Source organism: Lagenorhynchus albirostris, chromosome 12 (assembly GCF_949774975.1).
Source record: "Lagenorhynchus albirostris chromosome 12, mLagAlb1.1, whole genome shotgun sequence".
Lineage (NCBI taxonomy): Eukaryota > Metazoa > Chordata > Mammalia > Artiodactyla > Delphinidae > Lagenorhynchus > Lagenorhynchus albirostris.
Genome location: NC_083106.1, coordinates 77,592,798 through 77,664,886, shown reverse-complemented (window position 1 = coordinate 77,664,886; position 72,089 = coordinate 77,592,798).

Genomic DNA, 72,089 nt, shown 5'->3' with positions numbered 1-72,089 from the left:
TTCTCTTTGGGTTTCCTAGAAGCAATGTGTGGTCAGGGCCAGTTGGTCAGGCTGTACATTGCACAAGTATATCAGAGCATATCATGTCAATTTCTATATCTCTGTCAATAATTTTCTGGCAAATGGGACTAAAGAGAGTCTTGTTCTGATAAACTCTGTGTGTCACGACAATGTTCCAACAGGAAGGGGTGCCTTTTTAAAATTCTCACAAAGACCCTTTATACAGTGATAGAGGAAGCATGGTCTTGGCCTCCTTTCTCTCCCTTTCTCCAATCCAACATTCACACTGTATGATCTGATAATTGCTGCTAAAATGCAAGCTTTAGTACTATCACTCTGCCAAAATCCCTACAATGACTCTTCCATTGTCTTCAGAGTAATGCCCAAATGTCTAAACTTGACAAGATTCTGGGCCCCTCACCTGCCCAGTCTCATTGCTCCCTGCCAGCCCCACCTGTGCTCCAGTGTGTGGAGGTACCTACAGCTCCCCGAACGGCATGTGCTTTCTTGCCTCTGAGTCCGAGGAAATGCTCCTCATGCCTGAAACATCCTTCTGCACCTCTTCTCCTACATGCAGCTCAGAGGTCACATTAGGCTTCCTCTAGGAAGCCCGTTTTACTCAACCCTAGAGGAATCTTTGTTTGTTCCTATGTTCTCCCTTGCAGTAACCTTGTTAGTCATTCAACTCCCTCAAGTAGATAATGAGTAACTGGAGGACAGAACACGTGTACCCCTCACCTGTGTGCCTGGCACATGTTACAACCGACATATATTTGCTGAATGAAATGAGGTCTGGCTTCTAGTGTTGGATGTGTTGCTTATTTGCCTTGGGACCTTGAAACATGTCACTCAATCTATATCCCACTTTCCTGCTAGAAAAATAGAAGTTGAATTAGCCAATCCATAAAGAAGAACATTTAGACTTGCAAATATGCCATACATTTTTCTCACCTAAGTTCAGAATCTTCTATCTTTGCTGCTGAAATAGAAAAGAAAAGGGGGAGTGACATTTTGGTGGTTGAGACCTAAATACACATGAAATATGTGTGTGTGTGTGTGTGTGTGTGTGTGTGTGTGTGTGTGTGTGTGTGTGCTGTCTTCCTAATATTAAATTTCCTTGACCAGCTTTAAGAAGTTTTCTACCAAATGATCATGGTAATGAAAATGCTTGGTAAGTGAAGTTCAGTTATTTTACAGTGGTCTAACATTTTCCAAATGCCAAATGTAATAGGGTTTGCCATTGCACATAATTCACTGGATCCTTATTTCATTTTTACTACAAATTTATGGATTGAGCTTCAGGGTAAATGGCTTCAACATACAGTCTGTGACTCTTCTGGGAACGGGAAATGAGGATTGGTACAATTATCTCATTAATTTGAAAGTCAATATACAGAACTCAAGTGTCAATTCCTTCTGGGCAGCGGTGTCTTCGTCTTAATCATCCCGAGGATTTTGGAATGTCGGCAAAGCAGCATAACATTAGAATCTGGGTGGAAGTAGCAAAAAAGTAAAAAAGGAGCTCTTGGAATTGGAAAGTGATAGTAGGAAGGCAAGAAGTGAATCACAGAGAGCAGCTGAAAGAAGAGAAAGCCCTTGGTGTCTTGAGATTTAGCAGTTTGAGTGATCCTATCACGTAAACAGTGCTGATTGGTGTTTTGTGATATGGCCCTTTTGGTACCTACAGGATGGGAATGCTTTTGCAACCCCTGCCAATTAAGATACATTATGGAGGGTGATGCCCAGAGGACTCCATTAACTTCTGTGGATCTTCACTATACAAGTTTTGTTGAGCCTTATTTTCTGTAGGTTATATTATAAAAACAATATTTTTCCCAAATTAAAAATTACAGTAAAACACTGAATCTGGCTTTCAACATATACATGTGGTCTTCCTACAACTATGAGAAATATACTTCTTTGGAGGACTTGGTCCTCCAATTTAGAATCATGGCTGGGTTGGGTGTTGAAGAAGCAGCATGACAACCGGAAAAGGAAATGCAGCAGAGCTACATATGATTTAGAATTATTTCTGAGTAAAAACCTTGAGTTATTGAAGAGTTCATCTCAGATGAGATGAACACAAATCCACTGACTGCACAGGGCGGTCACACATATTTGTAAAGTGAATACTGGACTGAAAGTATCAGTTGTTTTATAGGTGACAGCCAGGGTCATAAATGCATCCACCTGCTTGTGGAGAAAGCAACATATTTTACTACCATGTCACCCTTTGTAGAGTCACACAAACAGGCATCTGACATATATTCCAGTTGAATAAGTCAGTGATTTTTAAAGATGTGTCAGTGAACTGGTGCCAGGCTAACGAGAGGAGAATCACGCAAGGAGCGTGTTATAAATCAATCCACCTGAGTCTCTTTCCAGTCCTCCTGGATTAGAATCTGGGGGCAGGGTGGGTGGGGGACATCCAGGAATCTTTATTTTAAAACAGCTTTGGTGGTAATTCATTTGACCAGGTTTTGGAACCGGTGTACTAAGTCATATTTCATGTGTCAGTAGCTGTACAATGAACTCTCCCCTCACCATGATATTGTATGTAATACTCTTTCCTGAGAAAATAACTGAAAAGCTTGATAACAGCAATTCTCTGCAGAAAGTAAGCATTAAGGGACCATGCAGCACAGTTCTGACTGGGGCATCAATTGCCTATCTTCTGCAGATGAAAGACTTTTTATCTGTGGAATCTTAATTGCTCTTTTGGCTGGGTCCTGAAATTGGAATCTTCCCGAAGTGAAGGTACATTAGTAGACTTTTACTCACTTTCTGGAACGAAATGGAAAAGTCTGTATCCATTCACACCAGAAAAAAAAATGTTCTCTTTAAGTCAACACGTCTTAACACTTCAAAATAGGGAGATGTTACTACTGCACAACAGAAAACATTTCCAAAGAAGTTGAATGACCTGCAGTACTCATGCTTTGCCATGATTCTCCCAAGCACCCGTATTTTTATGGGTGTGAATGTAAAGGTGAGCAAATAAATTCCAGCAAATATAAAGGTGCGAATCTAAAGGTGCAAATAAATTGCAGCAAATATAAAGCTGTGAATCTAAAGGTGAGGCTTTTACCCAGTTTCTTGATGTCAAGATAATGGAATCTGGGGAGAAGCTCGAATGCCAGACTGTTAATCTGTATCAGAAAAACACTGTTCAATTTGGAGTTTTATAAATGTACATGAAAAATGATTGGAAAAAAGTCTTTAGCAGGAGCTACTTTTTCTTCAACTCATGAGAATGTGAACTTTCATTCATACTGTGCCAGCGATGGGTCAGGCACCCTGAGTAGTCTGCACACACAACTGGAGTTATTCACATTTAATGACATCTTTCCTGCCCACTAAACAATTATTTACAAAACCTGAATAGAAGTAAGTGACATATTTATTCACTCATTTATTTAAATAATTTTTTCTTGACGATCTTGTTTAACACTATGCTATGCTCTGTTAAGGATTTTTTAAAGTTCTGTACAGGGCTTCTCTTCTAACAGTTTACAATCCATAACTGGTACAAATGACGGCAGAAAATAAATGTTTTACGTTCAGCTTCCTGGCTTCCTTATAAGAAAGAGAAGGACTGTTGTGAAAGGAGTCAAAGAAATACAGGTACAAGTTCTTTCCCAGGAGCTTCTATGCGGATTGCTAAAGTGTGTTGTTTCTTTTAAATCAGCAGGGAGGTAGTTTGAAAATGATTTATTAGCCCATGAAATGGAATCCCGTGACCATTCATTACAACAGGTCTCTTACGTCCCTTCAACATCCTTCCAAACTCACCTGTCACAAATCCAGCCCCGCTGAAATCCAACCCTCCCCAGGTCCCAGCCTGCACCGGAGCAGCTGAAGGTGGCTGGAGAACAACTCGTACACTGATTCTTTTCCCTTTAAATTCACCTTCGTGCTTCCCAACGGTCACACTGTTTCTTTCCGAACTCTCCTCCTCTCTTACTTTTTCAAATCTTTTTCTCTCCCCTCAAACTCCTACACCTCTTCCATCCTCACCTTCAAGTGAAATTTTTTAAAAATTTCACATGTATTTGCATGAACTATTTCTGCCTTACAAAGTCCGCAAAATTAATGGCTTAAAAATGATTTGTTATTTCTCACAATTGGTGGTCCGGAACTTGGGCAGGACTCGGCTGGGCACTTCTTCCACTCCACGGGCAGCAGCTTAGGGTGATTCAGTCGGGAGCCACAGTGGCCTCTCAACCTCCATGGTTCTGCGTTTGAACCCTGAGCATCCGGTGCCGGGTGTTTCTTAGAGTGTGGCAGTGGGTTCGAAGAAGGAGGCAGCAGAAGATGACGACTTCTTAAGGCTCAGGCTTGGAAAGCCCAGAATGTCACTCCCACATTATTCTATTAGTCAAAGCAAGGCACAAGGTCAGGAGGATTCAAGAGAAGGAAAAAGGATTCAACTTCTTGATGTGAGAATCTGCATGTGGCTACAGGGCTGGGAGGAGCAGTGGGTAGACGTCATTAAAAACTATCTACTACGATTAATTAAATATTAGTTACCATGCTCTACACCACACCCAGCACCTTACCCATATCTGTGCCCACGTGTCCACACTCCCTCATGTGACTGTTGATGAATGCTCCCACACCTAAGGAAGGCCAATCCCCTCCACTTTTTAAAAATTTTTTTACATCTTTATTGGAGTATAATTGCTTTACAAAGGTGTGTCAGTTTCTGCTTTATAACAAAGTGAATCAGTTATACATATACATATGTTCCCATATCTCTTCCCTCTTGCAACTCCCTCCCTCCCACCCTCCCTATCCCACCCCTCTAGGTGGTCACAAAGCACCGAGCTGATCTCCCTGTGCTATGCGGCTGCTTCCCACTAGCTATCTCTTTTATTTTTGGTAGTGTATATATGTCCATGTCACTGTCTCACTTTGTCCCAGCTTACCCTTCCCCCTCCCCATATCCTCAAGTCCATTCTCCAGTAGGTCTGTGTCTTTATTCCTGTCTTACCCCTAGGTTCTTCATGACATTTTTTTTTCTTAAATTCCATATATATGTGTTAGCATACGGTATTTGTCTTTCTCTTTCTGACTTACTTCACTCTGTAAGATGTGGCACATATATACAATGGAATATTACTCAGCCATAGAAAGAAATGAAATTGAACTATTTGTAATGAGGTGGATGGACCTAGAGTCTGTCCCATCCACTTTTACAACAGAATCCACTTTCACCTACTCACGGTCACTGTTTCAGTAACTTTTCTTCTTTCCCATGGAGCATCAACTTTTTGTCTTCTCCACTATGTAATTCCTGTTGGCAAACACATGTAATTTCTCTCCTCCTAAAAAACAACCAAGGAAACCAAATTTTCTCTCCTGAATCCATATCTCCCTACAGATATTATTCTTTTCTGTTACCCTATATAGCAAAACTCCCCATTGTTTTCAATCTCTCTTGAACCCACTCCAATCAGGTTTTGTTCCACCAAAACAGCCCTTCCCTCTATAACCATATCTTCCAGTCTTCAAAATGCAACGTACAATTTTCTGTTCTCATCTCACTTGACCTCTCTGGAACATTGGGCTCAACTGATCTCTCCTCCTTGAAACACTTTTTTTTTTCTTCTTGGCTTCAAAAGCATTACACTTTCCTGATTTTCTTCCTACTTCAGTAGTGGCTTTTTTTCAGTCTCCTTTGTTGATTTCTTCTCATTTCCTCAATCTCTGCTCCAAGGCTCAGTCGTTGGTTCTTTTCTCAAGTTTATTTACTCACATTTCAAGATTTTTAAACCTTTTTCCTTATCTGTATCTATATTCTGAAAACTCTAATACTTATGTCTCCAATCCAGACCTCTTTCCCAAACTGCAGATTATAGCTAATGGCCCACTTGATATCTCTACCTGGACATCTAATCAGAATCTCAAACTAAAGTGTCCAAAAGTGAACTGCTAATCATGTCCCCAAGTGGTCCTCCCACAGATTTCCCATCTCAGTAAATGACATCTCATCTTTCCAGTTGCTCTGGCCCAAAACATGGAATAATCTTGGGTTCTCTCTTTTTGTCACAATCCTCATTGAGTTTGTCCCCAAATCCTGTTGGCTCTTCCTTTAAAATGCACTTATAATCTGAGTACTTCTCACCATCGTCTCTCACATAAATTTCTCTGAATAATGCCCATTCTTGCTTCCTTCTAGTCTATTCTCACTTCAGCAGACAGAGGGATCTTTTTAAAATGTAGGTCAGATGATCCCACTCTTCTGCTTTAAACCCTTCAGTGATTTCCTGTTTCACTCAGAATAAAGGCACGTGTCCTCACAGTGACCTCCTATGTCCTACAGTCTGTCCTGATACCCTGTCATTCTGTGCCTGTGATCTCATCTCCCACCATCCTGCCCCTTACTCATTCCCTCCAGCCACACTGAACAGCTTTCTGTCCCCTGCCCACCAGGAATGCTCTCATCACAGGGCCTTTGTACTTGCTATGCCCTCTGCCTATAAAGCTCTTTCACCCTCGCCCCTCTGGACATAGCGTTGATTCTACTTGTCTATTCATTCACAGCATATCTCTCTCCATCACAATATAAGCTCCACCAAGGCAAGCACTTTCATCAGTTTTGTTTGCTGTCCTTTCCCCGACACCAAGAATAGCAATGCTGCACAGTAGGCACTCCATTAATAGACGTTAGAATTAGTAAACTTCTATTTCCTTTTCTTGTTTGTTTCATTTGTTTTTAAACATATTTCATTCTTCTTGCCCTTTGAAATGTATTTTATCTTATGATGAATTGTGAGATAGAAATCACTAACCGGTTCTTTTAACACTTTTGGGTGAGGCTAAATTGTGATGCTTATTCTGTTTTATATTTATCATTACTGGAATCTGTCTGTCCTTACACTTGTTTCATGCTGCTGGAATTAACATGGCTTTGTTAATGTGTTTTAACAAATCATAGTCACCCTCTCTTCTCAGTCCTAAATTTCTCATTTTCCCCTGCTCGTTCTTAGTTAGATATCTCTGCCAAGCCACTCATATGCTCCATCCTGATTAGCTGAGTGACAAGAAGCAGGATCTAGTTTAGACAGTTTCCACAGATCCTTTTCTATGTATTATTTCCCACTTACATTTTCTCTCGACTTCTAGGATTTGGGGGTTTCTGGAATGCCTCTTGGGATGGACTTGATGTCTCCTTCTCTTTCCTTTACCACCAATTCTGCTTGCCTTCCTGGAATTGAACTTTATTTTATCACACAGTTTCCAATTCTGTTTGACCATCTGTCTTTGGAGTCTGCCATCCGCTCAGGTGAGACCTTCCTCTGCATGAAGAGAGCCACGCTCCCAACAAAGAGCAATGGTGCCAGCCTCTGGACATGCTTTTAAGGAATGGGTTCCTCCTGATGAATTTTGTAGTTTTGTCATTTTTGCTTAAAGTGTTTCATCGGGATTTTGTTAATATTAGAGCACTTTGTAAGTTGGGAAGAGTTGTTAACATCTTTTCAAATAAGAACATTTTATTTCTTATTCAAATTTTCCTGTAAATTGTTGGCTAACGTATAGTTTTTTTAAAAATTGGTTATGTGTCTCATTAAGGGTAAGATTGGGTATTTACATATTCATTGCTATTGTGACTAAGAGCTTTTTCCATTGAGTTTATAGGTAATATATATGACAGTATGTTCTGTGTTTGGGGGATTTTGGAGAGGGGAGTAAAATATTTGACATCTGGGCATCTTTTAAAATTCTTCATCATAAAAGCATTTTAAGCTAATTTTCAGTATTATAATGTATGTAATAACTTTGACTATTTATGCCTTTGTTCAAGTTGTTCAAGTTGGATATATAAAAAGCTTCTTTATAACAAAGAACTGAATAACAAAAAATTCTGTATAACAAGAATAACATAGAATCTTGTTGAGGTTTCATAGAAAGAAGAACCTTGATTTTAATGATATGTATTCTAAGATTTTATGAGCTCTTTGTGTATATTTGTCAGTTGGTCTAAATTGTAGGACATTCATATATTACCCATGTCACTCCATCACTGCCTCAAACACCACATACTGCCCCTATAAACAATGAATATTTTTACATAGAAATTTAAAATTTTAAATGATTTAGTGGAAATTGACCTGGAATAATAACTAGATTTTCACATCAGTGTTGCACTTTCTCCTATCATTGTGTCAGGAAATATACTTGGAAATAATCCAATGTGCAACTTTTTCATGGAGAACTTGGCTGCACAGTCTGAGTGAGGGAAGCCTCAAGAGGCTTTGAGCTAGCTCTGAAGAGGTGGAACTGGCGTGAATCTACTGCTTCAGAGTTGAGAAGTTTTATACCCTTTTGAGACACTCAAAATGGAAGCAATAAAAGTTGGTGGCAGAAAAATAGCCAGTCTCACATGTTTATACCCTCTCTCACTCTCTTTTTTTAAACTGAAGTATAGTTTATTTACAATATTATATTAGTCTCAGGTATACAGCATAGTGATTCTGTATTTTTGCAGATTATATTCCATTATAGGTTTTTACAAGATAATGGCTATAATTCCCTGTGCTCTATAGTAAATCCTTGTTGCTTATCTATTTTGTACTTAGTAGTTTGTATCTGTTAATACCTTACCCCTAATTTGTCCCTCCCCCTTCCCTCTCCCCTTTGGTAACCACAAGTTTGTTTTGGATGTCTGTGACTTTGTTTCTGTTTTGTGTACACATTCATTTGTATTACTATTTAGATTCCACACATAAGGATATCATGCAGTATTTGTCTTTGTCTGACTTATTTCACTAAGCGCAATACCCTCTAGGTCCATCCATGTTCCTGCAAATGGCAGAATGTTATTCTTTTTTATGACTGAGTAATATTTCATTGTATATATCACATCTCAATCCAGTCATCTGTTGATGGGCTGCTTCCATGTTGACTACTGTAAATATTGGGTGCTGTGAACATTGGGGTAAATATGTCTTTCCAGATTAGTGTTTTCATTTTTTGCATATATATACCCAGGAGCAAAATTTCTGGATCACATGGTAGTTTTAATTTTATTTTTGTGAGGAACCTCCATACTGTTCTCCACAGTGGCTGCACCAATTTACATTCCCACCAACAGTGCAAGAGGGTTCCCTTTTCTCCACAGCCCCTCCAGCATTGGTTATCTGCAGGTTTTTTGATGACAGCTCTTCTGACCCATGTGAGGCAATATCTCATTTGTGTTTTGACTTGCATTTCTTTAATAATTACCAATACTGAGCATCTTTTCATGTGCCTGTTGGCCATCTGTATGCCTTCTTTGGAAAATGTCTATTCAGGTCTTCTGCCAATTTTTTGATTGGGTTGTTTGGTCTTTTTGATATTGAGTTGTATGAGCTGTTTGTATATTTTGGACATTAACCCTTTGCCAGTCATGGTCATATCATTTGCAAATATTTTCTCCCATTTAGTAGGTTGTCTTTTCATTTTGTCAATAGTTTCCTTTGCTGTGCAAAAGCCTTTAAGTTTAATTAGGTCTCTTTTGTTTATTTTTGCTTTTATTTCTTTTGCCTTAGGAGACTGATCCAAAAAAATATTGCCACGATTTATGTCAGAGTGTTCTGTCTATGTTCTCCTCGAATTTTATGGTTTCCGCTCTCACATTTAGATCTTTAAACCATTTGAGTTTATTTTTTTATCTGGTGTGAAGGAATGCCCTCATCTCAGTGTTTCATATATGGGTGTCCACATACCTTTTCTCTTAACCTTTCTCTATTGGAGAAAGACTGGTGTTGTCCAAGATAACCTCATAACCAGAATACCCCAAATAGAAATAGGGTACCTAAGAGCAAGCTCACCAGGAAAACACTGGATTTCCTCATTAAACAGTTAATATAATTCTAAAAGCATGGTTTGCTAAGCATGGGGAAAGGGATTTAACTAAGGATCCATTAGGATGCTTTTGCAGGGAACATTCCTGGAGCACATGCACACACACACACACACACATGTGTGTGCACGCACACACACACATATCTTGGTAATTCTGCTTTTGTTAGACTAGGAAAATTGCATTCTTTAAACATGCAACACTTGATGATGGAGCCAGATGTCAAAAAGCATGTGGAGTTGGAGAAGGATAGAATCTTAAGATTGAAGTTTTGCCATGGAAAATCCAAATACAGATCAAGGAATTTTTTTAAGGAAAACTTTTAACAGCCTATTGTTTGTAGTCTGTTTCGGAGATAAGATATCCTAATACTGTGAAAACAGTCATTCTTCTGAGAGTAATATTGATTATAAAACCTATTTTTTCATCACCACTGTATTAACAGTAATCGACTGACTGTACTGGCATTCATATTGTCAGGTTGAACATATACACAGTCCTTTTCCCCAGTTCCGATAATGTAACGAAGTCCACTTTCTCCAAAGTCTAACTAACATCACACACTGAGGCTGACAACTTTGTTAGTTTTACTTTAGATTCCCTACTGGTGTAAAAGTGTTTTATTTTACATCTCTGAGTACAACTTTGGTTTGGGGAAAACATGGAGGTTTATAAGGGTTGTGTATAAAGGAAGGGGCTCATTAATAAACACATTGCACTTTAGGATTTTAAGGAAAGCTATCCAAAAATTGCAGCATGATGATAAGCTGACATATTGTTTTGTCTAAATAAATCCATGTGTTGGAGCGCTGATTCTAGGACATCTTCCAAAGCTACAGACCTTTGGTGTTGCCCTTGCTGCGTGCATTTGCACAGCTGAACCAGCAGGCTATGCTGCTTTGACTCAAAGAGCGGTCCATATCCAGGCATTAAGTCACTATACCGGACACGCACCACTGGAATGCTGTGACCTACATACAGTGTATGTGGTTTACATTTTCAGTAACTGGGAGGCAATTTAATTGTCTGACTCAATTACAGTAAGTGAGAACCAGCCTGCCAAGTTTTCAGTCACCTCCTGAAAACAGACCCCTCAAAGTCAGGCCAGATTCTCGAAGGAGAAGCTAGGTCAGTGAAGCTGCTGATGAAGCATGTGTGTTCCAGGGTGTATCTCGCGAAAACTGCTGCTTTTTCTTGATCCTCTATTTCCAGCTCTGGCTCTCTGAAACAGGTCAAACTCTAGGATCAACAGTACAATTGAGTTTGACTCTAGCAGAATGGGAATCCCATTTTGGGCAATTGTTTCTTAGAGTAAAGCCAAAAGAAACATTGCCCAGTAGGAGGAAACATAATAAAGCTTGGTTTTGATTAAGTTGGAAAGTGTACATTTTCCAAGCAGCACTGTTGCACTTGGAATTTTATATTAGTCTTAATCTCCACTGGAAAGGGGTAGCCTGGGCTCTGGAGACTAGACTACCCCATGTCCTCTGTGGTCAACTGACTAAAGATTGGTTTGTCAAGGGACTCCTCCTTTGATCTGCCAAAACTGGCTTCTGACCAGAAGGTGCACGGTGCACTTAGCCAGAGAACTGCTGCTTAGCGAGAAACAGCCCAAGTGTCTACTAAGAAACAACTAGTCTGACTCTCAGCGCCTCATGAAACAAAAGGAATCTGTTCACATCTCTCTCTTGGCATTAGGCATTCAATCTGACGTCTTCCCCTCTTCGGCAACTATGTTAAAAAAATATTGGAGAAAATTCTTGGGAGTGATGATCAAGACTGACACCTACTAGGAGAAGTCCTAGAGAAATGCAGATAAAATTCTAGTAAGAAAAGTAAAACTAGAGTGAGAGGAGATCCTTTTATTTTTATCCACCTGTTCTGAAAACAAATAATTCTGCAGTATTTATAGTAACTATGGAAATCCCAGCAACTTGATAGTAAGCAGCTAGATCACTGACACTTGTTAAAAGTACTAATAATTATGTTGGAAACTTGTTCCTCCCACATGCTGAGTTTATGAAGTTAAGGGAGGACCGAGAGTGGGGCAGGTGACGAGGCCGTGAGAGAACAATCTGACCTGAGGCCGATGTTTTCCTTTTTTTCATTTTAAAATTTTATTTTATTTTATTTCTAACTGTGGTAAAAGACCACATAACATAAAATTTACCAGCTTAACTATTTTTAAGTGTACAGGTCAGTAGTATTAAGTACATTCACACTGTTTGCAACCAATCTCCAAAACTCTTTCCATCTTGAAAAACTGAAATTCTATACCCATTAGACAACAACGACTTGCTATTTTTTTTTCAAATCAATGTTATATCTCAGAAATTATCATCAGTGAGTACAGAACAGAGAATTTATTTTTTAACCCAGTAAGATCTGTATAGACGCAGTAAAAGTCCTTTTGCTACTGATAAGGACTCCAAATTATTTGAAGAGGTTAAAATACTTATAACTTGTAAGTCCAAGCACTGCATTTTCTGTTTATATATTATCGATGTCTTTAGAACCACATGGCTATATTTGAAAGACTACTGGGCCAGGAATTACCATAATTTAGATTCCATGACATTATGTCTATTCAAAATATGATATAGAGAAGATGCAATAAAATATAATAAACTTGTAAAGCAGATATGCCATTACCCATCCCCACCAAAGGGTTGAAGCTGTTCTCCTTTATGAGGAAACTATTAATCAATGCCACCTGGCTCTATCAGAGTCTTCACTTCTCTTTCCAAAGAGTATGTATTTTCAATAATATCCCAGAATTTGTTAACAATTCATTAATATTAAGTATATATTGTTTTGGAAATTTTATGCTTTGAAAGATATTCTTCAAATCATTGGGTTCACAGAGTTTTGGGGGGAGAGTGGTAGGGGCTGGGGAAGTGTGGTTGAGTGTAGTGGCCCTGGGTTTGGGGTCACTGCAGATGAACCTGTGTTTGGACCCAAGCACTGTCATTTTGCAACCATTGGCTATACCTTTCCGTTTCTACTCCTCAGTTTCCTCATCTATTAAATGGGTGGGAAAAAAACTAATGAAATAATACTCTCAGCTCTCAGCATGGGACATAGGAAACAGTTAACAAAAGTTACCAATTATTATTATCTTAAAAATAAGCAAATCAGCGTGTACCCACACACATTGCCCTTTGCCCGGCCATCAGTACTAGAATCTCCATGTACTTCTTTAGCATAAGGGCCTGTAACATTCTTGTTCTTAGATGAAATTAACATAATACTAACCAGATGAAGTAAAGGACCATCTATAGAATGTGGTTTCAATGTTCCTGGAAGACCCCTCCTCACATGCTGAGGGCTGATGTTCCAAAAACTATCAGCTTCATCTTATTTAATTTTATTTCATAGTATGTTTAAATTTAAGTTTGAACAAATCCTCCCCTTCTTTCTCTCTTCCTCTTCTTTTCCCTCTCCCTCACCTTTTCTCTTCCCCTATCTGGGATGTCTTAACGGGCTTCTCAACGTTGCTATAGGAAGCTGGCACCAGCTGTCCAGGGTCAAGATTCACTGAGCAGGTCTGAAAAGTTGGCGTTACCATCTGCCAATTATTCTTTAGTTAACATTAAGATGAAAATATTTTTGGAGGAATAGACTTTAAGCTCTAGGTGGTAGCAATACGTTTTTATTTTCTTCATTTTCTTTTGTTTTTTCTTTTTCTTTTTTTTTTTTGCAATGAACATGTATGTCTGTCACAATCAGAAAAAAAGTGTTTAAGAAAAATAAAGAAAGAAATTGATAGCATGATTTAGAGAGTGCAAATTGAGGCCAGGAATCATTTGTTCCCTTTCTACTTCTTCTACCACAATTCCTAAGGATTTGGGGTGTATGACTTGGATAACTTGGTTATGTATTTTATTGTTCTTGACTTTCATCATGACATTTCTGACAGTTTCCTGGGAGATAAAAAAAGTCTATGAAGTACATTGACACAAAACATATATATTTTTTTCCTTCCTGGGCTTTGTACAGCTTATAAATTAGATTGCAAGTGTGAAAACTATTTGCTATCTTTAACTGCCTTTTGGCCTCAGAGGTTTCCTCACGCATTGACTTTTCCTTCTCAGCATATGACGTTCTAGAATGTTACATGCTTTAGCTTTTTACCTTCAGTACGCCAGATCAACTTCTCATGTTCACGTGAGAGTATGTTTCAGTAGAATGGCACATCAATTTACACAATGAATAAGAGATAATACTAAAAGCACTTTTTGAAAGTAACATACAAAAGTAAAATTTATAAATATATCTTTAGAAATCAACTTAGAGTAGCAATTTCTCTGGTACAGGACACATTTTTCTTCCTTGAAAAGTATCTAAATTCACGTCTATCCCTTTGAAGAAACTGTGACAGTACAGTTATGACTTTTCCCAGTGAGAAAAAAAGAAATTACATACATCAGTTGTTCCATATGCCTGCTTTATGTCAAAGTCTTTAACATTTTATTGACGCTGGTCAGATATCTCAGGAAACACATCAGCTTATGATACACACGTTCAATCCTTGAATCCATTTTCTTATACTGCTTTGAACTTGCTTTTCTTTGTGAGGCAAGAACATTAAAGTTTCAATAAGCCTGGCATTAAAGACAATGAGGATACTGTCAGTAAACACGGGAGCCATCTCATCACACAGACTTAGAAAAAAGGAGCATATTTTTCAGACTCAGAAAACTCTTTTGAAGTTTGCACTTTTATGACTTGTGGCAGAGCCACTGTGGGATTTCTGGGTAAAGGGGTTTCCATCATCCCTTCTCTGGAAATCCTGAAAGCAGAGTCTCTCCCTGTGCTCCTGGCCAGCTCTGACCGTCTCGGCTTCCTGTACCACTTCCTCCCCAGAGATTCCTTACTTGAAACTTATTATACCACAACACGTTGGAGTCCTTCTTCCCATATGGCAACTTTATCTCCAAGTTATTTACAAAAAAACAAAAACTAATGAAGAACATTACTCATAGATTTGAGTGGCAACTTTCAACTCAATTTTTACAAATTTGGGAAAGAAATGGAATGGAGATTTGCAGTAGGAAAACTTTGATGAGTGGCTTTTGAAGTAAGTAGGAAAGAGTCTGCCCTTTTTACAGAGACTTTCCAAATCCACAGAGTCACATATTGAATATATTATGGGCCGTATTCTCATTCTTTTCCCCTCTTTTGATATGTAAGATGATACTTTTCCTTCCTTTGAGTCGTTGAATCCTTTAACATACTGATGGTTCATTCTTTGGACGCTCATGGACACAAAAACTGGTTCTCCTCCTGCTGCTTTTCCAGAGGAAGTCTCTTTAATCTTAACTTATATGTGACACGTATCATTGTGCTGAGCATCCCCTGTAGCATGTTAACAGACAGGACACCACACATGTTCCGAAACTATTTGGAGAACTTCCAGAAGAGAGCAATCAGTTCTTAAGAAAATGCAAAATTAATTAAGATGATGAAATTTTTGTCATTTATATTTATATCTATATATGTTAAATTTATCTAACATAAAATGCTATGATGCTTTGTCACATTTTATTAATTTATATGCTATAGCAACACATAATTATTCTCTTCTCTATGTCAGTTACTTGTACCACGATTTTTTATAGCATTTATCATATTATATTATAACACTCTTCGACATGCCTTTCTGAGTAAACTGATATTATCTCCAAAGCAAAGACTGGGTCTCCGTTTTCCTTGATTTTGAAGTACTTTGCACGATCCTTGGTAGAGAATAGACAGCGAAATGCACAGTGGTTGAGTAAATGAAAATCAGGCAGATAGATGATTGGATGTATGGATAGTCAGACACATATATTTGATACTATAATCTTGTCTGTAAAACAAATGTAGGAGAACTTACTCGATTTTTCCTAGAGAGCTCTTTAGGATTAGGCATGATATAAAGAGAATGATGATGCAATACTGTACAACAGGGCTTCACAACAGTGGCAATGCAGACATTTAGGCAAGTTAATGTTTTGTTGCAGGTGCTGTCCGCTGAATTGCAAGATGTTTAGCAGCATCCCTGGCCTCTACCAAGTAGATGCCAATAGCAACACCCGCCTCCTCAGCTCTGACAACCAAAAATGCCTCCAGACAGTGCCAGCTGTCCCTGAGAGAGGGAGGGGAAGAATCACCTTCAGTGGAGAAATGCTGCTATATAGTGTCTGATTTCAGGATGGTATGATGCATTTGTACCGCATTTTAGAAAGTGAGTACATATCTGGGTTGGGAAATAAAGGGAATAGTAATGCCATTTTCCTACCTAGATTAGGAAAGATAAGAAGCAATCTTTGTCTTCCCGAAAAAATTGTTTCAAGTGATGTCACTTATTCTGGTAAACTGCGTATTTCCAAGTTATAAAATGAAAATAAGCCTCTGATGTCCAAAATCCTAGTGTTCCAAAGCATGGGCTCTCCATGTAGTTTCCTTCTATAAGATAAACTTTCACACATCTGTTGGAACTGCCTAACACCACTTTCTTTTCTCTTCTATGCTTGGATTATTTTTAGCACATATCTCACAATTTTTTAATTAAATATTCCCATTTAACAAATTCTGCAAAATATGCCTCTGTTTTGTTTTATTTTAGAAATTGGACAGAGTATAACTGAGTTGTGGACTCCTTAGTTTATCCATAAAATTTAATTAAATCTAATGATCATTTCACTAAGTTTTCAAAATGCTTTCACATTTAAGAAAACATATTCTCCCTGAAGAGTCAGGTCAGATAAGGTTTAGGTAATGAATAAGGAAGTAAAGGAAACCTAGAGAATTAGGAAACTGTGTGGGTCAGAGTATATTGTTGGCAGAACAAGCAGTGAATCTGAAATCTCGTGTCCCAATCGCAAATTCTAAGCTCAAATTTCAGCAGGCATAAGAATGGCCTTGGGAACTTGTTAAAAATGCAAATTCTTGGGCTTCCCTGGTGGCGCAGTGGTTGGGAGTCCGCCTGCCGATGCAGGGGACGGGATCGTGCCCTGGTCCAGGAGGATCCCACGTACCGTGGAGTGGCTGGGCCCATGAGCCATGGCCGCTGGGCCTGTGCATCCGGAGCCTGTGCTCCGCAGCGGGAGAGGCCACAGCAGTGAGAGGCCCGCGTGCTGCACAGCCAAAGATTCTGCTTTGGTAGATTTGGGTGCTGCCCAAGAATTTACTTTTTTTTTTTTTTTTTTGGTAGAAAGTCTGGTGCCCAGGGTTGAGATCTTTATACGTCTCTGATTATGGCCCACTTCAGTGCAAGGCTCTCTTCTGGACTATTTTTGGCTTCTCCCTTCTTCCCAGTTCCCATTCTTACTGCCCATCTCCATCACAGATATTCACTTTAATGCGTTTAATATATGTTCTTAGATATGTATGCATCCCAGTAAAGTCTATAGGCTGTTTTGTGTGTACCTGTGCTTTTTTTTTCTTTCAACATCTTTATTGGACTATAATTGCTTTATAATGGTGTGTTAGTTTCTGCTTTATTAACAAATTGAAGAATAAAAACCATATGATCATCTCAAGAGATGCAGAAAAAGCTTTTGACAAAATTCAACACCGATTTATGATAAAAACTCTCCACAAAGTGGGCATACAGGAAACTTACTTCAACATAATAAAGGCCATATGTGAAAACCCCACAGCAAACATCATTCTCAATGGTGAAAAACTGAAAGCATTTCCTCTACGTTCAGGAACAAGACAAGAATGTCCACTCTCACCACTATTATTCAACATAGTTTTGGAAGTCCTAGCCATGTCAATCAGAGAAGAAAAAGAAATACAAATTGGAAAGGAAGAAGTAAAACTGTCACTGTTTGCAGATGACATACTATACATAGAGAATCCTAAAGATACCACTAGAAAACTACCAGAGCTAATCAATGAATTTGGTAACGTTGCAGGATACAAAATTAATGCAAAGAAATCTCTTGCATTCCTATACACTAATGTTGAAATATCTGAAAGAGAAATAAGGAAATACTCCCATTTACCATTGCAAGAAAAAGAATGAAATACCTAAGAATAAACCTACGTAGGGAGACAAAAGACCTGTATGCAGAAAACTATAAGACACTGATGAAAGAAATTAAAGATGATACCAATAGATGGAGTGACATACCATGTTCTTGGACTGGAAGAATGAATATTGTGAAATGACTATACTACCCAAAGCAATCTACAGATTCAATGCAATCCCTATCAAAGTACCAATGGAATTTTTTACAGAACTAGAACAAATAATCTTAAAATCTGTATGGAGACATAAAAGACCCCGAATAGCCAAAAGCAGTCTTGAGGGAAAAAAACGGAACTGGAGGAATCAGACTCCCTGACTTCAGACTATACTACAAAGCTACAGTAATCAAGACAATATGGTACTGGCACAAAATCAGAAATATAGATCAATGGAACAAGATAGAAAGCCCAGAGATAAACCCACACATTTATGGTCAACTAATCTATGACAAAGGAGGCAAGGATATACAATGGAGAAAAGGCAGTCTCTTCAATAAGTGGTGCTGGGAAAACTGGACAGTTACAAGTAAAAGAATGAAATTAGAACACTCCCTAACACCATACACAAAAATAAACTCAAAATGGATTAGAGACCTAAATGTAAGACTGGACACTATAAAACTCTTAGAGGAAAATATAGGAAGAACACTCTTTGACATAAATCACAGCAAGATCCTTTTTGACCCACCTCCTAGAGAAATGGAAATAAAATAAAAAATAAGCAAATGGGACCTAATGAAACTTAAAAGCTTTTGCACAGCAAAGGAAACCATAAACAAGACGAACAGACAACCCTCAGAATGGGAGAAAATGTTTGCAAATGAATCAATGGACAAAGGATTAATCTCCAAAGTATATAAACAGCTCATGCAGCTCAATATTAAAAAAAAAAACAACCCAATCAAAAAATGGGCAGAAGACCTAAATAGACATTTCTCCAAAGAAGACATTCAGATGGCAAGAAGCATGTGAAAAGCTGTTCAATATCACTAATTATTAGAGAAATGCAAATCAAAACTACAATGAGGTATCACCTCACACTAGTTAGAATGGGCATCATCAGAAAATCTACAAATAACCAATGCTGAAGAAGGTATGGAGAAAAGGGAACCTTCTTGCACTGTTGGTGGGAATGTAAATTGATACAGCCTCTATGGAGAACAGTATGGAGGTTCCTTAAAAAACTAAAAATAGAATTACCATATGACCCAGCAATCCCACTACTGGGCATATACCCATTGAAAACCATAATTCAAAAAGACACATGCACCCCAATGTTCATTGCAGCACTATTTACAATAGCCAGGTCATGGAAGCAGCCTAAATGCCCATCAACAGCCGAATAGATAAAGAAGATTGTGGTATATATATATACAGTGGAATATTACTGAGCCACAAAAAGGAATGAAATTGGGTCATTTGTTGAGACATGGATGGATCTAGAGACTGTCATACAGAGTGAAGTAAGTGAGAAAGAGAAAAACAAATATCATATATTAATTCATATATGTGGAACCTAGAAAAATGGTACAGATGAACTGGTTTGCAGGGCAGAAATTGAGACCCAGATATTGAGAACAAACTTATGGGCACCAAGCGGGGAAAGCTGTGGTGGGGTGTGCGTGTTAGTGTGATGAATTGTGCGATTGGGATTGACATGTATACACTGATATGTATAAAATTGATGACTAATAAGGACCTGCTGTGTAAAAAAATAAAATTTTATTTTATTCAAAAATTCAAAAAAAAAAGAAAAAAATTGTAAAGCAAAGTTCATTTAATAGAATAACTTCAGTAAATTATCTGAATTTGTATGTTCTAAAGTTTTATGCTACATTTTAGTGTCTGTTTCTATAAATGTTAACATTACAAAATAGAATTGAGCACAGCTTTGAAAGAGCCAATATGAAACTTTTCAATCAACATAGGATATAGATACTGAATTCTTTAGACAATAGCTAATTGTCTAAGTAAATTAATAGAATGGCTATTATTATTTTTATTAAAAAGGCAATCAAAAACCATTCATTACCCTGTGTAAATTTAAGACACAGAAGTTAGCACGTATTCATATAGTTTATAAAAACTGCAACAGAAAGCTAGAAATGGAAAACTAGTTAATAGTGATCTTTGGATTTCCACAGGCTGAATGGGTTAAACAATTATATAAACTTCTTCTTTCTCAATAAGTAACATTGATCCAGAAGACAATATTTTTTCCCTCCTCTAATAATGAAATGTATTTTGTTAATTTTAGTTTTTTTGCTCTTTAAAGACAATGGAAAAATATATGCTCCTGGTGTTGGCAGAGTTGATGCATCCTAGTTATGTGGACACATCAATGTTTTGAGATAGATTTATATTCTTTCTCCCAGAGTAGACGATGAAGTTTAACTTGGAATTTATCGAGTAATTTTATTCCATTTAGATGGACAATTCAGGCAATTTACATTACAAATTATAAAATAAGTGACTTGAAATTTTCACTTTTTTGTAATTACATATGTGAAATAATGAGAAATACAAGAGTAACACATTCAATGTTCATAGTTAGAGATGACAAAAATGCACATAAAGATACATACTAGCATGACAAATGTCATGCATACATATATGTGTGGGTGTGTGTGTATATACAAAGTGAGTAATATATGTATATATTATAAACAGGTGTTTTTCAAATTTGTGCTGAGTACTCCCTCAACATGTCAGGGACTCTACTCAAAATTTTGTTTATTTTCTCCTTTCATCTTCATGAAAATCTTACAAAATATGTAATATTACTATCACCATTTTATAGAAGAGATAACTGAAGCTCAGAAAAGTTAAGTGACTTGCCCAAGTACTCCAGCTAGTAAGGAGTAAAGTCGGAATATTAAAAAAAAGAAAAAAATAAAAGCTGGCCTGACTACTCAGACACTAGGCGTCCCATAGACCTCACTGAAGCTAACACTCTCTAAGCATAGAAGGATGCATGAGAACATGTATTTCTTAAGCTTGTCTACTTAATTTTTTAAAACCACAGTCTATATTTATCAAAGGGTATGCTTAAATTAATTCATTGTTAAGAATTCTTTTAAAAAGTCATTTCCCAGCAATTGTCCAAAATGGGGGGAAAAAGAAGTGACATTTTCAAGGAATAAAAGCTAAGCAATCCATATGGCTAGGTTTTCCTTGGAAATAGCATATTTTGGTTTAGTGCTGGACCACGCATCAGAGCTGGGCAGGCTCTAGAACATTTTCCAGACCCCTTGATGATTGTTTTAGCAGGAGGCACCGACACGAGCAGAGTTAAGCCAGGCACTTGTGTGGATGAGTCCTGACTCCTCTGTGAACAGCTGACAGAAGACAGACGGTGTGTGCTCTAGTGTGGGACAGCTTCAGGGCATGTCATGGTCCTTTTAGTCACATGCTCATATAAATGAACTGCTTCACAGAATGATAGAGCTGGAAGGGACCAGAGAGAACATCTTATCTAACTCTCATATTTTGCAGCCAGATCTAGAGAATAAAGGGATTGGCTCCAAGACACGCAGATAATCAGTGGCAGGGTTAGGAAGGGAACTGAAGTCTCCTGACTCAAATACAGTGATTTTAGCTCCCTTAACACAAGGTGAGATGTATTCTTTTCATTGCAAGTGTGAAACTGTATAATTCAAAGTGGCTGGAGTTTAAAGGAGGTATTGTCAGTTCATGTAACTGAAACAGCCACAACAATACCAAAAGGAGCCAGCTTTTCTCTCCATCTTTCACCAACACTTCCCCTACATTGACTCCATTCTCAGGCTTCCCTTGGTAGCAAGATGGTTACAGAAGGTATAGCTTCAATATCCTCTTAAGTTCAAGTGCAGGGGAAATGGGAACTTCTCTTTCTCCAAACAGATTCAAACTAAAATCTTGCCCTAACTTTCTCAAGCCAGAAATGCATTTGTCTCTGTTCCTGAAAAATCATCAGTGCTAGGGCAATAAAATGTCTGGAACAGGGTCAAGTTCACATGCCCATCATCAGAGCCTTTTTAAAACCACATGACTAAGAGTGGGGCTGGGGTATTTGGGGTATTTTCAACAGGAGAAGAGTAAATGAATGAAGAGTGCCAAACAACATATGCCCACTATATGAAAGTAAATAATGCTATCATAAAGTATGGAAGTGGCTAGTCATCGCTACAGAAATGAATAAAAGTCTCTATCATTGAAAAAAGACACACCATGATTTGTGTCACAAGTATTATTCAGGTTACTTACACTTTATAAAGTTATAAATCATTTTAAACAAAGAAGGGACAGAAAAATATTTTAATAACAGTGACCAAAAATCCAAAGTGTACTGCAAGTTATTGGGAGGAAGAGCAGAGAGGAAAAATGTTATCTCACCTGCAGGAAGTGGAAATGGTGATAACATTAAATCAATATTTTTACCTATCCTAATAGAATGAAAAATTCTTATGCTGCATTTCATCTACTCTCTACATCCAGTGCTCTTCACTCTTGCCTGTGTTTTCTTTTTCATTTTTCCACAATATCATAATTTAAGATATTATATAATATATGTACATTTCTATGGTTTGCTGAGTGTGTTTCCAGCTAGAATATAAGCTCCTAAAAGGTAGGGATCTTTGTCCTTTGTGCTGATATGTCTCAATGTGTGGAAGAGTCCCCAGCACAAAGTAAACAGTTAATAAATTTTTGTTTATTGCTATAGAGTCAGATATGGTAGCCATTACTCACCTGTGACTATTTAAATTTTAATTTAAATTAATTAAAAGGAAATTTATTGTAAAAGCCAGTACATAAGTCACACTAGCCACATTTTATGTGTTCAGTAGCCTCATGTACAAGAGGCCACCATAATAGAAGGTACAGTTATATGTCATTGTTTTCATTTTAAGAAAGTTCTACTGGACACTATCCATTTAATGAATGCATAAATATTCAGAGTAAAGAAGAAGATAAGTGAATGCCTTTATAATAATTGTCAGGCTGTGAAGTTAACATTTAAAAGCAGAAAGCTGTATCAAATCCTGAAAGACCTTTGTGGAAAATCAGAAACAATTAACAGTATCAAGTTTAGAGAAGTTTTTGATAAAATGCAAACCTGAATTTGACTCTAGATAAATAATGTAAAAGCTGAGAGACTAAATGATTTGGGAATAGACATGAAAATTGACATTAGAAAATCTTAGGCCTTTAAATAGAGTACTCAATAGCATAAGGAAGGCTTTTTCACCTTATTATCTTCATTAAAATCACTTCATAAAAATAAGGAGAAGAAGAAAGATACATAATCTTTATTTTCAATGAAACTAGATGACTAGTAACCTTAATACAAATATATAATTATGGAAAGCTGATAGAGAATTGGAATATGACACAATACCAGCTTTTTAGTGCCTCATTTTTAATTACAAATAGACAGCAAATGATCACCATGCATGTATGGAAAGCCTCCAACATGGAAGAGAGAAGCCAAAAAACCTGAGGGAAAAAAAGAATGGGAAAAACAAGGAACAGTATAAGAACCAGGAAAAAATCCTCAGAAGAAGAAGATGATATTATATGCATTAAACAAAAACATTATTCTATAAAACGGAAAAAGAAAGAGCAAACTGTTTGAAATTAAAAATAAAACGGTATTTTTTCAATTAAGAAGAAAATAACAAAAAAATAAGGAGGAAGGATCAGAAAAACTGTAAAGGGTAGGATCAATACGGGAGGTCCAAAATCCAACTAATAGGCATTCTATAAACAGTAAATGGAACAGGGCCTTCAAGATGGCAGAGGAGTAAGACATGGAGACCACCTTCCTTCCCACAAATACATCAAAAATACATCTATAAGTGGAACAACTACTACAGAACACCTACTGAATGCTGACGGAAGACCTCAGACTTCCCAAAAAGCAAGAAAATCCCCACATACCTGGGGTCTTGGTGCTCCAGCCTGGTGTCAGGCCTGAGCCTCTGAGGTGGGAGAGCCAAGTTCAAGACATTGGACGAGCAGATACCTTGTGGCCCCACGTAATATCAAACAGCGAGAGCTCTCCCAGAGCTCTCCATCCCACACTAAGACTCAGCTCCACCAAATGGCCAGCAAGCTCTAGTGTTGGATGCCACATGCCAAACAACTAGCAAAACAGGAGCACAGTCCCACCCATTACCAAAGAGCCTGGCTAAAATCATACTAAGTTCACAGACACCCCCAAAACACACAAAGAGATGCAGCCCTGTTCACCAGAAAGACAAGATCCAGCCCAACCCACCAGAACACAGGCACAAGTCCCCTCCATCAGGAAGCTTACACAAGCCACTGAACAAACCTTACCCACTGGAAACAGACACCAAAAACAATGGGACCTACAAACCTGCAGCCTGCGAAAAGGAGACCCCAAACACAGTAAGTTAAGCAAAATGAGAACACAGAGAAATGCACAGCATATGAAAGAGCAAGGTAAAAACACAACTGACCAGACAAATGAAGAGGAAATAGGCAGTCTACCTGAAAAAGAATTCAGTGTAATGATAGTAAAGATGAACCAAATCTTGGAATTAGAATGGAGAAAATACAAGAAATATTTTAACAAAGACCCAGAAGAACTAAAGAGCAAACACTGATGAACAACACAATAAATGACATTAAAAATTCTCTAGAAGGAATCAATAGCAGAATAACTGAGGCAGAAGAACGGATAAGTGACCTGGAAGATAAAATAGTGGATACTACTGCCACAGAGCAGAATAAAGAAAAAAGAATGAAAAGAATTGAAGACAGTCTCAGACAACTCTGGGACAACATTAAACACACCAACATTTGAAATAATAGGGGTCCCAGAAGAAGAAGAGGAAAAGAAATGGTCTGAGAAAATATTTGAAAAGATTATAGTTGAGAAATGACCTAACATGGGAAAGGAAATAATCAATCAAGTCCAGGAAGCAGAGAGAGTACCATACAAGATAATTCTAAGGGGAAACATGCCAAGACACATATTAATCAAACTATCAAAACTTTAATACAAAGAAAAAATATTAAAAGCAGCAAGGAAAAGCAACAAATAACATACAAGGGAATCCCCATAATATTAATACCTGAGCTTTCAGCATAAACTCTGCAAGCCAGAAGGGAGTGGCAGGACATATTTAAAGTGATGAAAGGGAAAAACCTACAACCAAGATTACTCTACCCAGTAAGTATCTCATTCAGATATGATAGAGAAATTAAAACCTTTACAGACAAGCAACAGCTAAGAGAATTCAGCACCACAAAACCAGCTTTACAACAAAACATAAAGGAACTTCTCTAGGAGGGAAACACAAGAGAAAGAAAAGACCTACAAACACAAACGCAGAACAATTAAGAAAATGGTAACAGTAATGTACATACTGATAATTACTTTAAATGTAAATGGATTAAATGCTTCCACCAAAAGACATAGACTGGCTGAATGGATACAAAAACAAGACACGTATATATGCTGTCTACAAGAAACCTACTTCAGACCTAGGGGCACATACAGACTGAAAGCGAGGGGATGGAAAAAGTTATTCCATGCAAATGGAAATCAAAAGAAAGCTGGAGTAGCAATTCTCATAACAGACAAAATAGACTTTAAAATAAAGACTGTTACAAGGGACAAAGAATGACACTTCATGATGATGAAGGGATCAATCCAAGAAGAAGATATAACAACTGTAAATATTTATGCACCCAACATAGGAACACCTCAGTACATAAGGCAAATGCTAACAGCCATAAAAGGGGAAATCAACAGTAACACAAACATTGTAGGGGAATTTAACATCCCATTTTCACCAATGGACAGATCATCCAAAATGAAAATAAATAAGGAAACACAAGCTTTAAATTACATATAAAACAAGATGGAATTAATTGATATTTCTAGGATATTCCATCCAAAAAAAGAGACTACATTTTCTTCTCAAGTGCTCATGGAACATTCTCCAGGATAGATCATATCTTGGGTCACAAATCAAGCCTTGGTATATTTAAGAAAATTGAGATCATATCAAATATCTCTTCTGACCATAACGTTATAAGACTAGATATCAATTACAGGGAAGAAACTGTAAAAAATACAAACACATGGAGGCTAAACAATATGCTACTAAATAACCAAGAGGTTACTGAAAAAATCAAAGAGGAAATAAAAAAATACCTAGAAACAAATGACAATGAAAACACGACAAATAAAAACCTATGGGTTGCAGCAAACGCAGTTCTAAGAGGGAAGTTTAGAGCAATACAATCCTACCTCAAGAAAGAAGAAACATCTCAAATAAACAACCTAACATTACACCTAAAGCAATTAGAGAAAGAAGGAAAAAAATCCCCAAATTTAGCAGAAGGAAAGAAATCATAATGATCAGATCAGAAATAAAAGAAAAAGAAGTGAAGGAAGTGATCACAAAGATCAATAAAACTATAAACTGGTTCTTTGAGAAGATAAACAAAATTGATAAACATTATCCAGACTCATCAAGAAAAAAAGGGAGAAGACCCAAATCAACAGAATTAGAAAAGAGAAATAACAATTCACACTGATGAAATACAAAGGATCATGAGAGATTACTACAAGCAACTATATGCCAATAAAATGAACATATGGGAAGAAATGGACAAATTCTTAGAAAAGCACAACCTTCTGAGGCTGAACCAGGAAAAAATAGAAAATATAAACAGACCAATCACAAGCACTGAAATTGAAACAGTGATTAAATATCTTCCAACAAACAAAAGCCTAGGACCAGATGGCTTCACAGGTGAATTCTACCAAACATTTAGAGAAGAGCTAACACCTATCCTTCTCAAACTCTTCCAAAATATAGCAGAGGGAGGAACACTCCCAAACTCGTTCTAGGAGGCCACCATTGCCCTGATACCAAAATCAGACAAAGATGTCACAAAAAAAGAAAACTAAAGGCCAATATCACTGTTGAACATAGATGCAAAAATCCTCAACAAAATACTAGCCAACTGAATCCAACAGCACATTAAAAGGATCATACAGCATGATCAAGTGGGGTTTATCCCAGGAATGCAAGGATTCTTCAATATACACAAATCAATCAATGTGATGCACCATATTAAGAAACTGAATGATAAAATCCATATTAGAATCTCAATAGATGCAGAAAAAGCTTTTGACAAAATTCAATGCCAGTTAACATAAAAACAGCCCGGAAAGTAGACATAGTGGGAACGTACCTCAACATAATAAAGGCCATATATGACAAACCCAAACCCAAAGCCAATATTGTACTCAATGGTGAAAAACTAAAACCTTTTCCTCTAAAATCAGGAACAAGACAAGGATGCCCACTCTCACCACTATTATTCAACATAGTTTTGGAATTCCTAGCCATAACAATCAGAGAAGAAAAAGAAATAAAAGGAATCCAATTTGGAAAAGAAGTAAAGCTGTCACTCTTTGCAGATGACATGATACTATACATAGAGAATCCTAAACATACTACTGGAAAACTAACCACAAGAGCTAAATAAATGAATCTGGTAAAGTAGCAGGATACAAAATTAATGCACAGAAACCTCTTGCATTCCTAAACACTAATGATGAAAAATCTGAAAGAGAAATTAAGGAAACACTCCCATTTACCACTGCAACAAAAAGAATAAAATACCTAAGAATAAACCTGCCTAAGGAGACAAAAGAGCTGTATGCAGAAAACTATAAGACACTGATGAAAGAATTAAAGATGATACAAACAGATGGAGAGATATACCATGTTCTTTAATCAGAAGAATCAACATTGTGAAAATGACTATAATACCCAATCTACAGATTCAATACAATCCCTATCAGACTACCAATGACATTTTTCACAGAACTAGAACAAAAAATTTCACAATTTGTATGGAAACACAAAGACCCTGAATAGCCAAAGCAATCTTGAGAAAGAAAAGCAGAGCTGGAGGAATCAGGTTCCCTGACTTCAGACTACACTACAAAGCTACAGCAATCAAGACAGTATGGTCCTGGCATGAAAACAGACATATAGATCAATGGAACAGGATAGAAAGCCCAGAGATAAACCCATGCACATATGGTCACCTTATTTTTGATAAAGAAGGCAAGAATATACAATGGAGAAAAGACAGCCTCTTCGATAAGTGGTGCTGGGAAAACTGCACAGTTACATGTAAGAGAATGAAATTAGCAGACTTCCTAACACCATATGCAAAAAGAAAGTGAAAATGGATTAAAGACCTAAATGTAAAGCCAGATACTATAGAACTCTTAGAGGAAAACATAGGAAGAACACTCTTTGACATAAATTACAGCAAGGTCCTTTTGGACCTACCTCCTAGAGAAATAGAAATAAAAAAAAATAAAAAAACGGGACCTATTGAAACTTAAAAGCTTTTGCACAACAAAGGAAACCATAAACAAGATGAAAAGACAACACTCAAAATGGGAGAAAATATTTGGCAATGAAGTAACTGACAAAGGATTAATCTCCAAAATATACAAGCAGCTCACACAGCTCAATCTCAGAAAACAGAACAACCCAATTCAAAAATGGGCAGAATATCTAAATAGACATTTCTCCAAAGAAGATATACAGATTGCCAATAAACACATGAAAGGATGCTCAACATCAGTAATCATTAGAGAAATGCAAATCAAAACTACAATGTGGTATCACCTCACACCAGTCAGAATGGCCATCATCAAAAAATCTACAAACAATAAATGCTGGAGAGGGTGTGGAGAAAAGGGAACCCTCTTGTACTGTTGGTGGGAATGTAAACTGATACAGCCACTATGGAGAACAGTATGGAAGTTCCTTAAAAAATTAAAAATAGAACTACCATATGACCCAGCAATCCCACTACTGGGCATATACCCTGAGAAAACCATAATTCAAAAAGAGACATGTACAACAGTGTTCATTGCAACACTATTTACAATAGCCAGGACATGGAATCAACCTAAGTGTCCATCAACAGATGTATGGTTAAAAATGTGGCACATATATACAATGGAATATTACTCAGCCATAAAAAGAAATGAAATTGAGTTGTTTGTAGTGTGGTGGATGGGCCTAGTGTCTGTCATACAGAGTGAAGTAAGTCAGAAAAAGAAAAAGAAATACCGTATGCTAACACATATATAAGGAATCCAAAAAAAAAAAAAAGTTCTGATGATCCTAGGCACAGGACAGGAATAAAGACACAGACATGGGGAAGACACAGGGAGGGGGAAGGGTAAGCTGGGATGAAGTGAGAGAGTAGCATTGACATATATACACCACCAAATGTAAAATAGATAACTAGTCAGAAGCAGCTGCATAGCACAGGGAGATCAGTTCAGTGCTTTGTGACCACCTAGAGGGGTGGGATAGGAGGGTGGGAAGGAGATGCAAGAGGGAGGGGATATATGTATGCATATAGCTGATTCACTTTGTTATATAGTAGAAATGAATACAACATTGTAAAGCAATTATACTCCAGCAAAGATGTTAAAAAAAAAAAAGAGTAAATGGAAGATAGAGGAGAATAAATTTTCAAAAAATAATAAAAGTAAATTTTCCAGGACCAAATGATCCATAAATATGAAACAAATGTGCCAGGAAGCATATACATTGTATACTACCTGACACAACAACAATAATCAATGCATAATATTTATTTATTCACAGTAATAGATTTTAAAACGTGATATAACTATATTGAGTAATTGGGAGGAAGAAAGGAAAGGGTGAAGGAGAACCAAAAAATCTCTTCTATGGAAAGAGAAAATAAATGGCAAATCTAAAATTAGTAATTGAAGAAATAACACTGTATGAATGAATATTATTTGGAAATATGGTAAAATTTTCAAACATCTCAAATAATTGGAAAGTGGAGAATTGTTTTGTTATTTTTATACAAAGTTATATATATATATATGGTTTCTACATACCTTTTAAAACTATCTGCATGTCATGATTAGATAAAAATAGTAAGCATGAGGCATATTAGCCTATACTCATTCCATAACCACAGACAACTTTAGCTTTGCACTTTTATCACTATTAGGGTTGTAAATCAGTCTAAATGCTTTTTCTTATTATTCTTTAAGTGCTTATCTCTAGCGAATTGCAATCATTATAGGCCACAGAAGAGAAGAAGGTAAATCATTCCATCATGATATATATACATATATATGATATATAAGAATACCTTCTATTTCTCTACTTAATTTTTGCAAATACTTTCCTGTTGTCCCCATAGTTTAAAGAACTACCTCTAGCTTCTTATTCCAATTAAAAAAACATTTTTACTAAAATATTATTTATGCTTACCAATTTGGAGAATCTGCTTTTTCTGTGTGAAGCTTAAGAAAACATTTTTCTTTTCCACTAGTTAATCTGTAAGCTCCTGAAATGACTTTTCAGAGTGTATTGGATAGAACTGTGGAGGCCTCAATCACGCATGCTGACATGTATTCACTTAAGAAGCACTTACAAAAATCTTACTGGAACTACATCACTCACTGTTTGTTTTTTCAAGGGTCTCACTAGAATTTAAGCTCCATAAGTGCAGGGTCTTTGCTCTCCTTATTCAGCATCTCCCTAGCATCAAGACTAGAATCTGGGATGTGGAAGACACTCAAGCAATGTGTGTGTCTGTTGACTGACTCACTGAGGAAGTAGAACTTAGTGTTTTAGAGTCAGATGGCCCCAGATTTATATCCTGGCTCCGAAATTTATCATATCTGTGATCTTGCCAAATTTCTTAAACCACTTTGTACATTTCTTCATTTATAAGATAGAAATACGATGCATTGTACATGGCTCTTGTAAGTATTAAGCATGAAACAAAGTGTAAAATGCATAAAATCATGTCTGGCACAAAGTAAACTCTCAGTAAAATGTATCTGTAACTATTAAGGCAGTTAGCCTCATAGGAAAAATTAGAATTTATTGATAGTCATAAGAAAAATAAGGTGTACTAGAGCAAATACTTGTGTCAGTAAATTCAGAAAAGCAATGTCTTAGAGTTTTCTGATTGGGTAATTGTCAGAAATAAAATCTCCTGGAAGAAATTGTCCTTCTAATTCCTGTTTTCTCCTTGTCTATAGGAGAATAGTTGATTACATTACTACTGCTGATATTTTAAATGCTAAATTTTATAAATACAAAACATGTCTTCTGATGATCTCAAATCACTCATCTCTCTTTAAACCTCCACAGTGGTAAGAGGAGGTTTGTTACAGTGGGCAAAAACCAGTCACAGACCAACTATAGAAAAGATACCTCCTTCTTAACACTTCCCCAGACTGCAGGCAGCCCCTATGATGAAATATCTGGCCTGTGTCCAATTATTTGCTCTCGTAGATGTTCTCTCATCTCTGTAAGACATTAACTGAAAGCTTAAGCTAATGTATTTGATATAGTTTATGCATGATCCTTCCAAGATAGCATTTGAATAATTCATATGTGGTGACCGCTAAAAAAAGAAACAGAAACATTGGGCAAAATCCTTCATTCCTATGTCAAAAGACTCAAGGGTTCTCACACTTTCCCTAACTGTAGTAGAGATATTTGCAGGAGAGACACAAAAAAATTACCATTGAGAAAAGCTAGTTATAAACTAGAAGAATTCATAATATTCCATGTGGTCTCTATTCTTTTCTCATTTAAACTGAGACATAAGTAACATCTTTACAACCCTTAAGAAAACTTTTTTAAAAGTCTTAGGAAATTTATGAGGAAATTACTACATAGCAGACTCACCATTGATTATAAATGTTTATATATTTATATAATATTAATGAATGATATTACCATTTGAAATAGACAAAATAATAAAATGATAACAGCTGATGACATTTTTTATTTGGCCAGAACTTTTATGTCTAGATGGGTAAAAAAAGGTACCACACCAGTATAGAAATCACCCATAACCTAACCTAGAAACCACCTATAACCTAACCTAGGAACACAGTCTGAAAAATAGAAGAAAATTCTCCAAGTAGTTTTACTAAAAGAAAATATAATAATCACATGAGTACAATAACACAAAAAAACATAATAAAACCACAGAATGAAATGAGCTGGGATTGCAGTGGAAAAACTCCAAAACTGAGACATCACTTAAGCCTGATGACAAACTTCTAAATGAATTAGAAATAATAAGGAACGTAATAGAGTGAGCTGAAGTGGAGATACTTTAATAGAGGAAAGGACCAAGATAACCACAGTGAAAGCAAAGGAAAAAATAATATATATGAAGAAAAGATCCCTGAAACGAAGGAAGGATTGCATCTGCAGAGTGAAAGACCACACTGTCTTCCAAGAAAAATGAGTATGGAGAAGTCAACTCTCAGGCCTCGCCTGAGTGAGTTACTGTTACTTCCAAGATAATTCTTCAGGCATCCAAGGAGAAAAACAAACCCCTCACAAGGAAAGATGTGAGCAAAATAGGCCATCTTCGGACGTGGTCCCAGCCACATTCAACGCCATGACACTGAGGAGCCACGTCTGCAAGTTGTGTAGAAGGACCCCCAGGAGAATGCACGCTGCTGTCACACTGGTGTTCAAATATAAGGGCAAGAGACAGATACTTTCAAATATGAAAGACCTCGAGGACTAAAGCACTTTTGAGCTCTTCTTGGGGAAAAAAGTACCATGCAATTAAATCAAGCCAATAAAGTCATTGATGGAGAAGCCTCAGTGAAAGGCACTCAGTGTGGAGGTACCACAGAGCAATGTCTCTAAAATCCCGAGAAAAAGCAGTATTGTCAAATTCTATACGCAGCCATGTTATTCTGTTATCAAGGCAATAGGCAGATGTTCTCCAACCTGCAAGGACTCGGGGAATGTAGAAGCTCTGAATTTCTTTTCAACAATTGATGGTGGAATTCAGTCACTCAAAGGTCATTCAAATTGAGGTCAGAAATGGAAAAGCCATAGAAAGACTAAATACAATGGAAAATAATCAATGCATAAAAAGAATGTAAATATTATTATGCCCTTTATCAACTTAAAAAATATCTAAATAACAAAATTTAGATTTAGGGCACAAGGGATGGGTCAAGGAGGGAATACACTAATATTAATAGCTGGGAGCCAATTGTTATTCTCAAAAAGCAAAATATGTAGTTAAAAAATAGAACTGTAATTTGTATTTTTTATTATTTCTTTAAAATTGGAGGGTCTTTTGCAGATTAAATATCTTTTGTGCAGAAATACTTATCTGAAGTTCCACAATTACTTTAATTCCCTCCTACTACATATAAATTTAAATGTAATGGTTCATACTTTAAGAATAGTATGCATGGTGTGATACACTTTTATAAATGTATTTATCTTTCTGTATATATGTGAATATATCTTTTATAGATATAAATATATGCACAGAGATGTTGGAATTATGTTCATCCAATGTTAATAATGTCTCTTTACAAGTAGTGTGATTTTACTTATTTTTTTCCAAGTATGTAATTTTAAATTTTCTTCATCTCTTTTGTTTCTGTATTGGTTGACATTGTAATAAGCATGCATCATATTTATAAAAATAATAATATCATTATCCTGAGAAAAACTTATAAAGGAACAAAGGAAGAGAAAGAATCAAGGGAAGTCAGTGACAGGGTGAGACTGGATGTCCCCAGGTCTGAAGGTGTCATTTCAGGTTAATCATTTCATTTGCTTCATTCATCAGAGTACAAATCCATCCAGTAAAATGCCTTTAATGCTGCTCCTCCCTTAAAACCTCAGAGAAGAGCCACTCTCTTCCATTCCTGGGAAAATAAACAAGGTTCAGAATTTCTCTCTGGCACCCAGGGCATTGTGGTGTAAAGGCACCAATACCAGCTCTGTGTTATTTACCATGTGTATCTGATGACATGTCTTTGCATATAGTTTAACATTATTAATATTTTATTTGGAATTTGGCAAGAGAAAATTCTTTCTTATAGCAAACATCTATCGAGTGCTTACAAATATGAAGTACTAAATAATGAATGCTATCATCAAAAGCTTTGGTCTCCTCAGGGAGACAAACATATAAAGATCATTAATGATTTGCCAGGTGACTGAGAAATCACTGCATATTCTCAACTTGTGCCACCATATTCTCCCAGTCCCAGAGGTTGTCTCTTCAAATTCATTAAATTCAGTGCCAGCTGGATATGACATGATTTTTTTAAATGTATTTGAATGTTTCTGTTTAGACATTTGTTGGGCGCATGTGAATAAGTTTTATATTATGCATTATTTATATTCTTATTTGGCAAAACAAAATTAATGTTTAAAAATAATAAATGTTGCAGTTTACCTTATGGTCTTTTAGATTCCTTGTTACTATTATGTTCAGTGCCATCCAGTTCATTTTTAAATGGATTTTCCATTGAAGCTGATGTCTAATGCAATTAATGCATGAAGTGAGGGCCAGACAGCATGAATTATTCACTGGGTTCTCACACTTGCCTTTATGGTTAAGTCATCATAATATATCATAGTTACAATGGAGAATGTTAAGTCTCTAAAACCAAAAGTTATTACTCTTTTTAAAGTTTATTTTATATTTCACGTAAGTATATGTGTTATGAGATCCATTATCAGGGACAAAGGACTTTACTTAAAGAATAAATTTTGATATTATAACTTTAAATAAAATACAATCTTTATCTTCAATGAACTCAGATTTGTGTACATATAGTTTCCTAAGAAATAAAGCACTTTTAAAGCATTTATCTTCCTTCAAGGCTGAGTTTGAATTAAATATATTTACTTTAGTACATTAGTCTATAATTAATTCTGATTTTATATCCCCTAAGATTATTCATGAACACAAAGTGAGGAAAAATACCAAATTTGTTCTGCAAGAATATTGTTTTTTAGGTGTCTGTCTTTTCTTAACTTAATCATTTTAATTTGAGTTTTAATATATCTCAGAGTAGTGACACGCTCTTCATTTATTTCTAAGGCATGTGTTTGAAAATGGAGTTTAGAGGCTATGGTACCATTGCACTTAGATTAAAATGTAAAAGTCCTCCTGATAACCCATCCAGCCTTCAGGACTTGCTGTGTTGACCACATTTCCTCAAGCTCCTCCTCTACCCTCTATTCTACCCACACTGGCCTCTCCGAAGAGTCCAAACTCATTTCTGACTTTAGGCTCTTGCCTTTACCCTTCCTTCTGTGTAGTGGGCGAGCTCTCTCCAAATCTACACACTGTAGCCAAGCCAGGTGTTCAGAGCTTAGTTCAAATGTCACCTTGGAGAAGATATATCATTGTTATATTTTCTTCATAACAAATTACTATTTAAAGTTACCTCATTAATGTATGGTTTGTACTTCACAACCATAATTACAAGTTAATTGTGATCTGTCCCACATGCAATGCAACCTACATGAGACTTAGACACTGGTTTCTGCCTCTTTTGGTCCCTGTGTCCCTTATCACCAGAGCCAGGGAGCACTCCCAACACAGAGTGAGTGGTCATTACATATTTGTAAAGTGAATGAACCAGGATCATCTAGGGCAGAGGTTGGCAAACTTTTTTGGAAAGGGTCTGATGATAAATATTTCAGGCTTTGTGGGGGGTATATCCTTCCCTTCCCTTCCCTTCTCTTCTCTTCCTTGTCTTTGCTTTCCTTTCTTTCTGCAACCCTTTAAAAATGTAAAAAACACTCTTAGGCAGACTTTACAAGGACAGGCCATAGGACAATTTTGCCCATTGGCTGGATTTTGCCCATGAGTCAGAGGCATGGTATCCCAACCCTGATCAAGGTGCCTTATTATATCACAGATTCTTACTCTAGACCCCTGAATCAGTCTCTGGAGGTGGCCCAAGAATCTATGTTTTCTTCAAGGATATTTTCTTGACACTTAGCTGCTGATAAATTTGAGAACTAGGGGATTGAAGTGAAGTGAATAAGTTTAGTGAGTCACCTAGGAAAGAAAATAATCACAATAAAATTTCACTAAGCAATAAGGTTTGGGTTTTATTTTTTTGGAAAATGTTAAATAATAGTTTAATTTTTGTAGAATTTATCACACTAATTTACCTTTTCTCCACATTTAATGAGGAATGGCACTTTATCTACTTTTCTTAGATGCCAAGAAGTGAAGTTTGTCTTTTCTATTCCATTACAGAAGTGATAAAAAAAAAAGCCAAACTTAAATTTAAATGAAATTATCCAATGCTTTGTTCTACACCTATTTTCAGACTTTGCAGTGGACACCAGTGCTGGCTATGAACTCTTTGTTTAGTAGAAACCTGACATGGAATTGGGTCACTGAGAAGGAGAAAGCTTTAATAGGGCTTTCTTTGAAGGGCCCTTAAATTCTATTCCAGTCTATTTGTGCAGTAGCATTTAGTGAAATGGAAAGCACAGCTGTGACTATTCTCACTTTCATTGTAGCAACCCTTCAACACAAGCTTAAAAACAGCTTTGCATCTGTAGATTTTAGTGTCAAATTGATTTATCATTTACCAGATGCTAGGAGCAATGTGAAAAGTAGAAAGAAGAATAATTAAAAGTAACAACTGCAATCTATTTGGAATTGTTTAGGTTTTTTTTGTTTCTTTGTTTCCAATTATATAGAAGCTTGGACTATACTTTCTCATGATCTGACTTTGAACATGTCCAGTCAAAGATTTGTGATTCATATAACCTCTTGTTTTATTATTTTTGTACTTTTATTTATTAGTGGTATTTATGCCTTTATTACTTACTTATAATGCTTATTTTAAACACTGAGCGTGCTCCAGGCACTGTACTAAGCACTGTCTCAGCACGATCTGCTTTAATCCTCTCTCCCTGCTCCCTGCCCTCTCATTTTGTGGATGAAGAAGCCAAGGCTGAGAGAGGTTACACCCATGGGAAGTGGTGGAGTTGGGAGGGCCATCATTCGGGCAGGCCTGAAATATGCCAACAGAAGAAGAAGAGGAGAGAAACAAAGGATTTGGACGTGCAAAGGAGGAAAGAGGATAAACAAGGTGGAAAATGTAGAGAAACAAAGAGTTGTCTTGAGTTCATGTCACTTGATAAGACTTCTCAAGACAATGTCAAGCAATGGAGAACGGCACTTCTCTCCAGTATCTTCTCCTGTTTAGTGGCTTTTAACTTCTCTATGAAAAATAAGTATTATGATGCTACTTAAAATGAAGTACATCTTGTCATTTTTCCTAAATTTTGTGTGTTTTGAAGCAAAAAGACTTTTCCTTAAACAGAACAGAAACTATCCTTACCCAAATCACATTTATTAAACTTGTATCCATTCACGGCAATTTTTACTCTAGAAAACCCACAACTGAATGTCAGATAGATAATAACCAATCCAGACCAAACGTTTATATATAATTGTGAGGGACCTGGATTGAACATTCTTTAATGGAACATTTTCTTGGAAAATGTCACTTTATAATAGATTCCAAAACACGGGGTCATGATATGCTAAGAGGCCAGAATACAATGTGGAAAGTTGATTCAAATATGCAGAGTCACGTACATACACATTGTTCTGCATATACGTGCATGTATACACAAACACACCCAGCTTTCTCTCCAGAAAATGTTTTAAGTGTTTATTGTTCTGTTACCATATAAACACATAGAATCATATTCCTATGGTTATGTCAGTGCTTTAAAATCTATTATTTTATATTCAATGCCAATTTTCTAAAACCATGAGGTACTTATTATAGGATATAAATGATCTTAAACAATTAAATCCTACACTGCTAGAAGGTGTTTATTTCAATTAGGAAGATCTTTTATGTGATAAAAAGTGATGATAGATGCCTAATAAAGCATGGCCTACAACTAACAAGTTAAAGCATTTTGTCATGTGATAATCTCAAAACCAAAGACATATATGACACATTAGTATCTCCTTAAAAGTCAGACAAATTGAACAGTTTCCTCCGGCTCTCTAAATGTCCATTTGCAAAGCATAATGTGGTGTCATGATGATTTTCTTTCATGCCCCTGTGATGTTTAGTTAGTACCAAAGTTTAATATGATCAAAATGCTGTGAAGCAACCAAGGATCAGAGGGTAACAATGGTGATCTCAACCACATTGTGGCCATATTATTCAATAGTTTGAAAAGGAACTAATGACCATGGTTCTTCTTGGTGGGGAAGAGTGGTTACTGAGTGAAAAGAAAAATTAGAGAATTCCAAAATAATTGCACAGCAGCTATTCTTCAACTTCCATATGAATTTGTATTATTATTACCACTATTATTATCCCTAGAACTACAAATTGTTTTAATTAATACCTTCATAGGAAAATGATAATTGATATGATAATCAACTGATAAAATGATTTAGAACAAACATACAGACTTGCATTTCTTGCAATATAAACAAAATGAAATACCTAGCTAGTCATTTTATGGTAAAATTGTAGAACAAAAGACAAATGTTAAAAGCATCTAAAAAAGAAAAACAGATTAGCTACAAGGTAACAGTAGATATCCAACTTCTCAAAATAAAAAAAAAATGAATGCTAGAAGAGAATGAAATAACATAAAGTTTTAGAAAAAAATATGCTGTCACATAATTGTATACCTAGCAAATGAGAATGAAAAAGGACACATTCAGATAATCAAAAAGGAGAGTTTACCACCAAAAGATTTCCATTAAAAGAAATTTTTAAATATGTCATTCAAGAAGAAGAAAAATGATTCAAATTGAAGGTCAAAAATGAAGAAGAAATAAATGAGGAAAGAAAAAGACAAACATAGATAATTCTAAATAAATATTTACTGTATAAAACAGTAATAATAACTTCTAATAAGAGAGTTAAATATAGAATTAAAATACTCTTCAAGAATTTTCATGCCAGCTAGCATAGGAAAGTTGGGTGTTGTCAGGAGTTAATGATACAAGGTCTTGCATCATTCAGTAGAAGAATAAAGAGATCAAATTTAGACTTTAGCAAGCAAGCTAAAATTTCAAAGTAACCACTAAAATAAAATAGAGTTTATAAATTTTGAACCAACAGAGCGAAATTGGTAGCACAAGAAAGAAAAAAATTGTAATGGAATAGAAGGGATGCAAAAGGGAAAAAAGCAACCCAAGAAGGATATAGCAAAAAAAAATGTAGACATAGTATAATGGAAATAAATCCTAATATATTAATGTTCATAATAAATCTGAATGGATAAAATTCATCATGTAAAAGGTAACAATAATCAGACTGAATTGAAAAAATACACAGATACTTTTTAGAAGAAACAAGGAGAAACGTTGAAAATAATAGAAAGAAGGCTGAAAGTAAGAAGAGCATACACAGAAATAGATAGAAAAAGATACATGCATATATTTGGGAGTAGGAAAGATCATGGCACATGGAAGCTAAGTGTTGGAGCAAAATGAGTGGGTTTCCTTCTATGAATGTGAAAGATGAGGTTAGAGAGGGAGGTGAATTTTGAGCATAAAGAACCTTGTAAGCAAGATAAGAATTTTGGATTTTATTCTAAAGGGAATGGAAACTAAACATTTTAGCAGTGGAATAATGTAATCTGTGTAACAGACTGAGTTAGGGAGAAATCAAGAATCCAGACTCGGTACTTATAAATTTTGAGAGACATTCAGTGGAGGTGTCAAGTAAGCACTTGGATCTACATATCTGAACTTAAAATTCCAGGTCTAAACTGGAGCTCTAGGTTTGGAAATTCTCAGTCCACAAGCAGTATTAAAATGTGTATGGTCTCTTTAGAGAATGTTGGCTGAAAAGAACCCAAGATTGAGCCTCAATAATCCAACATTTAGAGGAGGTACAGAGAGGGTAGAACTATCAAAGCAGTCTGAGAAGGAGTTCCAAAGAAACAGCAGGAAGACAGGGGGAGTGTGTGTTAGTTACAACTAACTGTAATGCAAGCACTACAAGAGATGTACATAAGTACATCTCTCAGTCATAGTAGTTCATTTGCCAACTCTGAATTTCAATCAATAACTTGGAGCAGAGATTAAAATATCAGTCTATTTTCCCTACAGTTTTGTCCAAAATATGTCTTTCATTTGATACAGAGCACTGAAAACTCTATTTTATGAAAATTTATACAATGGAAGAGATGATTTGGGGAAATTCACTCCCATACTTAGCAACAACAGCTTTTTTCCTCCCATAACCTTCTTTCTTTTCTTTAATAATGGAACCTCCAGAATTTTAGGTGGGCACGTGGTCTACCAGAAGATTCCATTTCCTATCCTCCCCTATACATCAATGTAGCCATCTGGCTAATATTTGGACAAGGGAGTAGAAGAAATGTGTGAAATTTCCAGGATGTTTCTTTAGACAGATGAGATTTGTGCTTTATTTTACTTTTCTCCTAGAAAGAGAGCATGATGGTAGAAGAGGAGCCATCCTGTACTACAAGATGGAAACCTAATTTTGAAAGAGACAGTAACAAGATGGAAGAAATAGTTTTGGGCTCCATTAAGTCACTAACAAAGCCTTGGCCTAACTAAACAGATCTTAATTAAGAATAAATACATTTCTATCTACTTTAAGTCACAGTAATTTTGCCTCTCTTTGTTACAGCAGGCTAACCTGTTTGCCATGCCCATATAGTTACTTCTATCCACTGAAATATTTTTGCCTACTTTTTTTTTTAATGTGATAAGTCTTCTCAGAACAGCCTCAGCAGTATGTCGGGGGGGTTGGGGTTTGTTTTTTTTTCTTCTTTTTTTTGGGGGGGCCATGCCATGTGGCTTGCAGAATCTCAGGTCCCCAACCAGGGACTGAACCCAGGTCTCTGCAGTGAAAGTGCTAAATCCTAACCACTAGAGAACCAGGGAACTCCCTTTTGCATATTTCTATTACTAGAGAATTGCTACGTACCTCAAATGTTCCCCCAGCTCAAGGCCCATCTTGAAAAGCCTATGCGAACAAGCTCATTCCCTTTCCAGTATCTCAAAAATGACTTTTAATTTGTTTAACTTCCCATATAATTTTATATAGCCGTGACATTAACCACAGTTTATTGTCGTTAGTGAACAATCACCCCCTTTTGAAATGCATTCTGCCCAAGGATAGGAACTTTAAAATTTTTTTCTTTATTGAATCATAATTGATTTATAATATTATATTATTTTCAGGTGTACAACATAGTGGTTCAAAATTTTTATACTTGATACTCCATTTAAACTTATTATAAAATATTGGCTATATTCCCTATGCAGTGCAATATAACCTTGTAGCTTATTTATTTTATATCCCCTACCCCTCCCATCTTTTGTTTCCCCATTAGTAACCACTAGTTGGTTGTCTATATCTGTGAGTCTGTTTCTGTTTTGTTGTATTCATCCATTTGTTTTAATTTTTAGATTCCACATATAAGTGATACCATACAGTAGTAGTCTTTCTCTGTCTGACTTATTTGCTAAGCAAAATTGCTTTCAAGTCCATCCATGTTGTTGCAAATGGCAAAATCTCATTCTTTTTTATGACTAAGTAGCATTCCATTATATACACATAACACATATTCTTTATCCATTCATCTGTTGATGGACTTAGGTTGCTTCCCTATTTTAGTTATTGTAAATAATGCTGCTATGAACATTGGGGTACATGTATATTTTTTAATTAGTGGTTTCATTTTCTTTGGATATATACCCAGGAGTAGAATTGCTGGATGATAGTTCTTTTTTAGTTTTCTGAGGAAACTCCATAATGTTTTCACAGTGGATGCACCAATTTACATTCCCACCAAGAGTATACAAGGGTTTCTCTTTCTCTACATCTTCACCAAAGTGGTTATTTGTGGTCTTTTTGATGATAGCCATATGACCGGTGTGAGGTAGTATCTCACTGTGGTTTTGATTTGCATTTCCCTGATGATTAGTGATGTTGAGCATCTTTTCACATGCCTGTTGGCCAACTGTATGTCTTCTTCAGAAAAAATCTCTTCAGGTCTTCTACATATTTTAATTGATTTTTTTTTTATATTGAGTTGTATGAGCTGTTTTTGTATTTTGGATATTAACCTTTTATTGTTCATATCATTTGCAAATATTTTCTCCCAATCAGTAGGTTGCCTTTTTGTTTTGTCCATTGTTTTGTTTGCTGTACCAAACCTTTTGAAGGTTAATTTTGTCCTATTTACTTTTGTTTTTGTTTCCTATGTCTTAGGGGACAGATCCAAAAAAATGTTGCTACCAAGATTGTTGCTGCTAAAGATTGTTCTGCCTATGTTTTCCTTTAGGAGTTTCCCCATTGTATATTCTTGCTTCCTTTATCAAAGATTAATTGATCATAAGTACGTGGGTTTATTTCTGGGCTCTCTATTGTGTTCCATTGATTTATGTGCCTGTTTTTGTGCCAGTACCATACTATTTTAATTACTGTAGCTTTGTAGTGTAGTCTGATATCAGGGAGTGTGACACCTCCAGCTTTGTTCTTTTTTCTCAAGACTGGTTTGGCTATTGGGGGGTCTTATGTGTTTCCATACAAATTTTTAAATTATTTGCCTTTGTTCTGTGAAAAAAGCCAGTGGTATTTTGACAGGGATTGCATTGAATTGGTAGATTATCTTGGGTAGTATGGTCATTTCAACAATACAACTTTTTCCAGGGCTTCCTTGGTGGCACAGTGGTTAAGAATCTGCCTGCCAATACAGGGGCATGGGTTCAAGCCCTGGTCCTGGAAGATCTCACATGCCGTGGAGCTACAAAGCCTGTATGCCACAACTACTGAGCCTGCACTCTAGAGCCCTCGAGCCACAACTACTGGAGCCCATGTGCCTAGAGCCCATGCTTCACAGCAAGAGAAACCACTGCAATGAGAAGCCCGCACACCGCAACGAAGAGTAGCCCCTGCTCTTTCTTTCTGATGAATCTGGCTGAAGGTTTATTAGTTTTGTTTGTCTTTTCAAAGCACCAGTTCTTAGTTTTATGGAACATTTCTATTGCTGTTTTAGTCTCTATTTATTCCTGTCCTAATTTTTATGATTTCTTCTATTAAGTTTGGATTTTATTCTTTTTTTTTTTCTAGTTACTTTAGGTGTAAGTAAGTTTAGATTGTTTATTTGAGATTTTTCTTGTTTCCCAAGGTAGGCTTGTATAGCTATGAATGTTTCTCTTAGAACTGCTTTTGTTACGTCCCATAGATTTTGGATCGTTGTGTTTTTATTTCATTTATCTCCATGTATTTCTTTTTATTTCTTCTTTGATTTCTTCAGTGATCCATTAGTTATTTAGTAACATAATATTTAGCCTCCATGTGTTTGTACATTTTTTGCATTTTTTTCTAGTAGCTGAGTTCTAGCCTTAAAACACTGTAGTGTTTTACAACATGCTTGATATGATTTCAATTTGCTTAAATTTACTGAGACTTGTGGCCTAGCATGTGATCTATCCTGGAGACTGTTCCAGGTGCACTTGGAAAGAATGTGTATTCTGTTGTTTTTACATGGAATGTCCTATAGATATCCATTAATTCTATCTGGTATAATGTGTCATTTAAGGTGTTTCCTTATTGATTTTCTGTTTGGATGATTTGTCCATTGATGTAAGTGAGGTGTTAAAGTTCTCTACTATTATTGTGTTACTGTCTATTTCTCCCTTTATGTGTGTTAATATTTGCCTTATATATTTAGGTGCTTCTATGTTGGATGCATATATATTTACAATTGTTATATCTTCTTCTAGGATTCATCCCTTGATCATCATATAATATTCTTCTTTGTTACAGCCTGTTTTAAAGTGTATTTTGTCTCATATGAGTATTGCTACCTGGGCTTTCTTTTGATTTCCATTTGCATTGAATACTGTTTTTCATCCCCTCACACTCAGTCTCTATATGCCTTTAGATCTGAAGTGAATCTCTTGCATATAGCATATATATGAGGCTTTGTTTCGAATCCATTTAGCCATGCTTTATCTTTGATTAGAGCATATAGTCCATACAAATTAGTAATGAATGATATCTATGTACTTATTGATATTTTGTTAATTGTTTTTGAGTTGTTTATATAGTTCTTGTTTGTTCCTTTCTTCTTTTGTTTTCATCCCTTGTGATTTGAACTATGTTTAGTGTTATATTTGGATTCCTATTTCTTTTTGTATCTATATCTATTATAGGTTTTTTTTATTTGTGGTTACCGAGAGGTTTATATATATAGTAGTCTATATATATATAATTATATATATATAATTATTTTAAGTTGCTGATCTTTTAATATCAAAAGTATTTTAAGAACCCTGCATTTTAACTCTCCCCTTACCACAATTACTATTTTTGAAATAATATTTTACATATTATCATATGTGTATCCCTTAACTATTTATTGGGGAATAAATGATTTTATTACTTTTGTCTTTTAACTTTCCTACTAGCTTTGTATGTCATTTATTTGCTATCTTTATTTTATATTTGCCTTTACCAATGAATTTTTCCTTTCATAATTTTTATGTTTCTAGTTGTGTCCTTTTCTTTTTTGCTTAAAGAATTCCCTTGAACATTTTTTGTAAAGTTCTTCTTGTGATGCTGAACAAAAGACAGCATCACAAGCTTTTGCTTCTCTGTAAAACTTTTGATTTTTCTGTCAAATCTGATTGAAATCCTTGCCAGATAGAATTTCTTTATTGTAGGTTTTTTCCTTCCACAACTTTAGATATATTGTGCCACTCCCTTCTGGCCTGCAGAATTTCTGCTGAAAACGTTGGCTGATAGCCTTATGGGAGTTCCCTTGTACATAACTAGTTGCTTTCCCCTTGCTGCTTTTAATATTTTCTCTTTATCTCTAATTTTTGCCATTTTAATTACAATGTGTTTTAGTGTGTTCCTCTTTGGGTTGATTCTGTTTGGGACTCTCTGTGCTTCCTTGACCTGGATGTCTGTTTCCTTTCCCATGTTAGGGAAGTTTTCAGCTATTATCTCTTCAAATATATTTTCTTCCCCTTTCTCTCTTCTCCTTCTGAGACCCCTATAATGCAAATGTTGGTGCATTTGATGTTGTCCCAGAGGTCTCTTAAACTCTACTCATTTCTTTTTATTCTTTTTTCTTTTTCTTTCAGCTTCAGTGATTTCCACTTCCTATCTTCCAGCTTGCTAACCCATTCATCTGTATCACTTAATCTGCTGTTTATTCCTTCTAGTGTATTTTTATTTTTGGTTATTATATTCTTCATCTTTGATTCTTCTTCATATTTTCTAACTGTTTTTTTAAAACTTCACATTCTGTTCATCCATTCTTCTCCAAGTTCTCTGATCAACTTTAGAATCATTACCTTGAACTCTTTATTGGGTAGATTGCCTATCTCCACTTTACTTAGCTGTTCTTCTGGGGTTTTATATCATTCCTTTGTTTGGAACATGTTCCTCTGTCACCTTATTTTGCTCAATTTGCTGTTTTTGTTTCTATGTATCTGGTAGGTTGGTTACGTTTCCCAACCTTGGAGAAGTGACATTTTGTAGGAGACATCCTATGTATCCCAGCAGCACATACCTCTCTGGTCACGAACATCTGATTCTCCCCATTCAAACTCTCCTCTCTTAAGTACTTTCCTATGTCCTCTTTCTGGCAAGAGGAGTTGCTTATCCAATTGTCCAGAATATGAAATAATTGGGCCACATTCAGTGGTGTGTCAGTTTACTATACCTTACAGTTAACAATACTTTATTTCTCACCTCGTCTTCCACTACAAATGCATCAGGCTCTCTTCTTTCTGGTTCCACCTGGACAGGGTTTCTTTCTGCTGGGAGAAGTCTGTTCTTTTTTCTTTCGATCCAGGTCCTATAATATGAGGCTATTCAGGTAAAAAGACTTGGTAACTTCCCCATAATCACAATCTCTTTGCATAGGCATGCATGAGTATGTGGGTTCCAATATTCACATTCAGGATACTCAAGAGGAAACCCAATTTGGCATGACACCTAGGCCACACTCAAAAATCAAGTCTTTGTTACATCTTTGCTCTATTATATTAAACACCTTCCAAAGAACTGATAAAATTGTTATATTATTTCATACATGACTTTCATTCATTTGTGCCACCTTCTATTAGTTTAGAACTCCAAAAGTAGAGAGGATAAATGATAGTAGCATTTGGGTACTTAAACTTCACCCAAACCTTAACAGATACTTCCACACTCAAAGTAACACTTTAATATCTTTGTGTATTATGCACCTTGTTCTTACAATGAATATTCACTTATATGTAAGAATTTATTTAATAATCAGTTGATATAAGAAAACAGAGACAAGCCTCTTAGATAGCATCATCCACCAGAGGGCAGACACAGAAGCAAGAAGAACTACAATCCTGCAGCCTGTGGAAAAAAAACACATTCACAGAAAGATAGACAACATGAAAAGGCAGAGGGCTATGTACCAGATGAAAGAAAAAGATAAAACCCCAGAAAACAACTAAATGAAATGGAGATAGGCAATCTTCCAGAAAAAGAATTCAGAATAATGATAGTGAAGATGATCCAGGACTTCGGAAAAAGAATGGAGGCTAAGAGCAAGAAGATGCAAGAAATGTTTAACAAAGACTTAGAAGAATTAAAGAACAAACAAACAGAGATGAACAATACAATAACTGACATGAAAACTACACTAGAAGGAATCAATAGCAGAATAACTGAGGCAGAAGAATGGATAAGTGACCTGGAAGACAGAATGGTGGAATTCACTGCTGCAGAACAGAATAAAGAAAAATGAATGAAAGAATGAAGACAGTCTAAAATAACTCTGGGTCAACATTAAATGTAATAACATTTGCATTATAGGGGTCCCAGAAGGAGAAGAGAAAGAGAAAGGACCAGAGAAAATATTTGAAGAGATTATAGTTAAAAACTTCCCAAACATGGGAAAAGAAATAGCCACCGAAGTCCAGGAAGTGCAGAGTCCCATACAGGATAAACCCAAGGAGAAACACACCGAGACACATAGTAATCAAATTGGCAAAAATTAAAGAAAAGTTATTGACAGCAGCAAGGGAAAAATGACAAATAACATACAAGGGAACTCCCATAAGGTTACCAGCTGATTTCTCAGCAGAAACTCTACAGGACAGAACGGAGTGGCATGATATACTTAAAGTGATGAAAGGGAAGAACCTACAGCCATGATTATTTTACCTGGCAAGGATCTCATTCAGATCCAATGGAGAAATCAAAAGCTTTACAGACAAACAAAAGCTAAGAGAATTCAGCACCACCAAACCAGGTCTACAAAAAAAGCTAAAGGAACTTCCCTAAGTGGGAAACACAAGAAAAGAAAAGGACCTACAAAAGCAAACCCAAAACAATTAAGAAAATGGTAATAGGAACATACATATTGATAATTACCTTAAACATGAATGGATTAAATGCTCCAACCAAAAGACACAGGCTTGCTGACTGGTTACAAAAACAAGACACATGTAAATGCTGTCTACAAGAGACCCACTTCAGACCTAGGGACATATACAGACTGAAAGTGAGGGGATGGAGAAAGATATTCCATGCAAATGGAAATCAGAAGAAAGCTGGAGTAACAATACTCATATCAGATAAAAAAAGACTTTAAAATAAAGAATGTTACAAGAGACAAGGCAGGACACTACATAATGATCAAGGGATCAATCCAAGAAGAAGATATAACAATTATGAATATATATGCACCCAACATAGGAGCACCTCAATACATAAGGCAACTGCTAACAACTATAAAAGAGGAGATTGACAGTAACACAGTAATAGTGGGGGATGTTAACACCTCACTTACACCAATAGACAGATGATCCAAACAGAAAATTAATAAGGAAACAGAAGCTTTAAATGACACAGTAGACCAGATAGACTTAATTGATATTTGTAGGACATTCCATCCAACAACAGCAGATAACATTTTCTTCGCAAGTGTGCATGGAACATTCTCCAGGATAGATCACATCTTGGGTCACAAATCAAGCCTCAGGAAATTTAAGAAAACTGAAATCATACCAAGCATCTCTTCTGACCAACATGCCATGAGATTAGAAATCAATTACAGGGAAAAATCGTAAAAAACACAAAAACATGGAGGCTAAACAATACGTTACTAAATAACGAAGAGATCACTGAAGAAATCAAAGAGGAAATCAAATAATACCTAGAGACAAATGACAATGAAAACACGATGATCCAAATCCTATGGGATGAAGCAAAAGCAGTTCTAAGAGGGAAGTTTATAGTTATACAAGCCTCCCTCAAGAAACAAGAAAAATCTCAAATAAACAATCTAACCTTACACCTAAAGGAACTAGAGAAAGAAGAAAAAAGAAAACCCAAAGTTAGCAGAAGGAAAGAAATCATAAAGATCAGAGCGAAAATAAATGAAATAGAAACAAAGAAAACAATAGAAAGATCAATAAAATGAAAAGCTGATTCATTGAGAAGATAAGCAATATTGATAAACCATTAGTCAGCCTCATCAAGAAAAAGAGGGTAGGACTCAAATCAATAAAATTAGAAATCAAAAAGGAGAAGTTACAGCAGACACAGCAGAAATACAAAGCATCCTAAGAGACTACTACAAGCAACTCTAGGCCAATAAAATGGACAACATGGAAGAAATGGACAACTTCTTAGAAAGGTATAACCTTCCAAGACTGAATGAGGAAGAAATAGAAAATATGAACACACCAATCACAAGTAATGAAATTGAAACTCTGATTAAAAATCTTCCATCAAACAAAAGTCCAGGACCAGATGGCTTCACAGGTGAATTCTATCAAACATTTAGAGAAGAGCTAACACCCATCCTTCTCAAACTCTTCCAAAAAATTGCAGAGGAAGGAACACTCCCAAACTTATTCTATGAGGCCACAATCACCTTGATACCAAAACCAGACAAAGATACTAAAACAAAAGAAAATTACAGACTAATATCATTGATGAATATAGATGCAAAAATCCTCAACAAAATACTAGCAAACAGAATCTAACAATAAATTAAAAAGATCATACATCATGATCAAGTTGGTTATCCCAGATATGCAAGGATTCTTCAATAAATGCAAATCAATCAATGTGATACACCATATTAATAAATTGAAGAAAAAAAACATATGGTCATCTCAATAGATGCAGGAAAAGCTTTTGACAAAATTCAACACCCATTTATGAAAAAAACTCTCCACAAAGTGGGCATACAGGAAACTTACTTCAACATAATAAAGGCCATATGTGAAAACCCCACAGCAAACATCATTCTCAATGGAGAAAAACTGAAAGCATTTCCTCTAAGATCAGGAACAAGACAAGGATGTCCACTCTCACCACTATTATTCAACATAGTTTTGGAAGACCTAGCCATGGCAATCAGAGAAGAAAAAGAAATAAAAGGAATACAAATTGGAAAAGAAGAAGTAAAACTGTCACTGTTTTCAGATGACATGATAGTATACATAGAGAATCCTAAAGATGATACCAGAAAACTGCTAGAGCTAATCAATGAATTTGGTAAAGTTGCAGGATACAAAATTAATGCACAGAAATCTCTTGCATTCCTATACACTAATGATGAAAAATCTGAAAGTGAAATTAAGGAAACACTCCCATTTACCATTGCAACAAAAAGAAAAAAATACTTAGGAATAAACCTACCTAGGGAGACAAAAGACCTGTATGCAGAAAAGTATAAGACACTGATGAAAGAAATTAAAGATGATACCAACAGATGGAGTGACATACCATGTTCTTGGATTGGAAGAATCAATATTGTGAATATGACTATACTATCCAAAGCAATCTAAGATTCAATGCAATTCCCATCAAATTACCAATGGTATTTTTTACAGAACTAGAACAAAAAGCCTTAAAATTTGTATAGAGACACAAAAGACCCTGAATAGCCAAAGCAGTCTTGAAGGAAAAAAATGGAGCTGGAGGAATCAGGATCCCTAATTCAGACTATACTACAAGGCTACAGTCATCAAGACAATATGGTACTGGCACAAAAACAGAAATATAAATCAAGGGAACAGGACAGAAAGCCCAGAGATAAACCCACGCACATATGGTCAACTCATATATGACAAAGGAGGCAAGGATATACAATGCAGAAAAGGCAGTCTCTTCAGTTAGTGGTTCTGGAAAAACTGGACAGCTACTTGTAAAAGAATGAAATTAGAACACTCGCTAACACCATACAAAAAAATAAACTCAAAATGGATTGGAGACCTAAATATAAGAGCAGACACTATAAAACTCTTACAGGATAACATAGGAAGAACACTCTTTGACATAAATCACAGCAAGATATTTTATGATCCATCTCCTTGAGTAACGGAAATAAAAATAAAAATAAACAAATGGGACCTAATGAAATGTAAAAGCTTTTGCACAGCAAAGGAAACCATAAAAAAGACAAAAAGACAACCCTCAGAATGGGAGAAAATATGTGCAAATGAATCATCAGACAAAGGATTAATCTCCATAATATATAAACAGGTCATGCACCTCAATATTAAAAAAACAAACAACCCAATCCAACACTGGGCAGAAGACCTAAATAGACATTTCTCCAAAGAAGACATTCAGATGGCCAAGAAGCACAAGAAAAGCTGCTCAACATCACTAATTATTAGAGAAATGCAAATCAAAACTACAATGAGGTATCACTTCATACCAGTTAGAATGGGCATCATCAGAAAATCTACAAACAACCAATGCTGGAGAGGGTATGGAGAAAAGGGAACTCTCTTGCACTGTTGGTGGGAATGTAAATAGATATAGCCACTTTGGAGAACAGTATGGAGGTTCCTTAAAGAACTAAAAATAGAATTACCATATGACCCAGCAATCCCACTACTGGGCATATACCCTGAGAAAGCCATAATTCAAAAAGACACATGCACCCCAATGTTCATTGCAGCACTATTTACAATAGCCAGGACATGGAAACAACCCAAATGTCCATCAACAGATGAATGGATAAAGAAGATGTGGCACATATATACAATGGAATATTACTCAGCCATAAAAAGGAATGAAATTGGGTCTTTTGTAGAGACGTGGATGGATATAGAGACTGTTACACAGAGTGAAGTAAATCAGGAAGAGAAAAACAAATATCGTATATTAACGCATATATGTGGAACCTAGAAAACATTACAGATGGACCAGTTTGCAGAATAGAAATTGAGACACAGAAGTAGAAAACAAATGTATGGACACCAAGGGGGGAATGCAACGGGGGGTGGGGGGTGGGATGAACTGGGAGATTGGGATTGATATGTCTACACTGATGCGTATAAAATGGATGACTAATAAGAAGAAAAATAAATAAACTAATTAATTTTTAAAAAAAGAAAGCAGAAGAAGTTCATAGACTACAGCTAGGTAGTATCTGTATAAGAACTTACCATAAGGTTTATTCTAGGCAGTGTGGGTAAAAAGACATAAATGAGGTAAAGAATGATGAACACTGAGAGAATCAATGGATTGAAATTCCCAGTAGGCCTGCTAGGTTGTTGGCATTGGGGTTCTAACGGAAATGAGCTTAAAAGATATTGGTTAGTAATTGTGAAACATGGTTAAAATTATGCAGAAGTTCAGTTAACAGTAATGTCAAGGTTTGGGGAATGGCCATGGGATTGAATAACTAAGGAAGTGTGTGGAGAACAGGAGTATTTGAGGGGAGGAAGGCTGCTAGAAAGAATTACCCACTTACATAATAAGAACAAGAGCAGTCTCAGAAGTAAAGAGTGAGTAAGAAATTAAGGCCATCATAAAAGGAGAGGCAACTCCCTGAAGGTAAATGGCAGTAGCAGGGTATTAGTCTGATGACATTGGATTCAAATATAGGAAGATTTGGGTAAGTTGTTGGGGAGGATAGAGAAAGGATGACAAAAGCACCCTTCCAATATTTCAGGCTGGTAGTTCAAGAGTTATCAGGGGAAAAACATAAAACAAACAGACAAAAAAACAAACAAACAAACAAAACACAATTTGAGAGCTATAGCAGTGGCAGTTTCCTCTGGAGAAAGCCAGGTTTTCATGAGTGCAAGATGAATGGTGAATTTAGAGACGTTGAACAAACTGAGGAATCTTGCATAAGATGGACCAAGAAATCCAGACACTGAGAAAACATGCGAGTTGGAGAGAAAGGAAAGGACAGAGCAAAGGGTGTGGAAGGCTTGGGAGGCAGGGTTTATCATGGATACTAACAATAAGGATAGGGGCCAGTGAGGGTAGCCTAGTGACTCACAGTAAAGAATGGTGCTAGGGCTGTGAGAGTTGTGAGGAAGAGGGGCATGGGTTTCTGGGACACTCTCCATCCCACTGTACAGTTCATCTTTGACTTCCAAGAGGAGATAGGTGAACTGACTCTCAATGTGTATGCTCAGTTAAGACCATTGTTTATAGAGTTGAAATTTTTGGAGAAGCTGGAGTCAGACCCCCTTCTCCTGTGATGATACAGTATCCAAGGACAATGACTCATCTCTCTTTGCCCCTTAATAATTATGTGATTCTGAGAAAGTTATTTAACTTTTCTGAACCACTATTTCCTCATTTTAAAATGTTAACAATAACTGTGATAAGTAAATGAAGTAACATATAAATTGGTTTAGAGCATGGCTTTTGGTGGACATTCAGTATATATTACCTGTTACTGTTTATTTCCCCAAAGCTTAAGTTAATGACTTAGGAAAGAACATCAAAGCCCATTGTCTTGTTCTTATGGTTAGAATTAATTCCTCTCCCATTCAGAAATTTACCTACTGACTTCCAGACGCTTGGTTACCTTTACTAAACATGAACTGAAGGCAAATCATCTCCTATTAGTACCATTTCTGCATCTGGGATGGAGAAACTAACTCTTACATAAAGTATGTTGATTTGAATCTAGTTGGTATTCATTGTTATGTCTGTAACAAATTATGAACTCATCATGTGAACTAAACACTCTAATACTCTAAAAACTATCACTGTTTAGACTTCCTGACCTGTGGCATACACAGTAAAGCCAATCGCTATAATTCAGAAATTATGATCAAAACAGAATAAAAATTACTGTTTATTCTTTTTTTACTGGGATAAAAATTGGTAGAAAATGGAAAAAGAAATACAGATAACATTGACATCATGGTTTTTTCTAAGAATGTCATACAGGAAAGTCAGAAAGATGAATATTCAAATCTTTGAAGGTATTTGATTTTTTTCAACAGAATTTCATGTTACTCAGTCTAACCCCTATGTCTAAAGAAATACTGATGCCAAGGGATCCCATATTAAAGAATTGCTTTTCAAGCAAAATCATATAAATATAAGGTACAGAAAAAAAATGTATATGTTCCAACAAAATTTTATTTTGGACACTAAAATTTGAATTTTGTATGGTTTTCATGTGTTAAGAATTATCATTTTTGTATCATTTAAGCCATATAAACATGTAAAAACCTTCTTAGTTTGTGGACTGTACAAAACCAGACAGTGGCAGGATGTGACTGATGGATTTGGCCTGTGGGCCATGTGTTGTAGTTTGCAAACTAGATGATGGAAGACGGTATACTCAGGTTTGCAAAACACTACTAAAGGTGACCACAATTTATGGAACCAAATAAACTGGGTATCAATGCAGTTTTTTAAAAGGTAAATACAAAATGCAAAAAAATAAAAGGCAAATAACACTTTGGAAAAACTATTTGCAGCAGACATGGCAGACAAATGACTAACATCCTATATATGCATAAATTATATGTAAAGAACACAAGCTTAGGGACTTCCCTGGTGGTCCAGTGTTTAACACTCCACGCTTCCACTGCAAGGGGCATTGGTTTGATCCCTGGTCGGGGAGCTAAGATCCTGCATGCTGCAGGGCGTGGACAAAAAATTTTAAAATAAATAAATAAATATTAAAAATAAAATAACTCCTTTTAAAAAAAGAAGAGAACACAAGCTTTAATGAAAAAGAATATAATCCAGGGGCTTCCCTGGTGGCACAGTGGTTAAGAATCTGCCTGCCAATGCAGGGAACATGGGTTCAAGCCCTACTCTGGGAAGATCCCACACGCCACAAAGCAACTAAGCCCATGAGCCACAACTACTGAGCCTGTGCTCTAGAGCCTGCCAGCCACAACTGCTGAGCCCGAGTGCCAAAACTACTGAAGCCCACGCACCTAGAGCCCATGCTCTGCGACAAAAGTAGCCCCCCAATGAGAAGCTCGCACCCTGCAATGAAGAGTAGCCCCGGCTTGCTGCAACTAGAGAAAAGCCTGCGAGCAGCATCAAAGACCCAACGCAGTCAAAAATAAAAATAAATAAAATAAATTTATTAGAAAAAAGAAAAAGAGTATAATCCAGGCAAAGACACATACAAATAGACATAAACAAACATCTAATAAAATAAAATCCTAATAAATAATTAGAATTCTAAAGGAGGTGAGGGGATGAGTGAGTTCTTAGCTGGTCAGGTGACTTCAGGCTCTCTGGATCTTGAAGATGGTTAAGATGACTCTTGAGAGTTATTTTTATGCATTTTTAAGAGAATTTTATTGCTAAGAACTGAGACACATTCTTCTCTGGTTTACTTGGTCAGCCTGATGCACCACTATTCTAAGTGTTCTCCTGTAACTCCTTCTTTAGTCACCAGTGAAACTGAGTCATCAGTTAGATAGATCCCTTAAACTATAACTTGCTTAAAAAACAATATCTTGTAACCTGCCTTCATAAATCAAGCTTGCCTTAATCATTCTTGCAAATTACATAACCTCCCAACTTCACATAGCTTAGACAATATACCACAAGACTCCTTTACCCGCCCCCAATAAATAACACCTCTGATGTACGGGTTGCTCTAGTAAAGGTTGCTTAAATTGTTTTTTAGGAACGTGGAGTTAGTCTTGCTCTGATCAAACTGGTCAGACCACTGACCATTCAACAGGCCTGCACAAATGTCTGATGGATGACCTTTTGATGTAAGAGGGCCGAAAACTCTACCCTCAGATCATGCTAATGCTGTCATTTTCTGAACATACATCCCATGAAGAAACACTTAACTCAGATACACCATACAGAACACTAATTACGTCACCTTTTTCTCACCTCCAGTTGTCTTTCTCCACACCTCAGACCACCCCACTTCCTTATATCATAAACATCTTAAGCCCCAGGCCTTTGGGGAACTGGATTTGAGACTTCTTCTCCCATCTCCTTATCTATTTTTTAATTTAATTTTATTTGTTTTTTTATAGCCCACCTCCTTTTTTGTAAACAAACCATTTCTCTGCTGCATACCTCAGCATCTCAGCATTTGGTCTGCTGCACATCAGGCAAACAAAGCTGGTTTGGTGACACTAGGAATATGGCATTTGCTTCTAGCCTCTTGCTGTCGGAGTCTCTCCATTCATCTAAGTGCTTTTTTTTTCTTCTTAACATCTTTATTGGAGTATAATTGCTTTACAATGGTGTGTTAGTTTCTGCTTTATAACAAAATGAATCAGTTATACCAATACATATGTTCCCATATCTCTTCCTTCTTGCGTCTCCCTCCCTCCCACCCTCCCTATCCCACCCCTCTAGGTGGTCAAAAACCACTGAGCTGATCTCCTTGTGCTATGCAGCTGCTTCCCACTAGCTATCTATTTTACATTTGGTAGTGTATATATGTCCATGTCACTCTCTCACTTTGTCCCAGCTTACCCTTCCCCTCCCCATGTCCTCAAGTCCATTCTCTAGTAGGTCTGTGTCTTTATTCCCGTCTTACCCCTAGGTTCTTCATGACCTTTTTTTTTCTTTCTTAGATTCCATATATATGTGTTAGCATACTGTATTTGTTTTTCTCTTTCTGACTTACTTCGCTCTCCACCTCACTACAAATAAATCAATTTCATTTCTTTTTATGGCTGAGTAATATTCCATTGTATATATGTGCCACATCTTCTTTATCCATTCATCTGATGATGGACACTTAGGTTGCTTCCATGTCCTGGCTATTGCAATCCCACTACTGGGCATATACCCTGAGAAATCCATCTAAGTGCTCTTTCGTTAGAACCTAAAACAGCCTCAGGTCAGCACAATTTCCTTCAAGGGCTTTCTACATCTGGTCAATAGGAAACAGTCCTGCATCCGAAGTCCTGATGCCTCTAGGCTTTGGCCACTCAGTGCAACCCTCACTCTGCTGCTCCAGCTCCATCAGCATTCTCAGACATGCACTACATGGCTGTCTCTCCACCACAGGGAACACATTTCAAGCTCTCCTGTGTTCCCCCTTGCAACTCCCATTTTCTAAGTTTAAGGTGAATGTAGAAGGTAACTTTCTCTACTCTCTGACCCATTTACATTTCTCAACCTAGCTGAGGTTTCCAGATTAGCATGATCTAACTGGTTTTTTAAACATTTCCTTTGTAAATTCTTCCCATAAGATCTGTCTTAAGCTAATTTTCATATGTTAGTTTAACCTCTCATTACATACAGTTATAGAACTTTGGATTCAACAAACAATAATGAAATTCATAAGGAAAATGTTAATACTTTTTAAAAAAATTATAAGGCCATGTTCTCTGACCATAATGTAATATGATTCAAAATTGAGTATAGCTATTGTCATTTATGTGTTTATAAAAGTCAGACTGGAGGTTAATTAAAAAATGTTATTGGTGGTTACTCCTGAGATTAATGAGGAGTGATAATCAAAGGATTTTCTATTTTCTTTTGTTTATTTCTTTTTTTTGCTATTTTTAATAAGTATAAATTTAAAATTAGAAATTAATTCAAATGAACAATGACAATGAAAAGAAAAGTGAAATCTTTGTCAGCAGAATCTAATACCACAGACGAGTCAAATAAGATAAAGACTGAACAAACTTCACTGCATTCAGCATTAAGCAGTTCCTAGAGATCTTAGTCAGAGCCGTTTCACTGGAATACCAGATTTCAGTAAGGAAAAACTACATGAGGTAAGGCAGGAGGGTTTTTAAGTGCCGAGGTGAGGTAGTAGACAAGTACTGGAGGAAGCTGAATGAGAGACTGGTCAATGTAATTAGGCCATCTGTGCTTACTAACCAATGCTTAGTGAAGTTAGGCTCTTACTTACACTACTTAACTCAAGACTTATGATAAAGATACAGTAGTGAAGACAGTGTGATACTGGAAAAAAAAATAGACAAATAGATCAATGGAATAGAGTAGAGAGCCCAGAAATAGACTTCCATAAATATAGTCAACTGATCTTTGACAAAGGACAAAGGAAATACAATGGAGTGACAATTGTTTTTAAACAAATGGTGCTGGAACAAGTGGGCACCCACACACAAAATAGTGAATCTAGACATAGACCTTATACCTTTCACAAAAATTAACTCAAAATGAATCACAGACTTAAATGTGAAATGCAAAACCATAAAATTCCTGAAAGATAACATAGGAGAAAATCTGGATGACCTAGGGTTTGGCATTGACCCTAGATAAAATGCCAAAGACTCAATCCATGAAAGAAAATTGGTAAGTTACACTTCATTAAAAATAAAAATTTTTGTTCTGTGAAACACATAATTAAGAGAATGAAAAGGCAAGCCACGGACTAAAAGAAAACATATTCAAATGGCATATCTGATAAAGAATTGTTTCCAAAATATAAAAAGAACTCTTAAACCTCAATAGTAAGAAAAGATAAAACTCAATTAAAAAATAGGCCAAAGATCTTAACAAATACCTCAACAAAGAAGATATATAGATAGCAAAAAAGGTTATGAAAAGATACTCCACAGCATATATCAACAGGAAACGAAATTTTAAAAAAACAGTGGGATACCACCACACATCTACTAAAACGGCCAAAATCCAGAACGCTGAACACCAAATGCTGACAAGGATGTAGAGCAACAGGAACTCTCATTGACTGCTGGTGGTGGAATGGAAAATGATACAGCCACTATTGAAAACAGTGAATGCTTACAAAACTAAACATACTCCAACCATAGGATCCAGCAATCAACACCTTAGCACGTGCACAAAGGAATTGGAAATTTATGTCTATACAAAAATCTGCACACAACTGTTTATAGAAGCTTTATTCATAATTTCCAAATCTTGGAAGCAACCAAGATGTCCCTCAGTAGGTGAAAAGATAAATAAACTATGGTACATCCAGTCAATGGAATATTATTCAGCCCCACAAGAAATGAGCCATCAAGCCATGAAAATACATGGAGGTAGCTTACGTGCATATTACTAAGTGAAGGAAGCCAGTATGAAAAGACTACATACTGTATGACTCCAACTATATGACATTCTAGAAAAGGCAAAACTATAAAGACAGTAAAAAGATTAGTGGTTGCCAGAGGTTAGGGGGAAGGGAAAGATGAATAGGTGGAACATAGAGGATTTTTAGGGTAGTGGAAATACTCTGTATTGATACTATAATGGTGGATACATTTGTCCAAACCCATAGAATATAATACAACTCCAAGAGTGAACCCTAATGTAAACTATGACTTTGGGTGATAATGATGTTTCAATGTAGATTCAGCACTTGTAACAAATGTACCACCCTGGTAGGGGATGTTGATAATGGACAGAGTCTATGCATGTTTGGGGGCAGGGTGTATTTGGGTTATCTCTGTATCTTCTTAAATTTGGTATGAGCCTAAAACTGCTCTAAAAAAGTTGTCTTTAAAATTTTGTTTTAATCAAAAACAACTCTAAGATCTTTATTAACTGGGATTTAAAATTGTGAACGCTTATGAAAACTTAACATTTGAGTTTACTCAAATAGTTTTAAAAATAATAATAACATGGAAATGAATAATTCTTTTCAAATGTATAATATGTTATCTCTTCCAGTGTTTATCACCAGTGGGATAAAGAAGAAAATGATAATGTTCTCATTTTAAGAACTTACGTTATATGGTCTTGTTTAAAATTCAACAAAGAAATCTATTTTATTTCAGTCTGTTTTCCAGATTTTATACATCTACCAAATAGAATGTTTGACAGTATAGTTTGTGCTTTCAGAGTCTATTCTGTTATTAAACTGACTTGTTTTAAGTTCTTGGTTTACAGTATTTTTACATATAATTAAATGTTTGGCACGATAAATAATTTACAGCCAAATAGCTGAAGTTTTACCAAATGGATTCAGAAAATATTATATCTGGGTCAATAAACTCTTCTATGATAATATAAATAAAAAATATACCTTTGCCTCATTCCTTGGATTAAATATGTGGTACATATTTCCAAACATTATAGGAAAATAGTCATGTTTGGTTTTTATTTCCAGACAGTGAAATGACAGCCAATTCTGTCGAAAAGGGAAAAACATTTTCTAAATGTAGTGTGTTTCCAGTCCATAGCATCCAGAAAAATACTTTTCATTTGTACTGGTTTAATGTTTTAACCTTTACTACATTATAGTTAAGAATTTTATTATATGTATAAATCATATGTTCTAGCTATTGAAATATTTTAAGCAATAATTGAAATATTTTAGGAAAATAGTTGTTTTATATCATATTCTTTTACTTCCTAAAAACCTTGACTTAATTTAAGTAAGATTTTAACTTTTCTTGACTCTCTGTGCTAATGGATTCTTTTCACTTTTTTGGACTTATATTTTCAACACAGCTTGTTATAGATTTTCTATTTGAACATTCTTACGTGATTATTATAGAAAAATATATAATACAGATAATTGAAGAAGACTGAGAAAACACTCCTGTACCTAATCACCAATATAACTTTGCTAGTATCGTGGCATAATTTTATTCTGAATTATAATTCTTTTTTTAAAATGCCTTCTAATTTTCTTGAAGAGTGTTCTGATAGGTTGTGAATTATGCTTTATCAGTAAGAAAATATTATTTTACAATTAATTCCCAGTAAAAATATATGAAAACAGGTGTGCCATATAGCAGTTATTAAAAGGAAAGAGTTTTTTACTTAGCAAAGTTGTTGAAATCAAGTCTGACAATGAGCCTTATGGTGTGTTTCTCAGTAATAAAAGCCAGAGAAAACCTGGGATCCCACACAACTTGGTTCCACTCTCAGTGAAACTTTTGTCATGTAGTGGTGTGGCAAGTTCTCTATCTGAGGACAGTCCAATGTTTTAATTCAACATACAGTTATTGAGTATTTGCTATGTGTTATAGGACAATCATTCTGTAGAGTGAGGGAAAAATTAGACAGGCTGCTGTAACATCTCCAGCCAAACTGTGCCCCACTATTTTTAATGTTTAGCTCAGCATGATATATTCAACTTGGCTGTTGAATTGAAAATTACATAATTTGGTTAATTTACTTATATATCAACTAATGTAAGTAATTCAATGTGCAGTTAGCTCTGTAGTTAATCTAAGTAAATGAGAATAATGTGTACCTCATATAGTTGTTGTAAGGTCTAATGAGACAAAATAAACAAAGAATTCTTAGATATTATCCAGATATTAGAATATCTGGATCAGAATGTATTGTTTATATATAGGCTATGATTATTATTGATGTTAATACTATAACAATAATATTTTATTTTTCTTACTTGAAGAAAAATAAGGAACGTATACATAAATTTTCCTTCAATATTTGAAAACATGCCTCTTTTGATTATCTCAAAAATTTAAATACATATGATTTTTATAACAGTTATATAATTTGCATAAATATACAATTTACATTTTAAAAACCAGAGAAGGAAATTGGAAGTATCTCAAGTAGAAAGTCTTACTAAGTCTCATTTTCTGACACATACATACTTTGGGAGTTCTGGTGTGTCCCATTTCAAAACTAGTATACATATTTATACATATATCAATATTCTCAGAAATAATCTTGGCAAGGACATTTTGGTTCAAAGAATAGGTTCTAAGGCAAACACAGTGTCTGGGTAACTAGACAAATATCATGGTTCATGAAGAACAAACAAAGCTCTTTAAGAACTATTTTCTGCAATTTTTTATGGCAAGTATTTTACTTTAAGGTTCTGACAGTGGACAGTCCAGGTCCACGTGTCCTTATATAAAATTCCAAAATCAAAAGTATTCTAAAACCAGACAAATGATTTCCTAACCAATATAATGGCAAAACCTGAAGTGACCTAAATTCAATCAGTGGCAAAACACCCCCCCTTATGCCACTTTACCAAATCTTGGCCACGCTGAAACTGAGCAGGAGCCTGTGTGACCTTCCCAGGTTCAAAAGCCCTTCCATGTGCCCTGTTTCTTCTTATTTTAATTAAAAAAATTTTTTTCTCTTTTTAAAAATTGAGTAAAAGATCATTTAAACTCTATAATGCTTTACAATTTTCAAAAGTTTCACACAGGGGGGATTCAAGATGGTGGAGCAGTAGGTGGATGTGGAGTTCATCTCTCTCCACAGATGCATCAGGAATACATCTATAGATGCAACAATTTTCACAGAACACCAGCTAAAGACTAGCAGAAGACCTTGGACACCAGAAAGGACTATAAAGATCCCTTCATAACTGGGTAGGATGGAAAAAAAGAAGGGAGAAGGAAGAGGAGAGGAAGTGGGACTGGACCTGCACCCCAGGGCATGGGAGCTGAAGCAGAGTAGAGATTCCCGAATTCAGGGAAATCCCCTCTCTGACGGAGAAATGCCCTCTCCCTCCGGGAAATCGATTGGGACAGAAGGGAAGCATTAGAGACTGTCAGAAGAGAGTGAAGCTGCCGATCTGTGGCAGACAGGATAGAGTGAAAAATACGCAGACGGTTCGTATCGCAGCCCTACGTGCCCCGGACTGGGACGTGTGTTCACAGGTGTGCAAGGGAGCTGGGAGCTTGTGCATGGGGACTGGAGAACACGCCCAGAGTGAGAACTGCTGTTGGCTGTGAGGAGACGGACCGAGGGGACAGGAGGGAGGAAATCTGCAGCAGGGGACGCTTATGGAGGAAGATGGGACTGCCATGGAAGCAGGGCGCTACTGCTGAGTCACACACACGGCAAGGAGCAGCTATTGCAACCTCTCTCTCCCCACACGCCGGCGCCTGCCAACGACAATAAAAGAAGCCCGCTCAGGGCTGGCTGTTGTGTGCCTGCTGCCAAGCAATAAAAAAGCCCCCTCAGAGCTGGCCCTCACGTGCCGGCTACAAGGAGCCAGAAAACCCCGGCCAGGGCAGGCCATCGTGTGCCTTACACTGGGCGCCAGAAAAGGCCCTCATTAGGGCCATATTTCTCGCGCCCATGACCTCCCGCTTCCCTGTGCTTTTGACGCGACTGGGGCTCCCACCATCCAAGCAGTCATACCACCTCTGCACCTGGTCTTCACAGGGAAGACCCAAGAGTTCCAAGGCAGCCTCAGGACCAGACTTCTGTGGGTGGACCACACACAGAGGTGGGGATGAAACCAAAGCTGAACCCCAGGGATGGGGTGACTAAGGAAGAAGATCGAAAATCTTTCCATCAGCTGTACAAGTTGCAGATTAAATCCCTGCAATCAGCTAGGTAGACCCTGTATCTGTGGAATATCTGAGTAGACAGTGAGTGTTCCCACAAATGAAAACGGTCTAGCTCTGGCAGATGTGGGCTTGGGGGCAGCACACACCGGAATTGGGCCATATCAAAGTCTGAGTGGTGCCCACAGGGCCCTCAGCAGGTCCAGAGACCAGCCCAGAGGCAAAGGAGAGCCTCTTGGGGAGGCAAAGGTGGGCTGTGGCTCACGGCGTGTGCAAGGACACTTACAGCGGAGACCCCAGGGAAGCATAGTTATTACTATTAATTTTGTTATATTTTGATTCATTCTGTTTTTGGTTCTAGCTTTTTTTTTTTTTTGGTTTCTTTCTTTTTTTGTTTGTTATTGTTTTAGTTTTTTGTGTTTTTTTTTGTTCTTTTTTGTTGTTGCTGTTTTTTTGTCTTTTGGCATTTCTAAGTTTTATAACTTGCAGCTCAATACCAAAAAAACAAACAACCCAATCCAAAAATGGTCAGAAGACCTAAAAAGACATTTCTCCAAAGAAGACATACAGATTGCCAACAAACACATGAAAAGATGCTCAACATCACTAATCATTAGAGAAATGCAAATCAAAACCACAATGAGGTATCATCTCACACCAGTCAGAATGGCCATCATCAAAAAGTCTACAAACAATAAATGCTGGAGAGGGTGTGGAGAAAAGGGAACCCTCTTGCACTGTTGGTGGGAATGTAAATGGATACAGCCACTATGGAAAACAATATGGAGGTTCCTTAAAAAACTAAAAATAGAACTACCATATGACCCAGCAATCCCACTACTGGGCATATACCTTGAGAAAGCCATAATTCAAAAAGATACATGTACCACAATGTTCATTGCAGCAGTGTTTACAATTGCCAGGATATAGAAGCAATCTGTCCATCAACAGATGAATGGATAAAGAGGATGTGGTGCATGTATACAATAGAGTATTACTCAGCCATGAAAAGGAATGAAATTGAGATATTTGTAATGAGGTGGATGGACCTAGACAGTGCCATACAGAGTGAAGTTAGTCAGAAAGAGAAAAACAAATACTGTATGCCAATGCACATTTATGGAATCTAAAAAAATGGTACTGATGAACATAGTGGCAGGGCAGGAATAAAGACACAGATGTAGAGAATGGACTTGAGGACACGGGGTGAGGGGGGTGGGGAAGCTGGGATGAAGTGAGAGAATAGCATTGACATATATACTCTAACAAATGTAAAATGGGTGGCCAGTGGGAAGCAGCTGCATAGCACAGGGAGATCAGCATGATGCTTTGTGATGACTTAGAGGGGTGGGATAGGGAGGGTGGGAGGGAGAGAGGTTCAAGAGGGAGGAGATATGGGGATATATGTATACGTATAGCTGATTCACTTTGTTGTACAACAGAAACTAACACAACATTGTAAAGCAATTATACTCCAATAAAGATATAAAGAAATGAAAAAAAAGTTTCACACAAATGATTTCATATAATCCCATAATAGCCTCTTTATTCCCACCTCTATATTGCCCCTCTCCCTTCACTCTCCCCACTGGTAACCACTAGTTTGTTCTCTATGTCTGAAAGTCTGTTTCTTTTTTGTTTTATTCACTAGTTTGTTGGTATTTTTTAGATTCCACATGTAAGTGATATCATACAGTATCACACATCATATTATATTTCACTTAGCGTTATATCCTCTAGGTCCATCCATGTTGCTGCAAATGGCAAAATTCCATTCCTTTTACAGATGAGTAGTATTCCACTGTATATATATACCACATCTTCTTTATCCATCCACCTGAAAGATGGACATTTAGGTTTCTTCTATACCTTGGCAATTATACATAATGCTGCTATGAACATTGGGGTGCATGTATCTTTTCTAATTACTGTTTATGGTTTTGTTTTGTTGTTTTTGGATATATACCCAGGAGTGTAATTGTTGTGTCATATAGTAGTTCTATTTTTAGTTTTTTGAAAAATGAAAACACAATGATCCAAAACATATGAGACACAGCAAAAGCAGTTCTAAGAGGGAAGTTTATAGCAATACAAGCTTACCTCAGGAAACAAGAAAACATTTAAATAAACAATCTAACCTTATACCTAAAGCAACTATAGAAATAAGAACAAGCAAAACCCAGAGTTAGTAGAAGGGAAGAAATCATAAAGGTCAAAGCAGAAATAAATAGAGACTAAAAAAATAATAGAAAAGATTAATGAAACTAAAAGCTGATTCTTTTAAAAGATAAAATTGATAAACCTTTAACCAGACTCATCAAGAAAAAAAGGAGATGGCCCAAATTAACAAAATCAGAAATAAAAAAGGAGAAGTTACAACTGACAGCACAGAAATACAAAGGATCGTAAGAGGCTACTATGAACTGCCAATAAAATGGACAACCTAGAAGAAATGGACAAATTCTTAGAAAGGTACAATCTCCCAAGACTGAACCAGGAAGAAATAGAAAATATGAACATACCAATTACCAGTAATGAAATTGAATCAGTAATTTAAAAACTCCCAACAAACAAAAGTCTAAGACCAGATGGCTTCACAGGTCTACCAAACATTTAGAGAAAAGTTAACAACTATCCTTCTCAAACTATTCCAAAAAATTGCAGAGGGAGAAACACTTCCAAAATCATTCTATGAGGCCACCATAACCCTGATACCAAAACCAGACAAAGATATCACCATAAAAGAAAATTATAGATCAATATCACTGATGAAGATAGATGCAGAAATTCTCAACAAAATATTAACAAACCAAATACAACAATATTTTTAAAGGATCATACACCATGATCAAGTGGGATTTATCCCAGGGATGCAAGGATTTTTTTAATATCCACAAATCAATCAAAGTGATACACCACATTAACAATCTGAAGAATAAAAACCATATGATCATCTCAGCAGATGCAGAAAAAGCTTTTCTGATACAGTTCAACACCAATTTATGAAAAAAACCCTCCAGAAAGTGGGCATAGAGGGAACATACTTCAACATAATGAAGGCCATGTACAACAAATACTGTTTCTTGTTTGAAGCCTTTATTCTCCTAGGCCTTCCCAGAGTTCTGAAGAGCAGCCTCAAGCAATTGATAGGACATTAGAGTCACAGGACTCCTAGTTCCTCCTGAAGGGATATAGATAACAATCTGATATATAGATAGCAATTTCTGAGTTCTTCTACAGAAACTAAGACCTCCACCCATGTGGAGGATGGTGACTACATGCTGACCAGAGCACTTAGACCCCAGACTGTTTGGAACCAGAAGGTTGAGCTTCCAGAGACATCACTGTTACCTCACCACCAACCAATCAGAAGAGAATCACACACCTTGCAGCCCTCACCCCAAATTTTGCCTTTAAAAACTCATTCCTGAAACCCTTTGGGGAGTTCAGATCTTTTGAGCACAAGCTGTCCATTCTCCTTGCTGGGCACCCTGCGATAAACCTTTCTCTGCTCCAAACTCCAACATTTTGGTTTGTTTGACCTCACTCTGCATCAGGCACATGAACTTGGGTTTGACAACAATGATAATTAATCATTCAATCTGACTGAGGGTTATGTCAACATCCAGATAGTGCAAAAGAACCTGAACTAGTCTTTGTTCCTGCTGATGTGGACACCTGGTGGACTAGGTGCAGAAGATGGATGAGTGACAGGTAATGGTATCCAGAACAAGAAAACATCACACTGCCTCTTCTTTTGGTGAGTCATTTGGGCCCTGGAAAAACTCTATAGAAGCTTGAGGACTATCTGTTATCCAGATAAAGATAATAGGTGGAAAATTTTCCCTTGCATTGAAAACAAACATGACATAGGACCTTTCCTGGGTGACATACCAGGATGATATTGCAATCAAACTCTGTGGTTTGATTCCACAAGTTACATCCTCAAACCTCTCCAGGAAATTGTGACACTAGAACAATGGGCTTTTTTTAGCACAACATCTGCCAAATCACCAAATATTCTGGATGACTCACAAGCCACCCTTGTACAACTTGGGATATTACAGCTGCCCCATGATTAAGCTACCTGATGCTGTGAACTATGCATGGGTGGATATAAAATCTGGACTTACTTGATTACGTGACAGAACCAAGCTTTACAGCTGCCAGGACCAGACTACTGGCCTCCTATATCGGCTATTTCACAGTCTATTTTGCTCTCACAGATCGACAGAAATGCATGGGAAATGGAGGTGTTTGGACACTAACAGTACCAATGGCCAAGGTCATGGAATACTCCAGACCTTGGGAATTTCAGTTTCCACTCTAATCTTGTCTGTAAACCACACTGGTCTTTTAAAATATTTAAGTTTATAAAAGATTCCCACCTAAATGGTGAGGAAGATGTGGACTTGGGTACCTGGCTCCTTCCGTTACTGAACACTCCACCCTAAATACCAGCCAAGTTACAAACCTGAGCTCTTTTGTTCATAAAGTTGTGTCACATAAATGTGCCAGTTGATAGATCATAGAGAATCCTCTTGTGCCTCACAGCTCCAAGTTCTTTTCGGCCCTGAGGGTCTTCTTCTCAAGCTTTGGAGATTATAAATTGGAAAAAGCAATCTTAAATCTCTCCATGGTAATGGAACAAGAGTTCAATACCACTATGCAAACTCTGAAAATATTCCAGTCAGAATTTAACAGCTTAGACTCTGGGGTGCTCCAAAATATTTGTGCCCTAGATACACTGACTGCCCAGCAAAGAGGAGTTTGTTGAAATCATTAGTGAAAAATATTGCTTTTATGTGGATTAAATGGGTCAAGCAGTATCTAACATCTGTCTAATAAAAGAAAAGATTAGCTTTTTCCATCAGATAAATGGAACTTACACATTTTATTGGACTGAACAATTCCCAGGATTGGGGAACTGGTATAAGTGTGGTGAAATGTGCTCTGATTGTTCATTTCTATTCGTTCATCCTCCTTCTAAACTATGTTCTTTTCTCCCTTTGCAGATTTCTTACTGTTAAGTTACTTAACTTATTTTCTCTCTCCACAGTCATCAGCTGAACTTTTTGTATGTCAGACTTCCAGGGAAGTTTCAGAGGAGGGAACTGAAGGGGCTCAGGGCAGGCCACCCCAAAATGTGTCACTCTGGTATGCAAATTATTTTGAGTTGAAAACAGGCAAAGCCCAAAAGATTTAGGAAGAACCTTTGAACCTCCCTCTAACTGTCTAAAAGAATTCAAGATAGAAGGCCTGTTGCAGGAAGGAGCTATCCCCACAGATAGTAAAGTATGAATTAAGTGTGGTAGAACCTAGCAAGACCCATTTGATCAAAGTTCTCTCTGTGTCTCGTTGTCTCCAGATGGCCCAGCAAACATTTGTTCACCAATCATTAATTGTGTTTCATTTTCCTGTGAGTTACCTTACTTCCTTTTGAAGTCCCCAACACCTACCTCCTTCTCCTTAGTCCACAATGACATATATACCTCATCTCAACTTACTGGTTTTGGAACCCCTCCTGCTTGTATGAATTCACCATACATGCTGTCAACAAAAATTAATCAATAGTCTATGAAAGAAGTGAGAAATTTTATTCAAACCAAACTTGAATATTATAACCCAGGAACAGCATCACAGAAAGTTCTGACAACTGTTCTGCCTGTCAGAAATCAAGGCACTGTTATATATAATTTTTTTTAGACAGAGGGCTGTACATTATATATATTATTGACAGTTTACACCATCCGGATCTAAGCATTATCATGGCCCCTTATAAGATCAGGAAGGAATGTTATCTTTAAGGAGTTGTCTTGTTGGTGCTAGGAGAGTGTTGCTCTTTATGGTTGAGCAGGTATTTCTGCCAATGGGAGAGGTCTGGTCGATGCAGATACACAATGCCCAGTAGAGGGGAGAGAGGAGGCCAAAGGGCAGAGAAAATTTTTTTGTTTCAATTTTTCTTGTCATAAAATATGAATTTTATTGCACAATGCATAATAAATTTGATTATCTCCTGCTAATATCTGCCTTATGTCATTTTAATTGCCAGCCAAAAACCAAAAAAATGAAAAGGGGGAATATTCCCCTCTACCACAATATATAAAATGAGTTTCATGGCCTAACATTTAAAGTTACTACTATTAGTAGCACTAAAAATACATATCTTAAAGTCTATCATCTTATTATGAATTAATAAATTAATATAATTTTGTACCTTCCAGGCCAGATGTTTATCAAATATAACATCTCACATTAACATGTCTGCAATAATAAGCCAAATATAGAATTTTTTTTTTTTTGGCTTACAGTGGTATTTAAAATTTGATCATATTAAAATAGAAACAGTACAGATTGTCTTATTTTTGTATTTTATTCCTATTTGTATCAATGTAGTATTTGCTTATAGTATAAAAATAAAATAATACTGAAAGGTTCATAACTATTATAAGCTGTTTCTTATTCCTAATTTATCCTACTCTTGGTACCAAACCAGGTCTGTTTGCCTGACATGCAGCAAGTCAAATGCTGAGATGCCAAGGTTTACAGCCAAGAAAGGGTTTATCCCCAAGGCAATCAAGGGAGAAAATGGGAGAACAAGTCTCAATTCCACCTCCCCAAAGGCGAGGGGCTTGGGATATTTATGGGATAAACAGGGTGGTCTTAGGCATGGGGAAAGGTGATTGGAGGCAGGGAAAAATGTGTTTTGCACCAGGTGCATCTGGGTTACATACTTCTGTTTATTCAAAATGGAGGCCCTCAACATGATCCAAGGGTGGAGTTTTCTGGTCCTCTGAGGTCAACAGGCCATTCATCAGACATCTGCACAGGCCTATTTTAGGGTTGGTGTCCCAACCAGTCTTAACTGGCTGGCACTGTCAGGAGCTGACACCAATCTCCTGTAGAACAACCAGTTGCCTGAAGCTGGGAAGGTGTGCAATGAAAGAGAGGAAAAATAAAGAAAAAAATAACTAAAGTGAACTTAATCAATGAAGGCAGTTTACAAGCAAAGGGGGTTTAAACAAGCTGTTCCCTCATCTATTATTCTGTAGGACAGGCTTAAGAATTTCTAGTAGTTATCAGCTTCTGTCAACCCTATGGGGCACAGTTTCACTCTCCATCCACTTGATTTTCAGAAGCAATAACTTTTAACTCTTGTAACTATTTCTTCTTTGCTTGTTTCTGATTACAGGGAAACAATTATACATGTAAAATACATGTATCTCTCTCTATATATATTATAGATATAGATGGTATATGAGTGTATACATACTTACATATAATTTTTCCTTATTTTTATTTTTGTCAGAGTAGTATTTGCTCATAGTATAAAAGAAAAATAGATCATTCCTGGGTCAAATGGTGCACGATGATTATGAATCATCTCTTGTATAACTTACATTGATTTTCCTGGAATAATTGCTTCATTATTTTCTTACATCAGATTGCTCTCTAAGTCTTGGAACCAAATTCAGCATTTTGCAGCATTAGATCACTTTTTCCTAGATTTCATGTCTTCTTCCTTCTTGGATGATTCCTCATTTTGCAATCTTTGGACATAGGAGATAGCATCTGAGGTCCTTGTGTTTGGAAATGTCTTTATTCTACCTTCACACTTGACTGTGTCTTTATTCTACCTTCACACTTGACTGATAAATTGACAGAACGTAGGATTCTGGGTTTCAAGACATTATCAGAATTTTGACGGCATTACTCCCATATGCTAGCATTTTGTAACTCAAAGTATAGTCAGGTCACCAGCAGTACCAGCATCATCTGAGAGCTTGTTAGAAAGACATCAGACCTACTGAATCAGAATTTGCATTGTAACAGATATTCAGTGATTTGTAAGCATGTAAACATTAGAGAAGCACTGATCTAACCTGAAGTGTTGCTATTCCTTTATATGGTCTTGTTTCATTTGTTGGGCTGAAGATGCAATGAGTCATTTACAACTTGAGAATTATGTCCTTTGTTTCTGGGAAGTGTCCTTGTATTGTTTCTTCATAATTCCTTCTTTGCCATTTTGTCTCCTAATTGGAATGTCTCCTAAATAGATGTGGAAACTCCTGGACTGATCCTCTAAGTCCTCATCTTTTCTCTCCTTTTTCACTCTTTTCATCTATTTTCTTTCTAAAAAAATTGTTACATTGTCTTCCAACTCCATTGAACTGTGTATCAGCTATCATAGTTGTAACTTCAATGAGTTCTTTCATTTTTCTGATTGTTCCTTTTACATCTCATTGTCCAGAATGAGGTCATAATATACACCTACCTGCATGAGATGCTGAGAGATTTATTTTTTCATTCCAGTGAGGAGTGTTGTTAACAAACTCAGGTTTGTCTACTTGACACTTAAAAGCCAGCACACCAGTACTCAAGAGACGAGTTTGGTTGGAAAGAAAGGCTGCTTTATTCAGGAGTCCAGCAACCTGGGGAGAAGGTGGACTCATGTCCAAAAACCAACTCGGAAGATTCTGCTTGACCGTGAAAGTTTTAAGGGGAAAATCATTTGGAGAGGGGGTCAGAGTCTTCCACTGTGTACAGATTTTCTTCTGACTGGTTGGTGGTGAGGTAACAGGGATTCTATGCTCAGCCTGAAGTTACCATCTTCCACCTCAGTGGGGGCCTTAGTTCCTACAGAAGGACTCAAAGGTATTGTTATATATATTCCTTGAGGAGGAACCAGAACCCTGCCCCAGGCCTGCACTATTGTTTCTTGACTGCTCCTCCTTAGTTTCTGCATTCCTTCCTTTCCTTGATAAATAAATATTTGAATCTGCCCTTTGGAATTCAGGGAATGTCAAAGAGGCTGAATAAAGCCTATTCCCTACAAACAAGAAACAAGGGACACAGAAAGGATTTGTACCCAACAGGGTCCCACAGGGTCCTGCTCCATTTCAATGTGACCTGCTAAAAATCAGTATTCTGTTACTAAGGAAAGGGAGAAAGTATAAAGCGGTTGGTAACTACAAGCTTCTACCACAAGTTCCAAATAACTAACTTATTTCATATGAAATAATAATGTGTTGTCTGTTTATTTGTTTGGTTTACATCTATCTATAAGCCTTCTTGTCATAAAGTAGAATAAATGATAACTAGTAAGCATTGGAGAAAATTATTTTAAATAGGAAAATTATTTGAAAACAAAAACATCTGAACCAAATACCATTTCAATTTTCAAATTCAGAATAGTGCTTCAATTTAGAGTTAACCAACTCCATACCTTCTAAAATATGTAAGATCTGAGTCAGATCTTACAAATTGCAGTCAGAGGACTGATTCTTGTAGAGGTTATAGTAAAGTGTACAAATTACTTTTGTTCCCTGGAACAAAGTCTGAATGCTTTATTACTGAAAGGATTACACCCTTTGACTGTTCAGACTTTGGAAGGACAGGTGTGTAGAGGTGAAAGAGGAAAGATAAATTGCCTAGTAAGTTTATCAGTCAAACCAACCTCCCTAATTATAGTATAAGCCCTGATGGTTAGCTTTGCTTTTTGTAATTCAAGTGCCTGACTTAAGCTTTGATTGCCAAGGCATCCACTTCAAACAGGCATGCATTTCAAAGAGGCATTCAACAAGACTATCTGGAATAAACACTTTGCCAGATAAAGAGCCAAGTTGAGCCTCCTTCATTTTAGAGATGTTGATTGATTTTGATAACTGACCATTTGGGTCACTTGTTTTTTCACTTCAAACTTCAAATCTTCAAAGTTCTGCTCTTCTATTTTACATTCATCAATAAAGAGTGGTCCAGGAAACCCTAGACCCCTAACCCTAACCCCAATAAAAGCAGAACCTCAGGCCCATGCTTTCTTTCTCTCTTTCTCTCTCCTGGGACCTCACTGTGTGCCCCCTGGCATGCATTGTAAATGCCAGGGCATGTAAGTAATAAACTCTTTTTTTCTTCA